The sequence below is a fragment of the Momordica charantia genome, assembly GCF_013281855.1.
Source record: "Momordica charantia cultivar OHB3-1 chromosome 3 unlocalized genomic scaffold, Mcharantia_2.0 BLBB01000003.1, whole genome shotgun sequence".
Classification (NCBI taxonomy): domain Eukaryota; kingdom Viridiplantae; phylum Streptophyta; class Magnoliopsida; order Cucurbitales; family Cucurbitaceae; genus Momordica; species Momordica charantia.
In genome coordinates, this window is record NW_028275161.1 from 13,978,855 (window position 1) to 14,039,802 (window position 60,948).

The 60,948-nt window shown below is 33.9% G+C and overlaps 4 protein-coding genes and 1 pseudogene across 9 annotated transcripts; 2 read left to right on the forward strand and 3 right to left on the reverse strand.

Annotated features, from left to right (window-relative positions):
• Positions 1 to 10,830: 10,830 nt before the first annotated feature.
• Positions 10,831 to 12,516, reverse strand: LOC111024535 (LOB domain-containing protein 1). The gene is made up of 2 exons (XM_022302235.2): positions 12,189 to 12,516; positions 10,831 to 11,589 (listed from the first exon to the last, which is right to left on the reverse strand). The coding sequence occupies exons 1-2, from the start codon at positions 12,438 to 12,440 to the stop codon at positions 11,236 to 11,238; spliced, it is 606 nt and encodes a 201-aa protein (XP_022157927.1). The 5' UTR covers positions 12,441 to 12,516; the 3' UTR covers positions 10,831 to 11,235.
• Positions 12,517 to 16,873: 4,357 nt separating this feature from the next.
• LOC111024541 (uncharacterized) lies at positions 16,874 to 17,431 on the forward strand. Its single transcript, XM_022302241.1, has one exon. The coding sequence runs from the start codon at positions 16,874 to 16,876 to the stop codon at positions 17,429 to 17,431; it is 558 nt and encodes a 185-aa protein (XP_022157933.1).
• A 14,655-nt stretch (positions 17,432 to 32,086) lies between these two features.
• Positions 32,087 to 49,015, reverse strand: LOC111025728 (ubiquitin carboxyl-terminal hydrolase 5). Of its 2 annotated transcripts, XM_088121543.1 has the most exons (13): positions 48,714 to 49,015; positions 47,852 to 48,106; positions 45,654 to 45,798; positions 45,471 to 45,530; positions 45,267 to 45,362; positions 39,532 to 39,939; positions 38,188 to 38,328; positions 37,942 to 38,112; positions 35,481 to 35,738; positions 34,866 to 35,014; positions 33,860 to 34,429; positions 32,835 to 33,108; positions 32,087 to 32,520 (listed from the first exon to the last, which is right to left on the reverse strand). In XM_088121543.1, the coding sequence occupies exons 1-13, from the start codon at positions 48,836 to 48,838 to the stop codon at positions 32,374 to 32,376; spliced, it is 2,799 nt and encodes a 932-aa protein (XP_087977669.1). In that variant the 5' UTR covers positions 48,839 to 49,015; the 3' UTR covers positions 32,087 to 32,373. The 2 variants fall into 2 exon arrangements, with proteins under 2 accessions (XP_087977669.1, XP_087977670.1); XM_088121544.1 differs by lacking the exons at positions 47,852 to 48,106; positions 48,714 to 49,015 and having other exon boundaries at positions 45,633 to 45,773.
• Positions 49,016 to 51,622: 2,607 nt separating this feature from the next.
• LOC148212433 (pentatricopeptide repeat-containing protein At3g22690 pseudogene) lies at positions 51,623 to 52,418 on the forward strand (annotated as a pseudogene).
• LOC148212434 (protein RDM1-like) lies at positions 52,234 to 60,673 on the reverse strand. 5 transcript variants are annotated; one of them, XM_088121487.1, is made up of 7 exons: positions 60,474 to 60,673; positions 57,739 to 57,814; positions 55,814 to 55,928; positions 55,663 to 55,736; positions 54,265 to 54,399; positions 53,049 to 53,223; positions 52,234 to 52,895 (listed from the first exon to the last, which is right to left on the reverse strand). In XM_088121487.1, the coding sequence occupies exons 6-7, from the start codon at positions 53,203 to 53,205 to the stop codon at positions 52,528 to 52,530; spliced, it is 525 nt and encodes a 174-aa protein (XP_087977613.1). In that variant the 5' UTR covers positions 53,206 to 53,223; positions 54,265 to 54,399; positions 55,663 to 55,736; positions 55,814 to 55,928; positions 57,739 to 57,814; positions 60,474 to 60,673; the 3' UTR covers positions 52,234 to 52,527. The 5 variants fall into 5 exon arrangements, with proteins under 5 accessions (XP_087977613.1, XP_087977616.1, XP_087977615.1 ...); XM_088121490.1 differs by lacking the exon at positions 60,474 to 60,673 and adding an exon at positions 59,470 to 59,729 and having other exon boundaries at positions 55,814 to 55,886; XM_088121489.1 differs by lacking the exon at positions 60,474 to 60,673 and adding an exon at positions 59,240 to 59,414 and having other exon boundaries at positions 55,814 to 55,886.
• Positions 60,674 to 60,948: the final 275 nt, after the last annotated feature.

Below are 60,948 nucleotides of genomic sequence, written 5' to 3' on the forward strand. Positions count from 1 at the left end.
GTTCACATTGATTTGTTGGTTTTTAGGAGTCCAAATTTAAAAGAAGTTTCTTTTTAATGTTCAACTTCGACTTTCTAAAAGGAATCGGTTGTTCTGCCATTTTAAGTTTTTAATTTGGTCTTATAATTTGGTCAAATTTTTTCAAATGTGTTTCGAGTTACAAAATTTCACAAATTTCTCGCCTACAACATTTTTTTTGGACTTCTTTTTGTCACGTCAGAAGAAAATGTTTCATGTGTGTTGAAAAAAAAAATATATATATATATATATTTAACATTGTCGTATAGGATGATTGTCGATTTTTAGTGATACTAGGGATGTAATTTGGTGAGATTTTATAAAATCAAATTCAAACCATAAAAACAAAATTGAAATCAAACCTAGACTAGAATGATAATTTAACTTAAAAGAACTACTAATTAATTACGAGCTTCCTATGAAAAAGACAAGCAAAAGAAATGGGTGTGAGTTGGAAAATATTCAATGAGGTCAAAACTAAAATTACTACTCAATATATTTTCTCTTTTGTGGGGTGAATCAGCAGACGAATAAACAGACTTCATCTTGATTAGTGAGGCGAGGTAAATAAAGGCTTTCTCGTAATCGAGACCATAAGTTTGAGTCAAGCATTTCATCTTGATTAGTGAGGCGAGGTAAATAAAGGCTTTCTCGTAATCGAGACCATAAGTTTGAGTCAAGCATTTAACTACTGGTTGTACCGACCTTTTCTTCATTTCTCCCATAAAGCTTCAGGTCAATTGATCAAAATATCAATAATCTTTTTCCTTTACGTGCATTTTTTGCTTGTTTGGATTCTCGAACGTCGAGTGAAAGCCAAATCTGACTATAACTCAACTGAGTAAGAGATCTATCTTTGACCAAAAAAATGTGAGTTCGAATCCTCACCCCCACATGTTGTACTAAGAAAAATGATGAATTTCAAACTTGATACATGTCAGTCATGAGGTAATTAAAGTCTCACTAGATGTGACATGACAATGATGTTCAATGATTCATCTCTGAACTATAGGTCATGTAGTTGAACTCAAGTCAAAAGTTGAACTATTTACACGTTGATTGAAAAGCTATAACATTGTACCACTAAACAGATTCCACGATTAAGTTACATGTTGGCTAAAACAAACTGGTTAAGTTCAAATCTTGAAGCCAAACATGATTCAACTAGTTAATGTATATATCTTCAATCAAATGATCGGAAGTTCGAATCTCCACAACACATGTTATTGAACCATAAAAGAAACAAAAAAAAATATCAAATATTCAAATCATATTTAAATTGTAGTACTTAAAAAAAAATCTAATTTTCAGAAGATTTAAATTCTATTTTATCTTGATATCTGTAATTTTTAAATATTATGCTTTTAACACGTGAAGTTTATATTAGAAAAAATATTGGTTTATTGTTTTTTTTTTTTAATATTCGTGAGTGTTAGGGTAGCTTGAACCCATTCTATCACGATTTACCACAATTCCTTTAGACTAATGAACCACTTATAATGATTAGTTTATTATAGTCATTAAAGCTAATAATGTGTTCAACTGGTAATATATCACTAAATTTATTATAAATTAAATGTGTTTAATGTTTTGGAAATAAATATAGACTAGACTTTTAATTGAATATAATTATATGTCAATATGAAATTAGCTCAGCGATTAAAACACCTTATTTACTTTTCTAAAGATCGGAGATTCAATCTTTCTCTTCCCCATATTTATGGTACTAAAATAATACAATTACAACAATAATGACAACTAACAAATTAACCTTTATGACTTGGTTTACATAAGATTCAACACTATATTGATTGAAACGAAAATAAAATAAAATCAATAAAAATAAAAACCTATGAAAATACTTAGATCAGCCCTCACGTGGAAAATGAAATCAAAATGGCTACAAGAAATCTAATAAGTAGGGTATTTTTAGCTCCACAATTAGGGTTTTTTTCTCCCCTCGAAGAAGTAGGTTTTTCTATTTATAAGTATGTATCAAACTTAGAGAATATTACTTTATAAGATTAGATTAAACTATTTTATTCTAAATTAATCTCAATAATTTTAAAATTTTCACTGATACTTTTTGATTAAAAGTTACCAAATGTCTCAATAATTAAGAATTTTGGAAAAAAAAAATCAACACAACAACTTTATTATGGTTTGCACTCTAAAATGAATCAAAAGAAGTTCAATGAATATTACTGCTGGTTGCATTTAGAAAAACTAAAAAAGGTCTACTTTTCAATGGAAATTAATATTTTTAAATTTATTGTGCATTTTATGGATAAAAAATAATAAAATAATATTTATTTTTATGCATTTTTAAAGAGGGAAAATAACTCGTAAGAAAAAAATGTATCCAGATTTTCTTTCTCAAAATTTATATTTAAAGGTTAAACGAAATTATCGCTAAATGGTTGAGATCTTTTTGGATATTGAGTGAATTAGGAATTATCTTAGAGCGTAGAAGAGTTTTTGGACCCCTCAAATAATATATATTCTTTCAATTGAAAGGCTCCCATGTCCCGCCGACCCTTCGAAAAAGTAAGATCGTCATTGTGGAGTAAATAAAATTCAAAATTTGAAGTTAAATCCATTCATGAAGCTGGCTTGAAGATCATAAATTCATTAATTTTTAAATAATTTATTTGTGTGTTTGAAACGAGTTGTTAAGTATCTTTAAAGTGCGTTTAAATGATAGAAATATACTTTTCAAAATTCTGTATGATGCAGAATACCATCAATATAATTTTTGCTTAAAAAAAGGTTTAAAAGTTTGTTTCCTTGAAGGAGAAATCAATAATGAAAATGTGAATAATATTCTTGATTTACATAACTTTTTTTTATTGTGAACTTTTGATTATTTAAATTTTTGGTTTGGTTCTAGTTGATGCATGGATTTTGACCCTCCGGCTCTTCTTCTCGCACACACCTAACTCGATGATAAGGGAACCGATACCTGCAAAATCAAACCCATCTAAACCCCTTAATCATACAGGCTCCGATGCTTAAGTTAGCGAACGAGAGTTGAGAAAATAGTTAGCTAGGGATAAGTCACTTGCCTCATCAGGGTTGGATCTCACTACTACTTATAGCCGTGAAGATGATTCCAGAACCTCCGTAGCCAAACCATAATTCAGCGTTGCTGAGCCTGAGGGATCGTTGATCACAGACGAGAGACTCACGGGCTGGGTCGTGGGCCGACCAGGGGTCTGGACCGAGAAGGGGTCGGGACCGAGCCTTCTCGGCCCGGTTGGTTCTTCGCCGGTCATTTTCCTCGTTCTTTGCCTCGGCGCTAGGTCGTTCTTTGGGTAGCGGGCCGGTCTCCCCCAATCGATGATCTCAGGCTTCAACTCCTTGTCCTGTTTCGGGTCGTTTTTGTTCTCTATAACAATGGCCCCCACTCTCAAAACAGAAGACGAATAATTTTGTTAAGACCTTTGTTTTGAGAGTACTTGTCGCTTGTCGTTACCACGAGATTATTGTATATGAGTGGCTAATAATGTCAAGGTTTCTAACGCACAGAGCTTCTACCAAAAGCCTTTGATCCAATTTTGGATTTTAGTACTTGGTTCCTGCCACTGGTTTTGTGCCTTGAGATTGTCGATACTATTCATGAATTGGAAGTTTTTTCCAATTTTCGTTGACCACAATCAAGTCTTCTGAGCCTGGTTTTATTCTCATCTGAGTTTAAATCATTTACTTTTGGCCTTGGGATCTAACTTTAACAGAACTAATGTCGATACTTTGGGTTTCTAACCCACTTGGCTTTTGGCAATGGCTTTTATACCCTGAGTTTAGTCGGCACCCTTAGGTTTCTAACATATTTGGCTTCTACCGATTTTTTACCCCAAGTTAAATCAACACCCCCGGGTTTTTAACCTATTTTGGCTTTTGCCATATGATTTTCTACCCGTGGATTTCATTGATCGGTTAGGCTTGCCTGTTTTAACCTTGCTAGGCCTGTACGCATGCCTTTTTCAGCACCTCGGGATTCTTTTCCCTGGTTTCACTAATTGACTTTTAGCTTATCGGCCTGCTTCTAGGTCCGTCCCAATTTTGAGTTTCTTGATTGGTCGTAGATATGTAGATATTCAGGGCGTAGATATATAGATATTTATATGATGCCCCCTGCTTGAGAAATGTATTTCAGAATTAACATAAAAACTCAAGTATCACGTCAGATATCGAAGACTTTATTAGTAGGAAGATTGTCCTGTCGAAGATTTAGTTACAATAACCTTAGAGTTGTAGTATCGAGCTATTCGATTTTTGTATTCAGCCGTTCGTAGCCGTGCTGTTTCTCGATATTCTTCTAATAGGTCGAGGTTCAGCTGTACGGATTCGTTGTTGTCAAGTAGACTGAACTGCTCTACCCTTGGGGAGGGGAGTCCAATTTCGACTGGCACTACCGCTTCAGAGCCAAATGATAGTGAAAATGACGTTTCTCTTGTCGGAGTACAAGGTGTTGTTCTGTAGGCCCATAATGCGTTGGGAAGTTCCTCTGCCCACAACCTTTGGAGCTTTTCTAATATGGTTTTCATAGTTCTTTTGATGATTTTGTTGACTGCTTCAACCTGCCCATTAGCCTGCGGATATGCTGGCGAGGAACAGATGTACTTAATACCCAACTCCCTACAAAATTCTCGAAAGGCAGCATTGTCGAACTGCTTCCCATTATCACTGATAATGGTGTAGGGTATTCCGAAGCGGCAAATTATGTTCTTCCAGATGAAGTCGGTGACCTTTTTCTCAGCAATTGTCGCTAGGGCTTTGGCTTCGGCCCATTTAGTAAAATAATTGATTGCCACTACTGCAAATTTGGTCTGGCCCTTTCCTAGTGGGAAAGGCCCTATAAGGTCTATTCCCCACTTAGCCAAGGGCCAAGGATTCATTATGCTTGTTAGAGGCTCTGGCGATTGTCTAGGTACTGTTGCAAACCGTTGGCATTGTCGCATTTTTTGGTGAATCGCTTCGTGTCGTTCAGCATGGTCGGCCAGTAGTACCCTTATCGAACTATTTTGTGACTTAGGGATCGTGCTCCAGAATGGCTCCCACAAACACCCTCATGTATCTCTCTCATGACGTAGTTAACTTCGTCGGGCGTTAGACATTTTAAAAGCGGCAACGAGTAGCCTCTCTTGTACAGATTGTCGTCTTTAAGCACATATCTGGCTGCTCGTCGTTGTAGCTATTGGGCCTCTATCTTTTTAGTAGGCAGGATCACGTCTCTCAAATATTTGATCAAAGGGCTCTTCCAGTTTTCTTCTGGTTGCCCTTGCTCGTCGATATCCATTACTTCCTGAGCTTTTATGCTTGGCTCGGGTAGAATCTCGACCGGTACAGTTCTGCCTAGGTCGGTTTCATAAGCTGCAGCTAGTCGAGCTAACGCATTGGCATTGACGTTTTGAGCACGTGGAATTTGTCGAATCTCATATTTTGAGAACTGGTCGAACTGGTTTTTTACATGTGAAAGGTATTTCGCCATTCGCCGTTCTCTAGCTTGGAACTTCTCTTTCACCTGACCTACAACCAGCTATGAATCACTTAGTATCAGTATGTTCCTGACCCCAACGTACCTGGCCACTCTTAGTCCTGCTAGTAGAGCTTCATATTCGGCTTCGTTGATCGAGTTGACTTTGTTCCTTTCATTTTCATAGGTTTCTAACCCTTTGGCCATAGCCACTAGTTTTATACTCGCTGTCGTTTTTACTTCATCTCATGTTTTAACTGTGCTAGGTCAATTGACCCTCTTCTGGTTTGGCCCTGTTGAGATTGTTTAATTGTTCTTTCCAAATTTGTCGATTAATGTAGATTCTGCTTTCAAAATCTGTCGATTAATTTAGATTTGTGCCTCATTGCACTTGGTCGGCGCCGAGCAGTGATGTGCTCGGCTGGGTCGAACCCGAGCCCTGCTCAGCCTGCTCTGCTCGGGCTGGTTCTACCAAGCTTGCGTCGCTGAGTCGGTCATGACCTATTGCCCCCTACTCTCAAGGTAGTGTATTGTCGATATCCTTTAAGAGTATGTTTGTAGACGAGGCAATGTGTTTTATCAAAGTCGCTTGGCATCCAGTTTTGGATTTAGAAAACAGAGTTGGTAAGGAACCAAGCTAATGGATATTGAAGGAAGTTGGGCATCCATGAAACTCAATCTTTCATGTCCTACAGTGGCATCAACCAGTTGATCTATTCGAGGTAAAGGAAAAGAATCCTTTGGACAGGCTTTATTTAGGTCCGTGAAGTCGATGCACATTCTCCATTTGTCGTTTGGCTTTTTTACCAGCACTACGTTGGATATCCACTGGGGATAATGTACTTCCTGAATGAAGCCTGCTTTCAGTAGTTCCTCCACCTGTTCAGTTACAATCTCGTTCCTTTCTTGGTTAAAAGCGCAACGCTTCTGTTTCACTGGCTTACAGCTGTCGTCGACATTGAGTCGATATACCATGACTCCTTGCTCGATTCCCGGCACATCCTCCGGCAACCATGCGAACACGTCGGCGTTGCTTCTGAGGAAGTTTATAAGGCTTTCTCTTTCCTCATCCCCTAACCTGGTTCTGATGTTGACCCATTGATCTTCGGCTGTCAGAGGTACAGATTCTGCCTCCTCAACCGGTTCTCCCCTGTCAAGGGTGGTCGAATTAAGTCAATAACCAGGGCTCGGTGTTACCTCACCCAAGAGGTCAGTTGCTTCATTCAGGCTCGTCACTAGTTCTCCCCTGTCAAGGGTGGTCGGATTAAGTCGATGACCAGGGCTCGACCTTGCCTCACCCGAGAGGTCTGTAGCTTCATTCAAGCCCGACATTGGTTCTCCCCTGTCAAGGATGGTCGGATTAAGACGATGATCAAGGCTTGGTCTTGCCTCACCCGAGTGATCGGCTGCTTCTTCCAGGCTCTTCTTTTCGAAGCATTAATGGCTCTCATCAGGATTCATGTCGCTTTCAGATCAAGTCGATGATCAGGGCTAGGTCCTACCTCACCCGAATGGTCGGTCGTTTCACTCTACACGCCTCGGATCGAAATTTCGCTCGGATCGGGATTTCGCTTCAACGAAGCTTGCTTTACTGTATCGTCCCCACAAACGGCGCCAATTGTTTATGCATGGATTTTGACCCTCCGACTCTTCTTCTCGCACACACCTAACTCGATGATAAGGGAACCGATACCTGCAAAATCAAACCGATCTAAACCGGTGTGACCTTAGTCACACGGGCTCCGATGCTTAAGTTAGCGAGCGAGAGTTGAGAAAATAGTTAGCTAGGGATAAGTCACTTGCCTCATCAGGGTTGGATCTCACTGCTACTTATAGCCGTGAAGATGATTCCAGAACCTCCGTAGCCAAACCCTAATTCAGTGTTGCCGAGCCCGAGGGATCGTTGATCACAGGCTGGAGACTCACGGGCTGGGTCGTGGGCCGATCAGGGGTCGGGACCAAGCAGAGGTCTGGACCGAACCCTCTCAGCCCGGTTGGTTCTCCGCCGGTCACTTTCCTCGTTCTTTGCCTCGGCGCTAGGTCGTTCTTTGGGCCGACCCGTTACGTCGCGGACCGGTCTCCCCCAATCGATGATCTCAGGCTGAAACTCCTTGTCCTGTTTCAGGTCGTTTTTGTTCTCTATAACAATTCTTATTCTTTCGAAATTCTCTAAAACAGTTCTGAATTGGGTGGTGTTCAAGGCTAACTTTAAGAGGAGACACAAATATGTTAATTATTACAGAATTCATTTACTCTAAAGTAGGCTGTTCAAAAGTCTTTTGCCTATTGATTAACTATAAACTATAAATTTTTAAAAAGGAATGTTCAATCTTACACTACTAGTTATTTTTCGTGAGTAATTGTTAATTTTTATTTGTTTGAGATTTTTAAATAAATTTTATTCCAGCCGAGGATGGTTGGAATCTTTGTATAAAATTTTTAATAATAAATAAAAAACCACAACTTTTGTGAGAGGATGTATTTGGTAAAAAGATACAACTTATATGAAAGAATATATTCTTTCTTCTGAAAGACAACTTTATACGAAAAGATATTACTATTTGAATGACACAACCATGATTCTAAAAGGAAAAAAAATACCCGTCGACACTTCCATCAACATATCCATGAAGGATGAATATCAACATTTCCATCGTACAAGAAAATCGACAAAATATGAAAAAAAATCAACAAAATGTCACTAATATATACATAATATTAATATTAATTATTTTTAACTAATTTATAAATAGGATTGTTAATTTAAATATTGTTTTACGTTTTTTTTATATTTTTAACTTTTACAGAAATATCTATCCACATCAACATTTTATCGATATTTCCATGAAATTGAGACCTCGATATAAAATCGTGTCACACAACTAGTGTATAAATAGGTGGTTCTATTTTAGTTTTGAAAAAAGAAAAAATATTCTCTAAAAAATTCATTTTATCTCAGGAGACAATTATTTGAAAGCATTATAGAGAAAACAAAATTCAAGGAAACAATTGGGTTCAAATTAATCAACATCTTGTTTTCTTTTTCTCCTTATAATATTCCTCTACCAGATTAGTTAATTCATTCTATCTTAGGGCAACTTTATGTTGATTCAAGCATTTCATGGCATAAGTATTATTTGACACGATAAAAATAATTTTAAATTTAGAAGTTTATTAGAATTTTTTTTTAAGTACAGCGAAATAAATACACAAAAACATAGAAGTTGAGAGACCTATACAATTTTTATAAAGGTAGGAGACTAAATAAATACGATCTTGAAGTACATAAATCAAGCCTTATAATTATTTAGGCTAACATACTAAATGGTTTCTATTGAACTTTTTTAAAATTATAATTTTATCCTTAATGTTTTAAAATTTTAAATTAGGTTTTTCCATTGGAAAAAATATTAACATCGGTTAGAAACGGTTGATGTATTATTATTTTATTTAACATATTTGGGCAACCCATAAAACCTAACTTACACCACTGATGAGCAAAATTAGCATTTTTCTAGTAATTTGAAAATATGTCGATAAAACAACAATTTAATGACTCATGCACTTTATATTAACTAATTATATATCATTTAAAAATTAAAATATTAATAATTGATTTAAAAATGGCCTAAAAGCTAGGATAAATACAATTCCATATATTTAGCCTATAATTAAAAAAAAAAAACTGTCAAAAAGTGTTTGAACGGTATATATTCCACTCAGGACAATATTAAGTTATTTATGAGTACTAACCTACTAATAAAATTTTAACAGTTTTTAGCTTTTTAAAAAACAATAATTCTCTCTCCTGCCTATAAAAAAATAAAAAATTTAATGGTGGTTTGTAAAAGATAGGTGTGTAGTTGAACACCGAAATACTTTTCATTAAAAATAATAAATGATAGAAAATAAATAAGTATTTATAAAAATATCATTACTTTTTCTTTTCCATAAACATCACAAATTATGAACTTTTATTAAGTAAGAAATTGAGCTTTTTATAAATCTCAATGCAATTGCTTAAAAGAAATCCCAATGCAATTTATGACATCTTTGTAACATTTTGGACTTAATTAATGCTATATATGTATATATACAAATACATATTTCCTTTTTTGCTATTTTGAAATTCCTCTTTTTCAATCCACTTGAAACTTAGAAAATCATGTACCGCGGTCCATGGATGATTACCACGTGGCAATACTTTATTGGAGCTTGACGTGCGTGAGGGGCACGTGGAGAGGGATCATTATGAAAAAGAAAACGCGTTTAAGAGACAAATTAATGATGATTGCGTGAGATACAGATCAGTGTCCAGCACGTGACGTGTCTGATCCAATGGTCCATAATAAACTCAAGTTCAAGCGGACAGTTTTTAAAAATGTGGGACCCACATGTACGTCACGATTTTTTTTCCCCCTCTTCCTCTCCGTTTCTTTTTCCTTTTTGTTTTTTTTTTCCAATAATTAAACAATTAAGAATTACATTAGGAAAGGATCGAAGGAAAGAAGAAATTTAAAAGTGAGCGTAGCTTTTTATAAAGAAAAGAGACAGTAATTATTAAAAAGGAAAAATAAAAAGCCTCATTTTATTTTTTTGGCTCACCAACGCTTCATAGAGCCGTCTTTTGAAAATTGAAAAATAATAATTAATTTTTTTTAATATTCAACATCCGCAATATACTCTTCCTAAAAAAACAACATGGGCAATATAAAATGTGAAAATGATTTATTTTTAAATTGTTTAGGTGAGAATTTACATTTGTAACACTGGCAAAATTATCAACCTCAAAACTAAGTTTAAAAAATTGTGCCATAAATAAAATTTCAAAACTCAATTACAAAATTATTTTTTTTCTTTTAGAATATTACATGACCTCTTAGTAAAAGTAAGAGCTAAACTATGTTCAAGTTGACACAAAAACAATATTTAGACACAAATCTTTAAAAAAAAATCTAACTATTAAATGTATTTATTGCTAATTAGAATACAACCCAACTAGCAAAAACGAGCATAACTCAATATTAATTGGCATATATCTCCAATTAAGAGGTTGTAAATCCGACTACCCACCCATTATTAATCATCTCTATATATATTTTGACCACTTATTCAAATTTAGATTTCAATAGTCAATTATATCAACATTTTAACATTAAGCATATATATATATTTTTTTAGAATATTACAGCATAAGTAAAGTTAGAATTCGAACTTAGACCTCTTCAATATAATAGAAATACTTTAACCGTTAATAAATAGAAACACGAGGAGGAAGAAGAAGATTGTATCATGGTAAGTAATTATACATTTAACTATTTATTTGCTCCATAAAGTTCATATCAAAGCAAAGGAACATCTTTGGTCACTTTCAAGTAGGGGGAAGCACAGCTTGAAAAAGATATATTTCTTGACACATCAATGTTAAGAAGTTAATGGTAGGTAACCAAAAAAAGAAAACAAAAAGATATATACTAAGACTTCAATACTTTTGCATTAATAATCTACTCCACTTCCAGTAACCATCATTCCTTTTTCTTCACTCCACTTTTCTTGGTTTTAAGGGAGCAAAGGAGGAACCCAACCCAACCCATCTAACCTAACAACTGCCTAAAAATTGCCCAAAATTCAACTACCAAACCTTTCATATATTCTACTTTTAACTAAAACCAATCAAGTTTGACTTCCCAATGCTTTTGTCTGAGAAATCTCTGCCCCCTTTTGCAGCCCTGTTCTAGTTTTCATGTCCAAAGAGGCTCCCAAATGTTGCTATCCTCCAAGAAAGGTGTGTAGTTTTGGTAGCTCTGAGGAGTGGCAATGTTGAAATTGTTGTCAAGTGAGCGGTGGTCCGGCGGCGGCACCGGTGGCGGGGTTTGAGCTAATTCCTTGCAAATCAGAGCCACCAAACTGGCTTGGTGGCAATGCATATTGACAAGCTCTGCCTGTGTTTTGGCTAACTCTGCTTGGAGTTCGTTTATCTGTTTTTGGAGCTGGCAAATGGCTCCTGCACACCCATATACTGGATCTCTGATTCTTGCACTTGCTTCGTACACCAAACTGCTCACTGCATCGGCCCTCTGTGATTCGGGAAGATCCTGAAGAATTCATTAGAGTAATTGGTGTCAGAAGTGTTTGTGGTTTGAATTGCGGAGGAACAGAGATTGTGACATGATTGATTGGCTGTTCTGTGAGGACAAAAAGCAAACAGGTGGGGTGCTGTGTTTGATTCTTCTAAAATTTGGATGACGTTTCGTTATAATTGCTCCACATGGCCATTGAGGGGGAAAAACACAAACAAATTACGGTTGCGTATTTTTCAGATTTCCAGGCAGAATAAGGACATTTTATTGGGATTGGAAAAGTTGTGTGTGAGCCCCATGCGTGTTCATTGCCTCTAGAGAGACAACAGTTCCACTCGATCGTGATTCGCTCGATTAATTCATTAATCAACGAAAACGTGAGACACAGTTTCACAAACTCCATTTTGTTTTCGTTTTCCTCAAGACGCATTGGCCATAGATGAATTTGGCCTTACTGTTTACGCGAACAGTATTCGTTCCAAATCGTTCTGTAATTCGACGGTTTCATTACGGTTCTATGATTATCTTTCGATTTTCACAATCTCATCAACAACAATCAGAAAGTTAACGCGAAAACTTAACAACAGAAATTTACAGATCAATTAGAAGGTTACCTGAAGCAATTTGATGATGTTGCTAGCACCGAAGACGCGATGAGCAATGGTGAACTTGAAAGGATCAGAGGGAGGGAAATAGGGCGCCAATACGCATTTCTCTGCGCATCTCCGCCTCAGAATCTTGCACGCCGCGCAGGGACTGACCACAACGCCCGCCGGAATACTTGGCGGCGGCGGCGGCGACGGTGACGGCGACTGAGAACGGAGGATTGTTGAAGTTGTGTTCGATTTTGCCTCACTGCACTCCATTTTAGACTCAGTAGAGAGAGAGAGAGAGAGAGAGAGAGAGAGAGAGAGAGAGAGAGAGAGAGAGAGAGAGAGAGAGAGAGAGAGAGGAGAGAGAAAGGTGGGGTTAGGAAAAACCAGAGCGAAGAATATAAATAGGGAAACGGAGCGTTGATGACGTCATAAGTTGAAAATAAAATGAAAAAAAGGAAAATTGTGGACTTTTAAGTTCATTTTTGTAGACTTGTAGGCTGCTTAGAAACATTATTTGAAATTTTATCACAATATTTTATTTTGGTCCCAATTTTTAGAATTATTCTATTTTGATTCTCCAATTTTATAAAATGGTCTATTTTAGTCTTTTATTTATTTAATTTTTTATAGTAAAATAAATATAGACCCTGGAGATTAAACTTGGGACCTTTGGAAAATGAGCAAGATGCCTTGATAACTAATCTTTAACTTATATAGGTTATTTTAGTTATTTATTTTAAACTTAATGTCTATTTTAATATCTAAAATTTTAAAATAAAATACGATCCTAAATAATGTTGCTTTTAAATAATATTTATTAAAGTTATATATATTAGCGAGGTGTGTATTAAGTGGACAAAAATTAAACAAAAAATATTTATAAAAATTAAAATGACTATTTTTCGAAAGTTTGAAGATTAGGGTATATATTTTGAAAGTTGATTACCAAAATATTTAATTTTTAAAGTCAAAAGAGACCAGTTTTAGAAGAGATGTTCTAAAGTTAGTATGAAATGAAATTTAAGTTTAAATATTATTTTGTTTAAATAAAGTTCAAATTTTATTTTAATAATAAAAAAATTTAAATTTGTCTCCTTTTAGGTTCTTAACTTTGAATATCTATTTTAATTTTAAAATTTAACAAACAAAAAAAAAAATTTAGAACAACAAAAAAAATAATATTTTAGTGCTTACCTTTTATTTTTTAAAATGAAAAGCTTAAGCTGATTAGTTGGATAAATTTAATTCGATATCTAATATAAATAAGTATAATACTTAAAAATTTTATTTAAGAGCCAAAGCAACATATACCTCTAACAAGATGTTGTGAGTTCAAATCCCCTTCCCAACATGTTCTATTAAAAAAAAAAGAATTTATTTAAGATATAATTCTCGAAATGCAATGAACAAACTTATAACTTCACTTTATCGCGAACATGAAAATAGCTCCACGACAAATGAAATATTGACATCAACTAATTCTCTTAAAATTGAAGGTTCAAATTCTCATACAACAGAAAAAAAACAAAGAGACTTAAAAAAAACTAAAATAGATATTTTTAAAATGATCAACGGAAATGAAATAATTAAAGACTTGAAAAAGAGATTTAAGAGAAAACAAGAGAATAGTGATTTGATTTAAATTATGATAATCTCTATCTTTCCAACCACAATCCTAATTTTTCATCATCCACATATTTTCATATGTCCATAAGTTTGACATCGACGTAAGAAGTAAATTGATATTTTTATTATATTCACAAATCAATCAATAAAATATTAAAAAAAGTTGTACTCTCCACTTTGATTCATTTTAATCCCTATATTTTTAAAACATCTATTTTTATCTTTATACTTTCAACTTTTATTACTTTTAGTCTCTGTACTTTCAAAACATCAGTTTCGGTTACTGTACTCATTTTGATCCATATTTAAAATTTTGTAAGACAATAGAAACTTTTAATATAAATTTATGGTTTATAACCTAAAAATATATCAATATAATATCACCGATATGAAGCTAAAAGCTGGTTGACAATTTAGATTATATTTCTTCTGGTTTTCAAATTCACTTAATCAAATAGATTAAGTAGGTATACATTTGTCATATTTCTCTTTTAAAATTGTTTTCAAATTCTGTGATGTAGAAATTCTCAAAAGTCTTATGTGTTTTCAGATTTTAAAATGCAAAATTATATTAAAAAAATAAAAATTTTGATAAATATATTATTTCATATTATAAAATCATTTTATCTAGTTAAAATTAAAACATTTAAAATATAATATATTATATATTATATATCATTGTAAAATAATAATTATACAAAATTTATAATAAAAATATTAATAAATTAATTTTGATATTATTTTTTATAAATATATTTCTGTTGAATGATTTTTTAACTTTTGAAACTCAATTTTTAAATCTACTATCCAATAATATATATCTGAAAAAAAATACGACTCTAATTTTTATTAAATCGATTATTTTTAAATTTCTATTTTCTAATCGGCTGCCCTAATTTTCTTTTTATCCCCGCATTTATAAGTGTCCCCCTCAGGTTGCATATGGCAGCAGCGGCGGCCGCAAGTTCAAGGACCACGGATTTTTGTCTCTCATCGCTCCTCTTTGATCATCAAGTCAGTATTTTCTTCCCCTTTTACCCTTTCCTTTTTTAACTTTTTTCCTTCAACTACGTTTTCTAGGTTAAATTCATAATTTCCTGTCCTTAAATTCACCTTTTTCTTTCTCCAAATCCAACGTGACACCTTTTAAAACTTTTAATTCCGGTGGAAAATTGAATTTCCAAGGGAGATTAATGATTTAACCGCTGAGTTATACCTACGTTGGTTTAATTTAATTGAATGGAACAACTTTTACTTTTCTATTATTTGGATAACATCTAAATTATGTGCCAAAATCTCATGAAACCTAGACGAAAATCAAGTCACGACCATTAACAAAACACATCTCATGATCAATACTTGACTCTGTTACATTTGATTGCTAAAGAAATTTTTTTGGGAGCGATGATAGAATTAGTTATCTTAAAATTTTAAGTTTAATTAATTTTTCAAAATCAGTATCTAAGTGATATCTAAAAATCAATTTAATTAAGTTTTCCTAAAATCAATTTTCTAATTTACTAAACATTTTGATTCTGGAAAGGGAAATCAATCCCAAACATACTCCGAAGTCTTTTACTATTTATATTGGTCTGGTTTTTTGTAATTTATCAAAAGAATTTATATATATATATATATATATATATATTTTATTTTTAACAAATCTTAATTGCTACACTTATTTGATAAGTTGTATGTCTGTGGATGAAATCGAAAGTCCACTTAGTTATAAACCTATTAAAAATGTTAGATATTTGATACGTGTGATTTAAAACATAAATTATTCATTGTCATGTAAGGTTTTTATTGATTAAATTACCAAAATTTTAAAATATAGATTACATTTATGTTATATTTGAAAAAAAAAAGAGAAGTAGTGCAATTTTTTGATAAACAGGAAGTCTAAAAGAGTGCCAAGACTTGAGTGGTTCAAACTGAATTTATCAGTCTACATTTTTATTTTTATATATCTTTTCATTTTTATGAAGAGTCAAGGAAAACCAAACCCATCAAAAGGAGTGTGAGCTAACAAGCGGATTCCAATCTAAAATAATAAAACCTAACTGATCATTACAAAAAAATCGTCGGTAACCATATAACAACCTCCCATCAACTCTTCTCTGCACCCCTCCAAAAATTCTACCATTCTTCTCGGTGCGCATTTTTCACAAACTTAATTTTCATTAATGTCATTAGGAAATGAACTATCCACCCATTTCCAATCTCTCATGGTTAACAAAGGCTAGCTCTGTTCTTAATTGGTTCTTTGAGTTCTTGAGCATCCTCTCTTATGCTTTGTTATTTTAACTAACATCCATTTTAGGAAATCAAATCTCTTATCTCCATAACAATTTATGTTATGTTTTTCCTTCAAATCTCTAAGCTCTGGTTTCGATTCCAATCCTCTTCGACGATTGCACACGATTTAGTATTGAAATCGTGCTGAATTTGCTTTCAAAACAGTGGCTTCTACGGCACATGTTATTCATTTTCTGTTCTATATTCTTCTTATTTCTTACCGTCTCCTGTGTCCAATGTCTATAACATAGTGATATCGGATGTCAATGTGATTCGTTTTTTTCATGGTAAGTGGGATTTTTGGATAAAGCTAATGTGCTTTGATTTTCATGCTAAATCTTTTAGTCGTAGCATAGGAAAGTATCCAACATTTCTTTAGGTAATCCCTTAATTATGTCAAGTTGCCTATGATGTAGGATGAATAATATATTAGTTTTAGTTTATTAGTCGATTTAGTTTTTGTTGATTTGAGTTAATTAGTTTGATTAATTCGTTAATTAATGTTTTTTGTAAAGCTTTAGTAAGCATGTCTGAATTATGTCGTATTGCATCATCTTTAAAAGAGGGAACTCAACCAGATTCTAGATTCATCAGATTCTATGTTATTTACTGCTTAATTTATGACTTCACTGATTGACTTTTTTTTTCTTTACACAGATAATTGCAACAGATGCCAGACATGGCTGCTCAAGCCAACAATATGATTCTAGATTCATCTGGTGCTAACTTTAAGGCGTGGAAGGAAGATATCGAGCTCCTCCTTCGACCTTGCGCTAAGGATGGATCGCCCCATTTCCACTCCAGAAGATCCCAACGATATGCAAATCGAGAAATGGGATCGATCCAATCGCATGAGTCTGATGATCATCAAGCGCTCAATTTCAAAGATGTTTCATGACTTGATACTCGAGAGCACGAACGTTAGAGCACTCCTTAAGGAACTAGAGCAGTGCTTTGCTAGAAATGAAAATGCAGAGGCAGGAGACCTTTTGACTAAGCTTGTCACTATGAGGTATACTGAGAAAGGCAACAACATAAGGGAATATATAATGGAAATGGCTAGTCTAGCTGCAAGACTTAGAACACTGAAGTTGGAGGTTTCTGAAGACCTTCTTATACACTTTGTTTTGATGTCTCTTCCTACACGATATAACCAACTTAAAGTGTGTTACAATACTCAGAAAGAAAAATGGACTCTAGTCGAACTGATTTCTTACTGTGTGGGAGAAGAGGAACGGTTGCGGCGGGAAGAAACCGAAACTGATCGTTCAGCATCTACCTTCCAAGGCAAGGAAGAAAAAGAGGGAGCGGGAAGACATTGGAGACGCGAAGGCTAAAACTGCAAAATCAAGGTAATCAAGGTCTAACTAGCTATTATATGGTGGCCTAACATGCTACCTTATGGCTTAAGAAAGTTATGTCTATAAACTCTTTTTTGTTTATTATGAAGTGAATTTAGTTTATGTACCCATTCATCCTTGGTGGGTTGATTTTGATGCTACCACTCTGTAAATATTTCGTTTGGATCTTAGAACTATTTCATTATTTTTATGGATGACGTTCTTTCTCGATACTTGATTTGAGACAAAATACAAGGGCTAACACAACTCTTCTGGATCTACTTTTAGGCTTTATATTCTAGGCTTAGGATGTCGAACCTTCGACGTCGAAACGACTATAAAATTTGATGGTGGATGTGGGTACTATGATCACACTTCTCTTTTATGAAATATGACATTGTCTCATAATGTACACCAAGCTTGAAAAACAAAGAATCACTCATTATCTAAAGAGGGGGATTGAGATGTCTTGAGATAAAAGTTGTGAACCGGTAAAAAGTTTTGTGCAAGTTATGTTTATATACGAGGCTATCGTTGTTTGGGAGGAGTTGATTACTAATTGAATTTTGATTTAGACTAGTGAATATAGTTTCAACTGATTAAGTTATATATCTCCAACTAAAAGATCACATGTTTGAACTCTTGCTCCAAAGATTTGTTTTATTCCAGGAAAAAAAAGTCATGGTCTAATCCACTATAAACCACCACGGTTGCCAACTATTGTCTTTTTCATATTTATTACATTGGTTCGTCTAGTGCTTCTAGAGTATTTTTGAAATATTAGTTATATTGTTAAATATAAGTGACAATTATATGAGAAAACTTTATATTATGATAAAATAAGTAATGGAAAGATAGAGAGAGGTCAATTCATTTGCTAATTGGGACAGTTGGGACTTGGGGAGTGAAGAAATTTCTACCAAAAGAGTCCAAATCTGTTGATTTGGATTTTTTAGGAAGATAAGAAAATCTAGAAAAAAGAAAAAAAAAACCAAACTTTATGTAACCAAAAGTTTCAAAAGTTAAGCGAGGAAATTGTCCACTACTTAGAAAAATCAAAACTTAGGCATTCTCCTCATCTTATTGTGAAAATCTTTTTATCTTTTTCCAAACATTTTCTCCACTTAACAATCCATATCTCTTGACTTCTTTGGCTCTCAAAACACAGTTTTTGTTGTACTTGCACCCAATTGGTGATATTTAACTAACAAATTTGGTAGAGATATTATATAAAGTCTATATTCTCTGTATTGTTAAATTATTGTCAATAATCATTTAATAAGGAAAGAGGAAGAACAACAAAGAAAACCATGCCCTTTTAAGGTTTATTTTTTTGGACCAATGTTCATTTCGCTTTTAATTATAACGTTGCGCTTGATATTTTTAGTTTATTTGATTTTATATACTTATAGATGTTGGGAATCTACTATAAATTTTTGGCCCACCACACGATCCATGATTTGGAGGTTTAAAAATCTATGTCACACAATCCATGTACTACGAGGTCGCATGATACTTTCAACAATATTATACCAATGTGAACTAGCCGCACCATGGCCCTTCTTTACATAGTACCAAGTTTTGACTCTTAGTTTTGGGCACATTCTTATTATTGTGGTTGCAAGGTGTGCAAATAAAGTTCTGAGGAGGGAAGAGATCAGTGATCCATGGTCGATCAGGATAATTATCTCTATTGGTATGAGGCCTTTTGGATGAATGGGAGCTATGTCCAAAGCGGACAATATCATATCATTGTGGAGATACTTTGAGTGTCATTGTTCTTAAAAAAGTTATACCATTGCCATGGTAAAAAAAAACCTAGTTGTGTTGGGAGAAATCTTCGGATGCTGAACAAAAGTAATTGGTGAGCGTTATAATCATTACGAAAATTGTGCTCTATACTCGAATGATGAGCACGACATGCCCTATCAAGTCAAGGTAGATTGATAGGAAGTCTATTGTTCTCAAAGAATTTTGAGCTGTGAGAGGCAAAATGCCCTATACAAAAGAGTGATCAATGACCGGGAAGTCCGCTCCAGCCGCTTGAGTCTTTGACAACCACTCTTTCCTACAAAACTCCTCCTTGTTTTTATGATTATGATTGAGGGGAGGAGATTGAGATAGAACAACACCAGTGTTTCCAAAATGTGGTCCGTGTAGCAAATGCACTATCTGGACATGTTGGATTAAAAAAAAAACAAGCTCTCATTGTCAATCATGAGTAAATGAGTTGCATGATTATTCGAGACAAGATACAAGTAGCACTCTATTTAGCAAGAAGTGCAAACAAAACCCCACATTGGTTATTGAAGATCATGGGTATATATACGAGGGATACAACATCTCTATGGCAATGAGGCCTTTTGGATGTTATGCCCAAAAGAGAAAGTATCGTTTGAGAGTATAAGGGTACCGTCGTCCTTAACCTTAATAGTTTTTTAGTACAACAAAAATGTGGGGTTTGAACTTCCAATCTAACCAATGGAAGTGGATGTTGACCAAAAATTAGAAATGCAGAATTTTGGATGAAAAATAGGGGTAGAGCTATTTAAAAATTGTCAATTTTTTTCTAGAAGCTTCTCCAAATAGAACTTTGCGTTTCCAAGTCTTAATTAACGTCCACAATTAAATTAGCTGTTTATTATTAGAAATAACACGTCCACACGTTTTTCAGAGCACATTCCAAATTCTTTGTTTTCCATTTTCCAACTTGTTTGTTATGCACTCAGAGAAATTAGAAATTAAAAAAAAGGGCAAAATAGGTCTATAAATTAATTTTATTTTCGTCTACCAACTTTCAATTTTGTGTCTAATACATATATTTCGAATCTATTAGACAAAAATTGAAAGTTCACACCAATTGAATATAGTATCTAATAGATCTATTAATTTTTTAATTTTTTCAAAAAAGTCAGGAATCTATTAAACACAAAAAGAAAAGTTTAGAGACTTATTAGATGTTTTTTATAATTTTTATTATTTGTCACTTTGATACCACTCAGGGTGAAGTAAAAAAAAAAAAAAAAGATACCACTCAAGGTCTATCTTTGTATTTCTCAGTATCCTCTCGAGAGGGGAGAGATATTTGTAGGAGAGCAATTTTTTATTTTTTTTGAATACAACAATATGCAGGTAGGGGATCGAACTCACAATCTCTTGATGATTGGAGATATATGCCAATTACCGCTGAACTATGCTCACTTTGACAGGAAAGCTGTTATTAAAACTATTCTCTGAATTCAAATTCAAATATTTTTAAATTTGAATTTAATAAATAAATCCAACCATATATAATCTTTAAATTTTAAAAACTTTAGAGAGAAATTATATTAAAAAAAATACCAAAGTCAATTATTTTATATATATATTAGAAAGACAAATTAATGGGCAATTGTCTCTCCTTCCTTCTTTAATTTGATCCATGTATACTTTTTGAGAATTCTAATTCTCTAGAGATGAATGATCTCCCAATCGTTCACTCCATTTTATGCTTTTGTTGTCTTGTTTGTATATGGTGCTTGGTGGTTAATTGAGATTAACTCCAATCGTTAATATAAATTATCCATCTATCTATTATATTAGACGATCCATCGACTCATAAATAAGATGTCCAAGTTAAAGTTCTCAACATAGACAACTATGCCTACATAGTTCACTCCTATTTCAGTTGATCTTGCAACAAAAAATAAAAAATAAATATAATAATAAATAAATAAATAAAGCTCCCAACATGGCTAGATGCACTTTCACTATGCTATTTAGCATAGATATTGTTTGAATTTTGTATTAAGTGTTAAGATATAATATTGTTTGATTTATCTAAAGTTAAGTTTAGGATGGAAATAGTTTGATTAAATTTATCCTTGAATGTTATTTTCCCTCCAAGATTGTCATATAATACCCATATCCAACAATATATGTTGGTCCAATAGTTTAATATGAAAACTAGGTGGGTTTCATTGTAGAACCAAGTTAGACTTAAAGCTACTAGCTATGGCCCGTCATAGCAACTTGAATGACAACTGATAGACAAAATTTGGAAATGTTGAATATACCAAAGATCTGTTAGACACAAAATTTGAAAATTTAAGAATTTATTTAGCACTTCTAAATGTAGAGATCTATCCATTAAAAAATTGAAACTTTAAAGAGACATAATTCGAACTCACAACTTTGTAATTGGAAGTATATATATGCCAATTACCGCTGAGCTATGCTCGCTTTTGGCGAAAATTTGACTTAATTGAATAATTAAATTGAATCAAATTATTTAGTCATATGACATAATCTAAGTCTAAGATCATATTACATAATTTATTACTTGGTTTATACTTCCACATATTTTTTCCCCTCTTTTTCTTAGTTTAAACCCATTTGATAGTCATGTTATCTTTTATTTTCTGTTTTTCAAAAACTAAACTAGTAAATACTATTTATCTACGTTTTTTTAGGGTATCTACGTATTTCTTTGTTTTGCATATACTTTTTTAAAATATTTTCAAAATCTAAGCTAAAATTTGAAAACTATATTAAAAAAAAAAGTAGTTTTAAAAAACTTGTTTTTTTTCTAAAATTTGACGAGAGTTAAAATGTATTTCCAATAAATGTTAAAACATATTACTAAAGAAACTATAAGCACGAAATAACAATTTCATAAACAAAATACTAAAAAAAAAATAGTTAACAAACTAGGGATGAGTAATTAATTCTCCAAAAAATAACAAGTACACTTACAATTTTTTTCTCACTCTCTTTTATAAGTAAAAAAATACGGTGTGAGAATTCGAACCTTTCGTTTATGTAAAAAAAAAAGGTTATTAATATTTGTACCGTTAAAGTATTAAGTGAAAAAACCTTATATTTTCATCACCAACCCGATGCGTTTGTTTGTTTGTTTTTTTTTTACAAGAATCAATGCCAATCTTCATGGGTAACAACTTAAAAGAAATCATTATTTAGGCTTGGAATGGAAACCCATTTTTTCCATTAGGAAAACTTCTAGAAAAATATTGAAAACCTTTTACATATTAAACTAACTATATATATAATAATGTATTATAGACACCAATATTATCAATGGAATTTCAAGGTTTATGGACATTGAAAGGTTTGAAACCTTTGAACAAATCTCTCAACATCATCAATGGAATTTCCACAGTTATTAATTTCAAAGTCAGCACTCCCATTGTTAGATATGAGACCATTTTAATTTCCGTTGCCAGCTTTGAAAGATAAAAGAAAAAAAAATAGGTGTCATTTATTCACTACAAAAACGAAGGCTTTCAGCGACCAAAAAATTTCATCGCTAAAGGTTATTTGCGGGCCAGTACTACGTGGCTAAGTGAGAGGAGGGCGGCGAGGAAGAAGCTTAGGCGAGGCAGATTTTGGAAGCAGCACAGAGAGAGTGCATTGACGAATTAGAAGGGAGAGGGAGAGGGAGAGAGGAAAAAATGTTAGGGTTCGAAATAATAGGGGTTAGGCGATGAAAATTTTTTTTGCCCCATTAAAATACGATGTAAATATATTTCGTTGTACTTTTATGTGACCAAATTACGTTTTGTCGCACTTGTAAAGCGTCAAAAATATATTTCGTCTCACGTCGTCGCATAGTTTATGCGACGCACAATACTTTTGTTGTATTTTATGCAACAAAATATTTTCGTCACACAAATTATGCGACAGAAATTCTATCGTCGCTGAAAGGTATGTTTTTTGTAGTGTTATCAAAAATTGGAATGATAAAAAATTAGAATGAAAATTATTCTTTTTTTTCTATAAATTTTTTGGAATTGGAATGAGAAATATATTGTTGTTGTTTATATAAACTGGAATTGGTATAGGAATTAGATACGTAATAATTACTAAATATTTGTTTTTCTAATGCTGTTTATTAAACTCGAATTGGAATTTGATGTGTAATAATCTTATTTTTAGCTCATTATAAAGATATTAATTAAAAAGGATGTTAATATTATTTTTAATTAAAATAATGATATGTTTTATTTTATTACTCGTTTAATAGTAAATACTTTTTATTTTAAAATTTTACTTAATGTTAACAAATAATAAATAATTAAAATGAAATTACATCTCACTAAAAAAGATTATAATAATTTCTATTGTTATAATACTTAATAATAATGAATTTTGTTTTACCCATTTTTTATATTAACTAATAATAGCAAAATAAATTAAATATAATTTATAATATTTTATAATAAAATCACATCTTCCACTAATAAATTGTATTATCTTTTACTAGAAGAGAAATGATCAGTAGAATAAATAAAGAAAATAAACAATAAAATTGTAAAACAATTAATTAAAAAAACCATGAATCTCATTCATAGATGAGAAAGATAAGGTAAAAACTGTAAAGTAATTATTGAAAATGCAAAAAAAGTGTACTTTTAGAGTCGAAGTTTTACCGACATTGAAAAAAACATTGCTTAAGTATTGCTATTTTAGCAATGTTTCTATAAAAGGTCGATAAAAGATATTTTCAAAGACACCGTCGTAATTCTCTTGCTTACAGTTATTTCATATTATTTTTAATGAAAAATATTTTTATTTCCAATAAAATTAGATATATTGATATTTAATATTTTTCAGGTAAGGATATCAAACTCATATTCTTATTTATATTCAATGAATAAGAGGATAATAAGTCAGTTATTAAGGACTCTTCAGACTTAACCTCTCAAATTGGAGTTTTGGTGCGAACAAGAGCACCTCTTGAGTGTGAGTATTGGTCGAATGTCTCTCGAGGGGCGAAAAAATAGATCATATAAATTCTGGGAAAAACCCAACCTACTTCTACCGTAGAAATAAGCAAAAAAACAACCCAAAAATTTAAAGAAAGCAACAAAAATAAAGAAATTAAACACAATAATTTAAGTGAAAATTTAAAACAGGAGAAAAACCCACAGCCCACAAAGAAAAATTCCCTGTATGAGGCTTAGAGTGTTTCAATTGGGATGAATAAAACTCAAGGTCATGACCTCCTTTTATAGCTCTTGAAGCACTCCTCTTTGTATCTTTTCGATGGGACAATTGCACTTTTAATATTTTAACAAAACTCAACAAATTTTACTTTAGCAAGATACTGAAGAATTCACAAGTACCACTGCACTTATCGTCTTCCGTGACAATTATAATTCTCAATTAGAGAACTATAACCTACTTTTCGTAAAAGTAGATGTCGCCCCCCAAGATTTTTCTTCTTTGTCACATGTGATAAATTTTGCTGAAATTTATTTGTTTAATTTTTATTATGTGAAATAATGTTCTTAAATTCAATTCTTTCATATTCCTTTTTACATGATAAATTTTCTGTGTCAATGGCTACTTTATATTGGACGAGAATTGTAGGGAAGAACTAGGTGGAGTTTTTTTTTTTTTTTTTCACTAAGACTTTTAGCAATGCACGACGATATCGTGAAAAGTATATTTTAGCGACACAACAAGATGTCGCTAAAAGAAGTTTCTTCGACGTATAACATATTTTGCTAAAACGGCATCTTTGGTCACGCATGTTCATTGCTAAAAGTCAACTTTCAACGACGTGGTATACATTTCGGTAAAACATAACAAGACACGGAATTAGCGGTATTCTTAGCAACGAAACATGACGTGTCGCTAAAACCTTAACGACGTCTTTTGGCTTTTTGCAACAATTTCTTTATTGCATCACTAAAGTCTATTTTCTTGTAGTGAGGTATGAGAGTGATGAAATAAGTAATAGGAATAATTGATGAGGTTTTCCACACTGACATTCTCATTCAGCGACGGTACCTTAGTTGTTTGTCATGAGTGTCTTTTAATTTTTACATTTTTTTTAGTGCAACAACATATGGAGGTGGAAGTTCAAACCACGACTTTTTTGTTAGAGATACATGTCTTAACTAGTTGAGTTACGCTTAAGTTAGCGTGTTTCAATATAATATTTGAGATACGAGGATAGTGGGTAAAAACTAGAGAATTAACATGGGTTTGATATCAAAATATTAAAATAATAATAAATAAATAAAATACCATGGGTATCTTGCCCTTTCTTGCTAGGTCAACCACTTAATTACTTAATGCATGGTGAAATTTCCTATTCATTAATGCTGATAAACAATTTTGTGTCAAAAGTATGAAGAAATATACAGCCAAAGATCTCTCCTTTTTTCAGTTAAATTAAAATTTTGGTTTCAATGGTGTTTGAGCGTAGTTTCAACTTGGTCCATATACTCTCAAAAGTTTCAATTTAATTTCTACTGTTTGAGAGTTTAGTTTCAATTTGATTCTATAATTTGATCAAACCTCCCAAACCATCTATAGACTGTCTTTTAATTTGATTCCTATAATTTGGTGAAACCTCACAAATGGTCCGTAAACTGTCTTTCCCACTTGAATCTCTTTCTATTTCCTTTTTTTTTTTTTTTACTTATACCTAAATTTCAATATAGTTAAGTTAACTATATAGAAAATATCATCTTATTGTCATTATACAAAGAGACGCATCAAATGGTAGCAAAAGCGGGGGTTTCGACCGGTTTTACCTACTATGAGATTTGAACCAATGACTCTCGCCGCGTCTTGATCTAATCTATCCACTCAGCAAAGGTGGAACAATTTTTTTTATAGCTAATGGTGGAACAATTTGTACGAGTCAATTTGGGAAATGTACACAATGTTTTCTGATGAAGGAGTCAATTGTAACCTTGATCTTCCAATTCCACATCAATTTAAAAACCCTAAAACTTGAATAAAGCACAAAATATATAACTCCTCCAAACTAAAATATGGAAATGTATCATAAACCAAGCAATTAATCAAACCATCTAAAACCCAAAGCCATGCATATGACTAAGAAATTCTCCAACCCAATCACAAAAATACTCAAACTTATTCAAATATATATATATATATATATATATTCAAGAAAATATGAAACACTCATACTTAGTAACAAAAGGCTCCAAAATCCAAACTAAATAAAAGCATAAACACAATTAAAAGAATCAATATCTAAAAAAAACAAAATCACACATTCATGATTCAATTATAAGAATGCCCACGACCACCCATCACAAATATTCAAAAATAATAACTTAAATTGATGAAAGTATTAACTACTTCACTTATTCAAGTATAAAGTTTAAATTACAGCATTCATCCAAGTTAAGGGTCTAAATTGGGATCATTTTAAATAATTAGAAGTATGCATGTGCTATATATTTTTTAGTTGGATTTTCAATTTGATTAATTTGCTCCTCAATTTTTTTTTATATCAATACTCAAGTTAAATGGGAAATCGGCAAGAGTGACCTATTTAGGGGATCAATTGTTTTTTTTTTTTTTTTTGCCTATATTTTCTATTCATTTTTAGTGAAATTATGTATTTACACTTTCTTTAATCATTCCTTCTTCATTCTTGATTTTTCCTTATTTATGGAAAATGCCCATATCTCTTCTTTTACCTCCAAGCTGCACATCGCCTAAATATTTTTACATAGATGTCTAATTTGTTAGCAAAAGAAACTGTGTAGGTTCCTGCTTTGGAAACTGTAGAATTTGTTAAGTGAAACCCCAGATGATGCATGTTACAAAGAAGGATCTAGGCGAGAGCGAGAGGGATCTGAACAAGAACGAGAAAGATATGAGCAAGGGCGAGAGAGAATCGAGCAAAAATGAGAGAGATATGAGCGAAAGCAAAAAAGAAATGAACATCTAAGCGAGAGCGAGAGATTCGAGAGAGGGATCTCAACAAGAGCAAGAGGTTTAAGGAGATATGGCCGAGTGAGGAGAAATCGCAAGAAACTTCTTCAACACAGGAGTTCGAATCAATCGTGAAATCAACTCCTATCTTTACTTTGTGAATCTCGATTTTAAGACGTCTCAAAGAAATAGTAATATGTTTTGAATTTTTTGTAAAATAACATCACCAAAAGCATAGAAAACTTTAAGTTTAAAAAAAATTGAGCAAAATTTAAGTGGGCCATGTCAAAAGGTATATTAAGCCCAATTTCCTACTTTATTATACCCGTTAAGTACAAGTTTTTTGGAGCAAGAGGAATAACTAAATTAAATAGTTTGATTTGAAAAATGGTCAAAATAATAAGATATCATAAAAATAGCTAAAGAACAGTTAGAGCTGAACTACGTGATTTAGACAAATTTACCCTCCCCATCAAAATAGGTAAATTTATCCTACCATTTCCCCTATAAATTCGTGACGAAACTACCCTTCAATAAATCTATAGTGCACCTAAATTGTAGGAAAGAAGATAGTGAATGGAAATTCTATAAATTCGTGACGAAACTACCCTTCAATAAATCTATAGTGCACCTCGATTGTAGGAAAGAAGATAGTGAATGGAAATTATAGAGTTCAAAAATTTTAAATAACATATAGATTTCAAAATTTCCAAATTTGTAAGATAAATCTGTTGAATACTTTGAAATAAAAAAAAAAAAGATTGAATCAAAGTGTAAAATAGACTAAAAACAACGTAAAATCAAATTAGAAAAGTGGAAAAATAAAGATTGAAGCTGTAAAGTACTGTTTTTAAAATTATAGATGGAGTAGTTGAAGATTAATACCATATTAGAATCCATTATGGAAGGGAATGCAACTCAAATGACTTCTTCCCACTTTTGCCTTTAACTCCTTCCCACACTTGCCCTAACTCTTCTTTCCTAAAATCAAATAAAATTTGATTCAATCAAGTCTCAAGCCCCTCAAGCCTCGTGCGCCTCAAGCTTTCGACGTCCCTCTTCGGCGTACACAATCTTTGGCATCCCTCTTCTCACTCATCGATCGATTTTGAATGTTGTTTAAATAAATGAGGTTTAAATAATTGACCGTTTGTTAGCAACCTCCAATATTCAAGGGATTTTGTTAGACACAACCTGTTTTTAAGACACTTGATAGATATGGTCAGTTGGGGAGATTATATTGAAAATATAGTTTAGATTAAATAACAAATAATAAAAATATTGTTAAAATTAGATTCTCACGTAGTTTAGTTTGCAAAAAAAAAAAAAAAAATTTAATAAATTTTCCATCTTAAATCTCATCTTAAATTTCAAATTTCAATAAATTTAAACACAGGCCTCAATTCTGATGTTTAAATAAATATCATTAGTACCTGGAACTTGTCAATTCTGATGTTTTTCAGCTCAATGTAACCATTTTATTGTTAAATATTTAAAATTTATTGTAAAAAAATCAAGAACATCCAATTAGATTCCCGTAGAACTAATTGATACTTATGTGGTACTAATTGATACTCATTAAAAACTAATTAATTTTAACAATATTAAGAATACGCATTCTTATTTGTTGGTTCTACCAGACAAATTTTTTTTTTGGGCTTGATTCAATGGTTGAATCTTGTGGAGTTTTCTTTTTTCGTTAATAATCTAATTTTCTAAGAACTGGGTTTGCTGCAATAGGAAGATTCTTTCGAGTAATGTTTCAGTAACTCGATGACTAATTCTCATATATCAAGAATTAAAATGCAGCTTCTTAGAATGTAATAATCGTGACATATTAGTCATGAATGTTGATGGACAAGGATAACCCAGTCAAAATGGTCATCTACTCTATAGAATCCTATATCTACCTCGTTGTATTGACGTCTCTTGCTTATTTTGTGAGATAAGCTCTAGTAGCCATATATTTACACATCCATCGTATCTCTCCTTAGGTAAATATTAATATATGTTTCCTTGATTGTTAATATGCATTTTTGATTTTGTTGGTTTTAGTTAGCTTTTTGTCATATTTTATGCATTGATCTTTGTTCCGATTTAGTGATAAAGAAAGATTATGTGATGCAAAATATGACTATTTTCTGTAGATAGTTTTCAATCTATTTTTGGCGTCTGAACTTTCACTACTCTCGTAGATGGTGTTATGTACGGGGTCAGTATCTACAACTATGCCGTAGTCGCTGCACCTGACATCCGCCAACAGGGATATGGCCCACGCCACGTCCCTATTTACTAACAGCCTCATAATTATCGACTTGCCAGTACCATTTCTGAAAAGTGAAAGACGTGTAATTTTTTTTCCTTCTAGAAAATAAAGATCTCTAGAGATACATTCACAGAGTTGTAGGGTGAAATCGAATGGAATTGAAACGTGTCTGGTAATGAACCCTTGATAATTGTTGTGCTCCTCCCAACTAAAATCGTGGCTAACAATGATCGCATAATGTTCCCGCGTTGATTGATTTAATTCTTGAAAAAATGTAAAAATAAAATGGGTGGGGATTAATAAAATGTAAGAATATTAAAGAAACACTGTATTTAAGGTTGTTGATTATAGTAGAATGTTCAAACCAATTAGTTAGGTTTGTTTAAAAAAATTAAACACATTTTAAACTTGTTTGAATCATATATGTAGATTTGGTGGTTTAAATTTTGTGGAAAGATTTTTGGAATTATATAGATTTTGTAGTTAAAGGTGGTTTCAATATTAAGTATGATATAGGTAGATTTTCTGGTTTAAATTTTGTGGAAAGATTTTAGGAATTATGTAGATTTTGTAGTTAAGGTGGTTTCAATATTAACTCGATAACATTGCTAGTTTATGAGAGATTTAAGGGAATGTAAGAGGCATAAAATGTGAATGGGTAAAATGGAGAAAGACTGCAAGGACAATATGGGTATGAAATGTGTAGAGGGATAAATAAAGAATTATACACCTCTCCTAAAATCTAGGAAACCAACTTTGACCATGTCATGCAATTTAGAAAAACTTTGGCCAACCTGTGAGTAGCCATTCCTAAGGATTTCCCAAGTTTTTTTGCAAGTCCTGTGCTTAACCTCGTAGGAGTGTTTTTTAGTACAGAGATATAGGAGATTGAACCTCGAACCTCAAGGGAAGGAGTACATATCAAATACTATTGAACTATACTCGTATTGACAAAAAATATGTAAGTATTTTTTTATAACATGAACAAATCCATCAGTACTATAAATTTTTCTCTTGGTTAAAACTTTAATTTAACGCGACTAATTTGAAATTGTTTAAGACATTTTCTAAGCCTACCAGTTCTACAAAACCTACAAATGTTTTGTGCCTCGGTTTTGTATGAATGATGCAATACCTAGTGAGTTCTTTAATACGTTCAATTTAAGATAGTAAATGATGATGTTAAATCTTTATAATAATTCAACATATTTCTACTAGTTTAATTTGCCCACAAAAGTTTCTAAAAAAATAATAAATAAATTTGCCCACAAAAAATTTATATATTTCATATACGCGAATTATAAACCTTGCAATTAATAGACCAATATTTAGAGAAAAAGTACATATGATGATGCTGTGAACAAAATTTAAGCGCAGCATTAGCTAATTGGCAATGGCAAAAAAAAAAGCTGTTATGAACAAACCATTGTTATCTCCAAATGGAAGTCTAAATTAAAAGAAACAATAATTTTAAATTCAAAGTAATAATATGCTCATTTTGAAATAAAGAAAGGCAAAAAACAGTATGACACAATCATAAATGTGAGGATTAAATACTACCAAAAATTCAGCTAAAAGATCTTGAAATTCAAATAAACATATTCCATTTACACAGTGAGGGCAAATTTGAGAGAAGAATATATAACAATCAAGCCCACAAGGAAAAGAGTCTAAACATGAAAATGTCAAAAGATGATTATATTTCAGACTCAGCTGAATTGACTATTACACAATTTTTCTAGAAAATAACAAGCAATCTAAGCCTATGTAATCTTTGCATATTGGTTGCATCCCCATGTTTGCCTACGGACTAAGTTCAAACAGCATTGTCAATATGAGTTTGGTTCGTAATTAGTAATTGACATCTGTTTCTGACCAACAGATCATGAGTTCAAATCATCTCATTCCTATTTGTTGTACTAGAAAAAAAGAAAATATATATTCAAACAAGCCTCAAGTCCCTCTGTGGGTTTTACCAGATATTGGGGATGCCCATGAGACTCTCCACTAAACACAAGACAGGCTATCCAGAAAGTAAGAATTAGTACAACTTTTGAGATTTATGGTAAAAAATACTTTTAGCCGATTAAAAGAATCTTTCAAAACTTCTAAAGTATTTGATTTTGCAGTTAAAAAGTGATTTTGAATACTTAAGAGTGAAGTTGAGATGACTTTTTAAAATAGTATCTTTTTGGTGAAACACTTCGAGTATTTTCTTTAAAAGCACTTTAAAATACTTTTAAGTGTTTTAAAGATTTTCAAGATCATTTTTTATAAGCCCTAAGGTAATTGAAACTATAGAAACTTTGAAAAGTGCTTTTAATCAGTTAAATGTACTTTTTGTCATTCCAAAAGACATCAATCAAACTCATCCTAATACAACCTTAGATAACACCGCTACTTCTTCCAAAAATGTTATAAAATAATATTTCATTTTAAATTACTACTTTCAAAAGTCATCCAAAATATGTTCTCAATCTCTTAAAAAGAATGAGGATCGGAAATTCACCAAACGTAAGGATTCTACTCAATGGAAGGAAGCAAAATTCAGTTCAATGTCTCAAGGGATACAAGTACAACTATGTATACTCCAGTCATTCAGTAGACATAAAGATGAAAAGAAAACACATACATGCGCTGTTATAAAAGCTTCCTAAACACTATCAGCATTGGATTTCAGATTAAAAGTCTTCAAGATTTCTGTTTATATGCTTATTTAATGAAAATATTGGGGTAATAAATACCCCATGTGGGTGGCATTACTTCACAAGTTGAGGTTCACATGCTAAACAGCCACTTATAGTGGATAGTTTTTGTAACTTTCACCCTTTTCTGGAATTATTGAAACCAGAACAAGGGTGGGGAGTACATATGCAATAAAGTTTCGATGTACACATACCTGCAATCCCATTTCTTTAAGGAAAATAAGCACAGAGATCAATAGCATCTACTTCTGAGTTGAGGCACATCATTGTAATCCATTACTGACTGATACATCTTCCGTCCTCACCCGCCGATAAAAGAGGACATAAGCAGCGGCTGATTTCACTTCTTCTTCATTTATAAGTGATATATGACTATCATCAAAATTGTACCACCTGTTTTCGTCGATAAGCTAGACAAAGAAAAAAAAGAACAAAATAAGGATTGAATATGTAAGAAGCAAGGATGATATATATCAGTAGTGAGGGAGAAAAGGCAAGAATGCTCCCGAAAGCTCAAGTACAAGACAAACTTCAAATATGATGTACAATTTATGGAAGGGCAATATCGTTAACAAAATAATATGCAAAATTAAGCACCAAGAATCAATCAAAGGGTATGTTGTTCTCCTAACCACATCAGGATGGCCTCCAAAAGTTGAAAAATAAACAAATAAACATACGTGTCTATAAATCTATAAGGAGAAACTGGCTAATTTCCACTGACCTTTATATGTGCAGTGTAGTGACCACTACCCATGCCACCATAATGGTTGGTTAAAGCATAGAGTTCATACAGTTGACGTTGGGAGTTATTTTTATTAGCTACGTAATTCGTCAAGTCAAAGTCGTGAATCGGAAAGTTAACAAATGTTTCTAGTTTATGCTTCATCGACCTGCTGTATGAGAATCTTTTAAGATGGATGACTAACACCTCTGGAAGCCGCCAAAGGTCAAGCTTTTTACTGGCTTGTCGTCGCTCTTTGCATTGAGGGCAGAACCTTCATTAATACACATTAATAATAAACCACATAAGATATATACTCCAATCACAGAGCAGTTCATGAATTTGTTACTATTTCTCTACACGGTCCCTCATAATACAAGCGGCAGACTAGGATGTGTTGACAGGGTTCAATACGTATCCAGCTAAAATGGCTAAAATTTAAGTTACATAGTATTAGCACTAGCATTCCTATTGGAAAGGTTTCCAAAAAATAAAATGCTAATACATGGTAAAATCATCATTTGATTTTAGTTTATTCTTTTGATAAGAAACTATCATATTGCACCAAAAAGAACCTGGGGGCTAGGGAGATTACACAGGAGCTTCGGTATTGATAAACAAAAATAATATTTACAAAACTCTTCAGTATTGAAAATCCAAAAAGCTAAATTAACCTATCAATCATCAAAGTGAACTGTGAATCAAGCAGTTCTGTTTAAATTTTCTAGTAGGAAAGTGCCAAAACTAAACAATTTCATGAAATCGTGAAGAGCACTTCAGAGTTTCTATAAGAACTGAAAGAACAGTCAATTTCATTCACATACATGAGGCACAAAATATCATCCCAAAAGTTCAAATAGCATATCATACATCTTGAATCTGACTAGTCATTAAATTATTAAGCGCCTAGCAAATGAAACATCTCATCGTATTTTCAACGGTAAGTAAAATACTGTACACACATTATTTCAGTCATATGAGTATATCACAGCAGGAAGTAGAGAAGAGAGGATAAAAAAGCTAACCACATATCTTCAGGAACAAGTGGTTCTTCCCGAAGAAAGGATTCCAAACAAGAATACAAGGAGAGTGGCTCAGTTCGAGCTTTTTTCATCACAGGCCCAGATTTAAAAACTTCAGGCAAGTTTTCTAGGTAAAAAGTATCAAACTTCTTCATAAGCTTTTGAGACCAATCAATATACACCAGGACTGATGATGATGGGGGTAATTGCACGGATTCCTCTCCAGTTGATAGGTCAATGCAAACATTGTCTTTATTCAACAACTGAAGAGGTAATTTAAAAGGTTCCGCTCCTTTGGACTTTGGATCATCCTTGTTCATTAAACTTGATATGGATACTGTGCATGTTTCAATAGAAGAGTCACGAGGATGAAGATCTTCTCCTGCATGTGACACACTAGAATCAAATACATCAGTATCCATCAAAGTCCCAGTCTTCGCCATTGGAGAGAGCACTCTTTTAATTATTCTTTGAATGTAGCCCTTCGTCACCGGATCATCACATGAGACGACCGACACAAGAGGAGTTCCAAAAGGTCTCCATCCTGACATAGCGTGGGCATCACTAGTTACCCTGGTATAAAAGATATAAATTGCAAATTAACATTTAAGATTGTACCCTACTTTAAGGAAGTACAACTACTTTTTTCTGAGAGCCAATCTGTAGTAGAAATTCATGAGACCAGCCTACGTTAACATTGTAATTTCTAATTTAACCAATACCACCGCCAACCAAATCAAGGAGTGAAGGATACTTTGACCATCAATTAATGGGGAAAAAAATGGCACTAGGTATTTTGTTCAAAAAGCATATGCCTCCTTAACGAACTTCTAAATTTGTCAAATCCTATTGAAAGAGATTCTCAATCAGAAATTTGTCAAATCCTATTGAAAGAGATTCTCAATCACATGGAGCAACCTGACAAGAAAATGAGATATGATAGAAATAAACAACAGCCATCTATTTAATAAGCTTTGCGAACATGAATTCATAATGAAATTGCACATACTGTTCTTGTCTCCGATGTACTAATTGAAGATATTTAGTATTCTTAGTCAACTTTGGAATCTTGTAGGCAGCAATATGGTCATCATCTTTTATTGTGGACAATGATATCAAGGGATCTTCTAGGAACCTGTGAATCAAATGGTCTCGCACCTACATAGGGGACATTTGCAATGTCAGTATGCACCTCCCATTATGCACTCTTATACATTATCATAGGAAACAATTCCTAGTCAGTATTCATTATCTTCACGCGCACATAAAAAAAATTCCATTAAGAAGGACAACTAAGTAACCGAAGCTGCTAGGGCACAACTGTGAAACATAAACATGTGAAGGTTGAATGATTGGGAAAACAAAACTAAAATACTCCCAAGCTATAGAATGATGTAAGTAACAAAACAAAAACTTCAATACATAAGCCCGTGTAGTTTAATATGTAAATAAATAAAATTGTGAAGCAAAAATAAGCAGTAATTGAAGCCCCAAACATTTCATCATTGATGCCCCAACTTCACATAACCTTTGGTGTACACATGCTTCTGTAAGAAACAGAATAAGTTCTATACTTATATATACACATGTTACACATTTATGCATAAAGTTAAATGCTGCAAACCTCCGCCAACAAGAGCTTCTCACTGTGCTTCAACAAACAAGCGCTGTTAAGTGCCTGGATTAGATCCCTACACCGACCCTGCTTTGGTACAGTGACAGTTAAAGTTGATGGCAGCTTACTTCCATCACTAGTAAAAAGAGTTGCTGTCATGGTACGGGTGGTAGTTGACTGGAGTGGTAATGAGAGATACATGAAGGGGTCAAACGTGACAGAAACTTTATTGCACACTGGACAGACCAAAGTCGATTTGTATTGACCCTGTAAAATAAAGGATAACCAGATTAATGAACTTAAAAGTGGTCTTAAATTAAGGTACGCCAGGTACAAAAAATGCAGGAGAATGAGATGAACAATAACCCCAAGCAAAATAATATTAATATCAAAAAATAAAACTGTGGAGACTAAGAGGAAGGCCAAACACACGGATGTAAAAGGATGGATAAAAAAGAATCCTGTTCTATTTACTGAATGGATAACATAAGGAGTTCTTTTCTCTATCCTGTATCCAAAACTTCACGTTCCTTTATATCCTTTTCATTCAAAACCCAATGAAAGGATCGTAATGCATTCCCTTGGAAATGATAATTCGCCCAATCAAAGCAAGTCAAAATTTCACTCTTCAATATATAAATGATTATACTGAAACAACTGCATCTCTTGATTAACAACAATACCATGATGAAACCCACAGCATCGTTTGTGCATCTCCCACTAATATAACATAAAATCACTAAAAATAGCACTGATCATTTCAATAATGTTCACGTTATGAACTTCCATGAATTCCAAAGATTCCTGAATATGTGGCATAATTGCATTGTCCGTTATGCTTCTGATATAAGATCAATCAAGAATACAAACGGACATTTGGATCATGAACCACTCAAGATATTTAAATGGTCAAGAAATACATAACAATTAAAGATAGAATAAAAGTAAATTAGGCAGGTAAACGTGTATCCAGGAAAGTTGAGCCTAGTTTCATGAATTTTTTCAACTTATAAGCAAAGACTTCTCATAAAGAGATGGATGAGATTGCAAGATGCCTAATATGTGGCATCATTGCATTGTCCGTTATACCTCTAATTTAATAGAAAGCTTGCCTCACATCTGCCAAGCTCAAACATCTCACTGGTGTTCCCTTTTTGAGTCATTTTCACACTATTCCCCTACTCTTATATTAGCAATTGGGATGCTTTTATTTGTTCTGTTTAACTGGCTTACTTAGACTCTGTTCTAGGCTTTCAGTTTATGCATTTTAATGCTTTCCTTTCACTATTTCACTCTTTTTAATCTTTCTTTTCACTCTATCAATGAAAAGTTCGTATTTTGTTAACCCAAAAAACCCAAAAAAAAAAAAAGATGACAGAGCCTAAAGATTAGGAATTCGAAATTTACAAACTACAACTAAAGAACGCAGTCATATAGTCCAAAATGTTGTGAAACTTTCTACTAAATTACCAATCTAATCCAAAAGCTTACCCTGATGGGTTACGCTAAATCTAATCTTTTATGGATACCTTAACACTCCGTCTCACTTGTGAGTTGGAAATTTATACAAACCAAACAAGTGGTAATGAATATTAAATGGAGAGGAAATAAAGTTATACAAGTTCGAACACAAGAATGTTCTAATACAATGTCAAATCACCAATCAAGCCAAAAGCTTAAGGTGGATTACGGTAAATTATTCTTTTATAGATACCTTAACACTTCTTTCTTTAACGATGATTTAATCTTGATTAAAAAAGTAGGTCTACCAAGCGCACTTAGAGACTCAACAAAAGGCTAGTTTGTGACGCAACAACCAAGAAGTGTTTTGGAGAACTGTTTATCTTGGTAAGTTCATACTGGAGTCCCAATCCTTTGAAGCTAAAAAGCATGGATATGGAGAACTGTTTATCTTGGTAAGTTCATACTGGAGTCCCAATCCTTTGATGCTAAAAAGCATGGATATGGACGTGAGAAGACACGGGTACAACAAGATACGGTGACACGTCGTGTCCAAAAAATCTAGAGCACGGACACGGCAATGACACGTTTATTAAAATATACTATTTTTTAAAGTATATATCATTTTTACACAGGAAGAAAACTCAAATTCAATAAGCTTATGGATTTTTTATGCTTAGAAAATGAGTTTTTTTTTTTTTATATCCGTGTGTCCGGGCCGGTGCACCTCGACTAATCACGGGCTAACCGCCTGACCCTACTACATTTGGTTGACAAGATAACTTGTAGGATATTAAATCCTAGGTAGGTGGCCACCATGATTTGAACTCATTCCCTATAAGCTATTTGCTATTTACATTGGCCCTTATTGACCACTAGGTCATCCCATGATGGTTTAAAAATGAGACTTGTAAAAAAATAATAATAATATAATTAACACATTACATATTATAAAAATAATAACCAAAAAGTAATTAGACTTGCAATGGAAATGGGTAATTTTACACACTTGGCAGACGTCGACAATTATGGAGTCATTACGAGCAATGTGATTCGCCCAATATTCATCTGCAACTTCTTCATCGGGTCTGCCATCTGCATCTCTAGACTTAATATAGGGTTTGTGCTTTACACGATTCAGATCTTCATGTAGACCATCAAGCAAAAATGCTAAAAGTTCCTGCAAAAAGACTTCTTGGTTTCTTGATCCAATAAAATGATTTGTGAAAACAGTAAGATTACGTGAGTAATAAACCTGGGAATCATGCTGATTATAACCACTAAATTGGGGTGCAAATCGAGCAAGCTTTGCTTTAAATGGACGAGGGGCAACAGATGTTCGTCCAGGAGCCCATAGCTTTCTAAGCAAGTCACCGAATGCCATAGCAAGCTCGCCCTGTGTTATGGCAACTCTAATTTAGTAGAATAAATATAACAAAAAGCTTAGCAAGAATCCGTATGAATATCACTAAAAATGGCTGTATATAAATTTCAAAGATATAATTTCTAATGCAATTAAGCAAAAGCATCAGAACATGGAAACTCCCTTACCAAAAAGTACACTGGAATTATTTCCAATCATGAACTAGAATCCCTAGCACTATTTATTACCAAAAATTTAACAGAAATATCAAGGCACCTGTCACCACTTTCTAGAAAAATTGAGACAGATAAAACAAACAGGGTGTCAGGATTTTTTTCCTGCTTTAGGGCGTTCAACATTTTTTTTTAATGAGAAATGGGAAACCGAGTATTAATAGACAAAAATGGTGACAACCTAGGGGCTGGGGTAGAGGGAACCCCCACCTAAGGGCTACACAAGCAACGCCTTCTAATCATTAACCATCATGAGGAAGGCTATAATTACAAAATAATTTCTTGTGGCTAGAACACCACTCAAAAGTTTTTTAGGGTTCAACTGAACCATTTCCCAACAGAAACCCTAAAGATAATGACAGGGTATGGACTATATAGAAAAAGATTCGACAACAAATAACAACACAAGGATAACTAGCAAGCTGGAATAAGAAATTTGCTAACATCTATTCAAGTACAGCGCTCATGATGGTGCAAGGTTCATGATCCCAAATGTTCCATGGTGGTGAAGAGTAAGGCAGAGACTTTAGGTCCAAACTAATTAAGATACAACTCAATGAACACACTACACAAGTGACAAAGAGACATGATCAACCTAAAAGGCAATACAACAATAATAAATAACCTATGAAGCACGAAAGCTCTTTTTGATGTCTTGACAAAAACAAAAACAAAAAAAAAGTGTTCTCAACAACAAACCATAATTGGTTTTCCATTGCTCTTGAGGAACTTCTGTTCTTCAAGATAAGTTAAAATTTAATTCTTTCAGGAATTTCGTATTCTGTCTTGTATTCTGTCTTATACTCATAGCATGTGCGCTGAGTAAAGAGGAAGGAATTAGGGACTCGATGCCATGACTCCAAGAAAAAAGAGTAAAAAAAAATATTCACACAACTAAGAAGTGAAATTAAAACTTGCATGCACAAAACTCTTGTAATCCAGACAAGTTCATTAACAACATAATTCTAGGTTTCACGAATCTGGAATGCACATGAAAACTTACAACCATGCCCAAAGGATTCTGCCTGTTAATCTCCTGGTGATAATCCTCGCGGAAATATCTGGCAAACTCAGGTGTGTGAACAAGGCATTGAATCGCACTATTCATGAAACAAGTATTACCAAGATTTAACAACCCTGTTAAACCACAAGAAGATCCCCTCGTACTAACACCACTTTGCCCATATGTATTATCCGACTCTCTAATTGAAGAAGTCAGACTCTGGCTTTGTACTACTTCTGTTTTAGACGCTCCCTTGTTAGACACGCCTCCTGCAATGATTAAGTTTGACTTAGAAGACTCTAAAGAAATAGAAGTAGCTTCCTTGTCTGTTGTTCCATTGTCTTGAACGTAACTTGTGCAGCCACCCAATGCATTATTATTGTCATGGTTTATGATCTCCACCAGAATCTAACCAAAATCAAGAATGAAAAGGTTTCAGAAGGCTCTTATAAAAATTAAAAAAAAAACAGACAATAAATGCTCTCAATAAATTCAAGTGTATAAGAGACTCCACCAAATCTAATACACCTTGCAAGGCAATTTTTTAGTTCCCAAAGATTAGTCGAACGTATGTGTAAACAGTTGATAACCACCTAGGAAGCACAGACACTCCATTTTAGGCAAAGTGTCCGTGTCAAATGTGGATATGTTCGGACACACTCCGGACACGTGTCCGACATGTCAATTTACATGTCTTTTTTTTTTTTGGACACATGACACACACAGCCCTAAAAATTAAACAGACACCCATAACAGAAGCCCATAATTTAAAAGAAATAAGCAGCAACAAAAAAAAAACGAGGAGTTAGAACACAACCCTAGCCTCCCACAAATCTCATGAAAAAGAGAAGCCCTTCGCTGCTACCGCCACCGCCACCGACAACTAGGACTGGGTTTTTTTCCTCCAATAGCTAGTAAAACAACTTAAGTATTTTGGGAGTCTGTTTGGGATCTCATAAGGTTTAATGTTTCTTTATGGGGTTTGTTTCAAGGTTATTTTGTAATTATCAGTTAGGTCATATTCTTTTGGATTGGGAGCTCTTTCTCTAGTCTAGCTTCCTTCTTCAGGGCTGTGTTTGCCCTTGTGTTCAATTTTTTAGTTCCCAAAGATTAGTCGAACGTATGTGTAACCAGTTGATAATCACCTAGGAAGCACAGACACTCCATTTTAGGCAAAGTGTCCGTGTCAAATGTGGATATGTTCGGATACACTCCGGACACGTGTCCGACATGTCAATTTACATGTCTTTTTTTTTTTTGGACACATGACATGCACAGCCCTAAAAATTAAATAGACACCCATAACAGAAGCCCATAATTTAAAAGAAATAAGCAGCAAAGCAACCAAAAAAAAAAGAAAGAAACGAGGAGTTAGAACACAACCCTAGCCTCCCACAAATCTCATGAAAAAGAGAAGCCCTTCCCTGCTACCGCCACCGGCAACTAGGATTGGGTTTTTTTCCTCCAATAGCTAGTAAAACAACTTAAGTATTTTGGGAGTTTGTTTGGGATCTCATGAGGTTTAATGTTTCTTTATGGGGTTTGTTTCGAAGTTATTTTGTAATTATCAGTTAGGTCATATTCTTTTGGATTGGGAGTTCTTTCTCTAGTCTAGCTTCCTTCTTCAAGTCTGCGTTTTTATATGCCCTTGTGTTTCTGTTTTGTTTTCATTATTCTCAATGAAAAGTTCGGTTTCTTATCAAAAATATATATATATATTAGATGGAATCTTCCTCCTCTAGCCATAATAGTCAAAGTCAATCAATCCCAACCAAATCTTCAATCTCCACTTCTAATATTAAGGATGAATCAAAGCCACTTTGGCAACATATTGTTTAAAAAATAACATGTCGGGGGACATGTATACCTCCTATGTTTTAAAAAATTGGGTGTCACCTCCATGAACCTAACGCCTTGTGGCGAAGGATCATCGTGAGCAAGTATGGGTTGCATCCGTTTGATTGGGTTCTGGCAGGTGGGTCCAAGGTGAGCAACTACAACCCTTGGAAGGCTATTGCTTTGTGTTTTCCCGTCTTCTCTCCGTCCTTACGTTCCGTGGTGGGGGAGGGTCGTAATACTTACTTCTGGGAGGACACTTGAATAGGAGATAAACCTATGTGCCTTGTGTTCCCTAGGCTCTACTATCTTTCTGAAAAGAAGCTTCTATCGGTGGCTGAAATTTTGAGTTCTAAGGGGGCGGTTCCAACCATTTCTTTGGGGCTTACTCGTTCTTTGACATATCGGGAAACTTTAGAGGTTTCTACGTTACTTGATCTTTTGTCTGAGGTTTCCTTCTATTCTGAGAGGGAGGATGTGAGGGTGTGGACCCCCAACCCTTCGAAAGGTTTTTCTTGTAGCTCTTTTTTCCATATCCTGAACTCCCCATCTTCTTCTTCTTCTTCCCCATGGACCTCTTGGTTTACTTCTCTTTAGAAGATTAAAATTCCAAAGAAGGTTAAGTTCTTTGGGTGGCAAGTCTTACTTGGGAAAGTCAATACCATGGATCGTATTCAGAGGATATATTCCTTTTGTCTAGGCTCGCAGTGGCTCGTTCTCTGTAAGAGTGCCACGGAAGACCTCGAGCATTTGTTGTGGACTTGTCAGTTTGTGCAGGATTTATGGCTTCGGTTCTTTAGGTTTTTTGGGATGGCCTGGGTCCATTCTAGAGAGTGTAGGACGATGATAGAGGAAGCCTCTTTATGGGGTTCGGTCACTAAGGCCTTTTGCAATTATCAGTTAGGCATCATTCTTTTAGATTTGAGCCCTTTAGGGGGCTTCCTCTTTTAGAGCTATTTTATTTTGTATGCCCTTCTTGCATTTTTTGTACTTCTTTTCATTTTTCTCAATAAAAACCTAGTTTCATATTGTTGAGATATCCATAAATGAATTAAATTTACCCAACCCATTAGCTTAAGCTTTTGGGTTGAGTGGTGGTTTATTCATCCTTAACATGGTATCAAAGCGGGAGGTCTTGTATTCGAACCCTTGCGTTGTTGTTTCCTCCCCATTTATTATGATTTTCACTTGTTGGGCTTTTGTGCAATTTTCCAAGCCCACAAGTGAGAGGGAGTGTTGAGACATCCATAAATGAATTAAATTTACCCAACCCATCAGTTTAAGCTTTTGGGTTGAGTGGTGGTTTATTCATCCTTAATACTTATCAAAAAAAAAAATTAGTGTGATCATGTCCATGCTTCTTAGATCATCATATTTCCAAGATGTCAGAAGTCTCTAACACATCAATGCGCAAATACAGGAATTATCTTTGGCAGCTGAAAGTTGAAAGTGACGCGGGGCCAAAAAGTTCCCAATTTATTTAATTCTACATAAACAAGACACTCAAAAAAGGCAAGATTATGAACTTCCATTAGCCTCTAAGATACCAACAGAGGAAATGACGGATCAACATTTGCAACTTGGTTATCAATATCCACAGTGAACAAACATCAGAATAACAATTTAAAATTCACAACTTAGCCTATATTCTCTAATGTTTGTACAAGCAGAATGAGCTTACAAGACCACTTATTTCAAATACTAGTCATAACATGTAAATGTATTGACTAAAAGAAACAGATAGTTTTAAACTAATGATAAGAAAAACACAAAAAGAAAATACTACGAGATAGACCGATTATTTATTTTTGCTTGTATACCTCTGCTTCCAGCCTTCCAGGTTTTCCAGATGGGTTTCTTTTATGAAATTAGTTTTTCATTTTCCTTTTTCTAGTATAAGATGCAAAAACCTCTTTCTTGCGTATAGCTTTATTTTAATACTCGTTCTGGATTTACCTGAAGAAATTGTCACAATCATTTTTTTTATATACGAAACAAAACTTTCATCGAGAATAATGAAAAAGATACAAGAACTACAAAAAAGGACCATCTAAAGGGCATACAAAAAACAACCCAAAAAGAGGAAGCCCCCTGAAGAAAAGGACTCCAATCCAAAAGAATAAGGCCTAGCGAATAATTACAGAAGGGCTTAGAAACCGAGCCTCATAACGAAGTATTAAATCTAATTAAATCCTTGACATAGTCTATAGACTTTTCCACCCCCTAAACATTCTATGATTCCTTTCCAGCCATATACCCCATCGTAACAATCATTTCACCTAGTATGTTCTACATTTCTTGCTTATCTACGAGAAGCAAGGGTGAAAATATCATTGATATTCATCAATCTATCGGTGTATATCGATAAAATTGTGGATTCGACAATGATAATGGGAAAGTCTTTTTTTTTTAAAAAAAGGGCAATAAATTGTTGATATCATCGATACTTGTTGACATTTTTTCAATATTTTCCATTGACCATTGACTGCCAAAATATCGACGATACTTTATTGATATCTGTCGATATTTCATCAATATTTTCTAATATCCATGATATTTTGCAGCTCTTATTTCTCCCTACTACCAGCCTGTATCTCAATTTTTCTCAGTTTTAAAAGTTGCATCGTGAGTTTCGAGTCTGGTAAAAAATTAGATGATCACAAATCTATACACAAATCTTGTTAAAAAAAAAACTGTCACTGCCACTTCTTCATTGTCTTTCTCCTTTTCTGTGTTCAGATTTACTATATATTTATCAATAATATAATAATTATTGCCCACAGCCTCCGAAAATGTCTTATTGTTAAAGTGATATATTTATTTGTACTAACAGATATATTTATCAATAAATTGATTGATTTATTTACATTTATTGGAATTCTACTCCGGTCATCATGAAAGTCTCTCTTAGCGACCACTATGACCTCCTTCCACTAGATCTTTCTGACCTGACCAAGCGTTGTTGTCATTGAGGGAGAGTTAGACGCAGCTGAAAGTTACAACTACATTTGCAAAAGGGGTGGGTCCCTTTTCTCACCGTACTAGGTGAATGGGTGGAGGAGGCTCTTTCCTTTAGAGAAAATCTTGAAGCAAAGCACATAAACCAGACCCCTAAAACTCATTTCTCAAAGGAAAAATGTTCTTATCCCTGAGTTAAGGATCTTTCCTATGGTATCAACTATCCAAACAATCACTACCCTGTCTGCCGTAATAATAAAGAACCTTTGCAGGTGGGCCTTTGTGATTTTAATTATCCTCCCTCTATTCTTTTAACCATACGCACAAGAGAAAGTCTTGTTTTCTATCGAAATAGAAAGTTTATGCAAGGCTGTTGAAGCAAGGACAAAACAAAAGGAGGGCTAACCAAAGCGTGGTCGGAGGAGATGCGGGAGAAGGGACAAAGTACAGGAGAGGAAAAAATTGACCACAGGAGAGGACATGGTTTCTAATAAAGTATTCTTTACAAAATAATAAATCTTGGATCCCAATCTCATCCTCGAAATGAAAACTGAAAACAGTCCCTCTTACCCATCCCCATTTAGAAAAATTATTCCCCACCATTTACACCTCTAAATCAAGTAGAAAACCTCAAAGTTGGCCGCTGAATTTAAGTTGCTAGAGACCAAACTTTATGATATAATTGCAGTCAATGTCAATCAACCTGTATTCATCACTAAAAACCAATATCTCAGAAGTTGAAGCTATATTATCTCTTTATTAAACCATCTAACAACCATACTTCCCCACAATTTATTGACATTTCTGCAGAAAGGAAATAATGCTGCTTCAAACGTCTAAAGGTAATCAAGTATAAACCACTTTTATTATAAAAATTCAACCAAAAATATAAAAAAGAAAAACTATTTTCCCAGAAAAGTAGTAGCAGTGGACAAACTTACATCCTGATCCATCTGAATGTTTGCATCATCAAGAGTTTTATCCATGTCGTTCATCAAGGCATGTTTTCGGTGGCCATAGTAATCCCAAATGCATACCTAATTAAAGTTGCAAATACTTTAATACAAATGAACAAGCAAAAGTTTATTGGCAAAAAGAGTTATAAATGGAATACTCTGCATGTAGATGGGTCATATGAACTTTACTTGTTCCAAGTTAAGATCAAAAATTTCACAAGCTCGTCTGTGAAGCTCACCAATTGTCTCCTGCCAAAGAAACACGAAATTTTTAATAAAACTAACTGGTATACAATGAAGTACATGTTTGAGTAAAATTGAGACGGGTAGATACAGAAGAAAGTGGTATACCATGACACGTTCTCATAATACCTTCTTGCTTATTCTTATTGTGGAACGGTCACCCTTTCCCACCTCTAATAATTGAAGGCGCAAAGGATATACTTCAACAGCCAATTCAGTTTGAGAAAGACCTGCACTAATTACCTTCCGTGCCAATGTTGGACCTCCACCATACCTAAAATCAACCAATAGATTTGACTAACTTATAAATGGTTCATATAGATTTCCAACATAAAAGGGAGACATGTAGTTAAAAGTTCGTAAACAATTGGATGTATATTATATAAAAGGCGCCTAAGGGGGATCCACCTTTCTCAATTCCTCTTTTAAGTTCATTAAAGTCTTAAATAGTATTTTTCCCTCATTTAATTACTACTTAATTATTAATTGGTCGTAAAAATAATAATAATAAATTTAACATATTGTTTGTCTCGGAGCACAAAGTTATAAGCAACACAATTCATAGCAGAAAAACACACAACTCAGCAGAAAGTTACAGCAGAAAAAAAAACTCCATTCTTGTTCCTTTCTATTTTTTTCTTCTTACTCTCTTTTTTTTTTTTTTTTTTTTTTTGTTCTTTACTTCTTCTTCTACTTCTTTTTTATAAAAATAAAGCACTTCAATGGAACATATTCAAACCATGGAAACCAACTACCTAAAATTTTATATCCTATGAATTTTCTTGGAGACCAACTATAGTGCATTAGGTAGTTGTCCCGTGAGATTAGAGCAAGCTAGCCCAAACACTCATTCATATAAAAAAGGAAATTGTTGGAGAATAAGTTGTTTCAACTCCCTTATTCCATCATTGCCCTTTCCCTTTCTAGACGGCAGGATTCTTGAAATGAAGTAGGAAATCGCTTTATAGAACTCAAGCATCATGATCTCCATTTGAACTAACTCCAACTTCAAGCTCTATGCCAACATTTCAGCATCTTCTCTTCCTTTTTTATTTTATAAAAAACTGAAAATTTCATCATCAAAAGAGAGGTACAAAAAGGGGAGATGATATATCCCCACATGCCAAAGGGTTACAGAAAAGACTCCCAATTGACCAAGATTTGCATCGCACCATAATTACAAAAATATTTAGAAGTAGGCTACTAATCTAATATGGTGGGAAACTACTGCCCTTCCTATCTCTTTAGGTGGAGCTTGAAACAGGAAATAAATCGGCAAAAAATGCAGCCCCCTTGGCCAAATGGGGCTGGTCAGGTGTTTTATGACTGAAAAGGAAGACCTCTGGATGCATTAGAGAAGGAGAGAGGATGTCTAGAGAGAGAGCAAGAGAGAAGATGTTTTATAAATAGATGATATTTAGAGAGAGAGGATGCCTAGAGAGAGGGAAAGTGAGGGGCATTCGAGAGGAAATGCATATAGAGAGAGAGAGAGAGGGAGAAAGGGAGGAGGAGTAGAGACTATGCTTTAAAAGAAAGACACAGGATTCCACTTTGCAAAAGACCTCACACTGTACTTCTATAATTTTAAAATATTGAATTTGGAAACAAATAAAACATTAAAATGATGTGTTCCAAAATTAACATAAATGGACCATTGATTAACAATCCTACCAAACGTGAACCCAATTTTATTTAGTATCCCCTGTTTTCCTAAATATAAAAACAAAAATAGATTAGATACCAAATGGCCCCTAATATTTCAAACATTTTATTCTCAGACATTTAATATCTATACTCATGAAATAAAACCAACAATCAACAGACTATTAGGGCAGTTTTTTGTAAGCTCCTAAGGTTTTAGATAATGCTTTTTATACATTCAATGAAAAGCCTTTTGAAGAAAATAAATAAAAGAATTCATTCGTAAATTACAAGAAGAAATGTGAAACCAAAAACCTATAACTTTCCCCTCGATGGTTGAGGCTATGTTCATTACTTCAGCAAAACTAAATAATGCAAAAACAAATGCAATCAATTATTTTCTGACTAGAAACTCTCTAAGTTTTCAACCGATTCACCACAAGAAGTACTCTGTGAATGCAGCCCAAATACCACATTCCAGAGCTTAGTTTATCAAAAAGGTCACATTGCTTATGTCAGAATTCCATTTTAAGTAACAATGAAACAGCACCATTTTAAGTAACAATGAAACAGCACGCCTAAAATTTATGATTTTCCCCTTTCAAGCCTGATGACTAGGAGTTACTTTCATTGACTATTATAAAATCAATGTTTCAATGGCCTAAATCCTTTTTATTATGACTCACCACAAGTATAGTTGCTTCCACACTTCTTGCGGAAGCAGAACATAATCACGCCCTTCTAAAAGAGTATCATGTATCTCAATGCTCACACTAGAGTCCTCTGATGCAGCATCATAAATGAGGTCAGAGTTATCGATATTAGCAGGTCTCTTTAACATGCTTGAACCAAAAGAATCATAAATTTCCGCGAAGGAGGATCCATCATTTGCATTAACCGGTTGGTCTTGGTTGACATATTCGATCCAGTGTTGCCACCATCTGTTACAGTAACATTCAAGCATCACAATATGTTTGTCGGCTGCTTAGTTGAGGAAATGGATATGTTTCCTGAATTCTCATGAAAATGCAGACTCTTAAAAACATTGCACGAAAGCATGTCTACCAAAAACCACTTCTTATCAGATTTTCTTAAACAGATACAAAACATTTCACGAAGAAGCAAGCTCCCCGCATCTTACTTCCACCATAATACTATGACCAAAAATATCACTTTTTCGCATTAAATAACAAGCCTTTCGTATTCAATCCCCCAGGGAACAAAATAAACAAAGCTTGGGCCTAGATGGCTAAACAATGAATTCTTCATAGATGGTTGAAACATCATTAGACGTGAACAAAAATCTCACATTCAGGGTGCCCAGAAAGCATTATTTATTCATACGTGCCTGGAGGTTGCACAAACGAACAAAAGCATGGAGGAGAACAACAACAACAGGGTGAGGATCGATAAGAAATGCTTCCAGCACAAATTATCCCCGAATGTAAGAATTCTCTGACAAATACCGTCTATTGGAAATCTAATTAAGCGAAAGAATCACATGATTTTCTCTGGATTTAAAATGAGTGGAGGAGGGAGAAGGAGAACCTTTGAGTGATTAAATAAAAGACATCGCCCTCTTTAGTATTAGCTTCGGCAGTCAGAGCAATGTCTCTGATCATAATCCTCTCTTCCTCTGGAGTGAGCTCCGTTCTGCCACCGCTGCTACACATAGAAACCTCAGCCTCTGAGAAAAAATACTTCAAATTCAAGGTAGAAGAATTCCGAATTCTGGACTTAATTCTGAACTGCGCTAGATTTCTATCATTTCCGAAGAATATTGACTTCAAAGTTGAATATCCCTCTCGCTGGTTAAAGCCAAACCCTCGTTCGACGATACACCAGTTCCGAGTGGATTTTTTTTAATATTGCTGTAAATGAAACTTATTTTAAAAATATAGTTATTTAATTAAAAATATTAAAAATATTATAGATTTTGAAACTTATTTTAAAATATTATAGTTTTAAAAAACTTAAGACCATGTAGACGTTTTTTCAGGGATGATCACTTTCAAATTTAAAAAGAATTTACGTGGCGCCCACGTCTAAATAGTCGTCTCTTGACCTTTAGTTTTTTAAAACTATAATATGTTTAAAATAAGTTTCAAAATCTACAATATTTTTAATTAAATAACTATATTTTTAAAATAAGTTTCATTTACAACAATAGTAAACAAAAAACGAGTTCCAAGTGTTGTTTATAATAGTTTGGTTAAAAATTAAGATATCCATCAGCTTTATTTTTTATTTCTTTAGGCTTTGATTTAATTTCTATTTATTTTTTAGTCAAACACGTGAGTGGTGAGGATCGGCACTCAAAATTCTTGGTTGGAAATATGTCAATTACCGGTAAGTGTTCGTGTAATTACAATTTTAATCGGTTTTACTCTGCATTTTTAAAAAATCTTTATTTTAATTCCTACAATTCCAAAGAGTATTTAAAATTTAAATTCAGGTTTGATTGGGTTTGTCGGGTTGACAACCCTTGCCAAGTGAAATTCGACATATGAACGAACATGGACAATAATGGATCGATGGGAAGAGAGAGAGCGTGGAATCGTAAAGCTCAGTGTTGTGGGCATGCTTGTCCAGGGTGTGTTCCCCATGGCCGCATGTCCAAATCATCCTCCCACTCGCTTTCCTTTCATGTCTTTAAAGCTTTCTAGTGTAATTTTCTTGTATCGCGCCAAATTTCAAGCCAATCGGAGTTCACACGGGCCCTGTAGGCTACCGAGTGACTCCTCACCACTTAGGACGTCTACACCTGCCACACCAAATATGCCTTATAATGTACCTTAGGGGGGACTAAGTAGTCATCAAACCTCCCCCGACCAAGCGTTGTATACTTTCTTGCAATCAAAGCTTTCTTGCATCCAATGTTTACAATGCTTGTTTTAAAGATGTTTTCAACTGTTTTTCTCTCTCACGTTTTCTAAAACCAATTTTCTCCTAAAACGTGAGCGCAGGCTAGACCCACGATCGAGATTGTCTGCAACTTACAGTTTTTCCCGGCTGACTTGCTCGCTTGAGCTAGAGCAAGTGCCGCACAATCGCTCGAGCTGCTTTGAAAAAGTGCGATTGACACTCAGCAATCCAACAATTTCAAAACCCATCAAAGGGGCCGGAGACCCTCTTTTGAAAAGACCGGTTCAACATCTCCGGTCAAATATTTAGCATTGGTTCGAAAGGCCGGTTTAACATTTTCAAAGATTGGTGACTGCCGTTCATATATATATATATATATATATATATTTTAATATAGCTTAGTAAATGATGTATATTGGTTATTAGAAAAGAAAAAAAATTATGTCTATCAGTTAAGGTGCCACTAACCTTTTAAAAATAAAAAATTCAAATATTTCACCACACTCAAAATAATAATAATAATAATAATAGAAATTTTGTTTCAAAATATTGGTAATTGTTTAAAAAAATTTGGTTCATTGTCGAGCACCTATATAATAACACCATATTATCTTAATGCAAGCAAGTGATAGAACTTATTTGATATACTTTACGTAGTTATCCCTTCCATCTTTAAAAGAAAAAAAGGAAAATTTTTCTTTTTTTTCCTTAAGTGCAAGTTTTTTAAGTAGAATAAGTAATGTGAAGAGATCCGAACTCATGACATTTTAGTAAGAGATAGGTGTGAATTATCATCGAATTATGCTCATGTTGGTTTCTTTAGTCCAACTTCGTTTAAACTCTCTATTTGAATCCCATGCTTTGTCATTCTCGAGTTAAAATGTAAACGTCCCTTGTATATTTTCATTTTGAAACTATATGAAATTCATATAGATACACGGAAACATTTCAACTTTAGTTTTGAAACAAAAGTGTATAGAATTTACATCAGTAAAAATTATTCAACCAATTTTCTCTTAAGACTTTTTGAGCATAAACTAGAGTGCAAATGAAGAAAATGACAGAGGTTAGATATATATCAATTAATTAAGTTTACCCAAATTCATCGGTAGTTTTCATATTTAAGATGGTATCAGAACAAGAAGTCTTGTGTTCAAACATTTACATTATTATTTTCCCCCTTTATTATTGTTGGGTCTTCTACATCGAGAGGGAGTTAAATATTCATAAATAATAGTTCTTTTAATAGTATTTACAAGTGTCAACCTAGCTTGAGTCAAATGTTTAATTCTACAATTTGTTGTAAAAAACCAATGAGATTTTAGATTTCGACATGACATCCTAGTACATGACCGTGTAATTATTACAATCGAACCATAATAACTATTTCGTAAAAATTAAAATATACATTTATGAAGTTCACATACCAAAACAATAATAATTATTTAAATTCAGAAACTAAAATGAATATTTTAAAATTTTTATTTTAGAAGAAGCTGTAGATATTATAAAGAGCATGCCAATGAAACCCAATGGGATCATATGGGGATCTCTATTGGCTGCATGCCGTACCTATAAAAAAAAACATCGATATGGCAACGTTTGCAGCTGAAAGGTTAGCAGAAGTGGCTCCAGAAAGGACTGGGATTCATGTGCTTCTATCAAACATATATGCTTCAACTGGAAAGTGAGCCGATGTTGCAAATGTGAGGCTACAGTTGAAGGGCAAAGGGGTTCAGAAAACGCCTGGTTCAAGCTCGATCGAAGTCGATGGAGTTATCCATGAGTTCACCTCAGGCGACAGATCACACCCAGAAAACTATGACATTGACATGATGCTAGAAGAAGTTACCTGCAGGCTAGGTGATGCTGGCTATGTTCCTGATCTAACCAATGTTATGCTTGATGTAAATGAGCAAAAGAAACAATACCTCCTCAACCGACATAGCGAGAGGCTAGTCATGGCTTACGGGCTTATAAGTACAGAAAAACATGTGAGGATTCGTGTTATAAAGCATCTCCGAATGTGCTATGAATTTGCCAAATACATTTCAGAAGTGTTTGATAGGGAAATGTTTGATAGGGAAATAACAGTACGAGACAATAATAGGTTTCACTTCTTTCAACATGGGTCCTGTTCATGTGGCGATTATTGGTAACATAATTCTCGGATAGAACAGAACTGTAAAAGAAAATATGCATCTTCAAAAATTTTGATTTACATTCGTTCTATGCAGAACTTAAGATTGTCTTTCTATCTGTAAGATACAAAAGAAAATGCAATCAACTACTTCACAGATAGACAGCAACTATGGACATAAGCAGCACAATGCTAGAACACGTTCTCTATCAGTTGATAAGAAACCTACAGATTTTAGAGAAATGTGACAAAAGAAATATGCTGTTTCTATAACGATTCACATTGTCAATGACATGGTAGCCTCCTAGAAATATGTTATAATATCAACACAGATCATAATATAACTGAAAGCAGCTTTCATAGTTGGGGGAAAATGGAGTCAACATACGCATGGTGCATTGGGTCTGATAGCCAGAGTTTAGCAACATGATGATGGGACGAGGTGCGCCTATGAATCTCTTCAACCATCCATATGGTTGCTTCAGCTTTACTCGGATGAATTAAAGTATCCAATGGCTTATATTCATCCGAACTTCCGAATCTTAATTGATCCCACTGTTTTAGTTGAATATTAGTCAGGTAACGCAAAGGCTGACTATATAGCTGCTTTATAGATTTGCCCAATCCCACCCATGTTGTAAATGGTATTACAGAACCACGGTGTGCTGGGATTGGTATCTGTTTCATGTATTCTTGATACATTTCTGCTCTTTTAGTCAACAAACCTGCATCATTAGAAGACATTTTTTTAAAGATCTTTTCCAGAGCTTATGAATGTGAAAATTAATGTATGCAGCAGTGTTGATTATTAGTAATTTTGAATTGGACTCGTGCAATATGTCGAATTGTCAATCTAACGAAGACAAAGGCCAAATTACCTTCAGATGTGATTTCTTTGGCAGGGATTTTCAAATCATCCATGGAAGGCTTGAACTCAAACCCATCATTTTGACCTCCTATTTCTGAATCAGAGGAAGAAGATTCACCTGATGAAATAATATCCACTTGTTCGTTCCATGGCATTGGCCTCTTCATATCGTAAAGAATGTAATTCTGGAGAAAACAGATCATGGATCAGTAACCATGCTGATTAATACACAACAGTCTACCATCACGATTTGAAATTCTATGTGATTATACAGGGTATCAAAAGATTACCATTGAGGTGGAAAAAAAATGCACAAATGCTTTTAGCATTAAACAAAATGCATAACAAAATTTCAATCTCAGACTTGGGTTCATCAAACAACTCAATTCTGGGTCCTCACAGAAACAACTTCAACCCCATCACTATCCTACTACTTTTTTGCCATCGCTATCTTACTATTACACATCTCCATTATCAAATGCCACCTCTCGCATGAAACTACTCAAGCACAAGGCACACTCAGATTATTAGCAGTGCACTCAAATAACAATCGTAGTAGGGTGATTTCTGAGAAACAAATGAGATTCTAACAATGCAGCAAACGATGGATGTTCATCCCTCTTAGCAACATTCTGGCAACCCCTCCAATAATGGACAATTACAATTAACATTTCAAACAAACAAACAAGAAATTTTTTCATATGCACCAGGCAATCCGAATCCTGTAAAAATCTTTAGAAGAAATGCAAGAACAAGGGAAATTAAAGATTACGAGAGTCGATAAGTAGAAATCTGGAAGGGAAGAACATGGGTTTGGATTATCGTACAAGAAGAAACTCCAAACCAAGTGTCTAGGGGTGTTCATGGGTTGGGTTGGGTCGGGTTAGGGGGATTTTTAGGCCCAGCCCGAATTTTCGGGTTGGCCATATGTGGAACCCAACCCAACCCAATTTGATGGCCAACAAAACCCAAACCAACCCAGAAAATTTAGGTTGGGTCGGGTTGGGTTGTCAGGTTGTCACACTTTTTTTTTTCTCTAATCTAATAGTTACTGAAGTATTTGTCTCTGCAAGAATCTAAACTTCTAAAGAAAAAAAAATTACCACAAAACTCACGAACAAAATACGAATATAGATAAGTGAGTCTCAAATGTAGCATTATAACTTCAAAAATTCCTCATTCAAATGATTAAAGTATGTCTAGAAAAAAAATGCTACTGTCATTACCTCCTTCACCGGTGGTGACAGGAGCTGATGCGGAGGGGCGGCGACAGTGCAGCGAGCGGACGGCGGGGGCGGCGACCGTGGGCGGACGGTGGAGCAGCGATGATGAGAGCTTGATGGGAGGAGAGAAGGAGAGAGCTTGAGTGGGAGGAGAGATGGAGAGATTAGAGAGAGATTCAAAAGGAGGGAAGAAGAGGAAGATGAAAAAAAAGAAGAAAACCCTTAAATGGTTGAGATTAAAGATAAAAAGTTTAAAGGTATTATAATTTAAACCTAATTTGATTTGTCATTAGGTTTGGTTTTTCATGTGTTCAGTTAATTTTGGTCTGTCCCTTTTATTGGTTGTCATTTCATATAAAGTTACAGGGAAAGGCCAAGAAGGTTGTTCAGGTACAGAGTTGTTGGTTTGAAATCTCAAATCTTGGACCGGAACTGGAATCCCATACATGTAAGGTGTCAAACAACTCTGGCTTCTTGATGGTTTTGATACTTGTTTGTTGTATAACTCATTTGATCACTTTATTGCATCCTCTAGGGTACTTGTAACAGGAAAAACAACCAGTGGAATCTTGGGACCATTAAATCCTCAAATTCTGAAAAGCGTTATTTGCAGAAGTAATTGTGAGGAGTCTAAGATTGAGAGATGGGCTTCTTTAGTGGGTTGCAAGGTAGGATCCCTTCCATTCAATTACCTAGGCCTTCCTTTGAAAGACAACCCTAAGCATGTTGCTTTTTGGATCCCGGTGATTCAAATGGCTTTGGCCCTTACCCTTTGGAGATCTCTCTCTGGCGTAGGATCATTGTGAGCAAGTACTCCTTCATAGTGGATTTCCAAGCATAAGATCAAAGGCACTCTCAGGAACTCGTGGAGAGCTATTGCCCTGGGGTACTTGAATTTCTCAAGCTTTATCAGGTTAATTGTTGAGGATGGGGCATCGATTTTCTTAAGGGAGGACTATTGGTTGGGGGATAGTCCCTCTGTTACCTCTCCTAGTCTATATCATTTGTCTTTGCTTAAATTTGTACACATTGCGCCTATTCTTATTCTCATTGTGTTAACTCTATGATTCTAGTAACTTAGTAATTTATGCCTGTTAACTCCGTTAAAATATAGAAGAGACGTCATCTCCCTATGACTTAATTGTTTTTTGGTGTTTTTTTAAAACAAGGTTCCCTGTTTCTTATCGAAAAATAAATTAATCAATTTTTGTACTAGATATTGATCAATCTCATTTGCTGCAACAAGCCTCCTAGTTTAGAGTGGAAAAACTACATCAAATAAATCCATAAGAAAAAAGTTTCTGCTCATACCATACCACACCAAACTAATCAATTGGTAAATTGATTTTCGATTTTGAAAAGCTGTGGCAATGATTTAGCAAAAGAATGAAGGTCACTTACCTTTGAGTTGTGGAGAGAAAACTGAGGGCGGTAGTGCAGCAGTGAGAGACAACCAATAGCGATGGCAAATCTTCCTGCATAAACATAAAACTAATTACGACTTTAAAACTTACATTTACACAACTAGCCAGCAATCTCAACATGCATTTACCTAATGAAAGCTTTCTCAATCGAGCATGTGGGGATTGAAAGTTCTCCAATTCAAACCATAAAGAAAAAATAAACTGCAAGTTTCCTCCAAAGGTGAGAAAAATCCTTAATATTACCTATAAAACAAATTAAATAAAGTACAGTAATGTAATACAAATTGGCCAAGAAAGCCATGTCAGAATTAAACCACAAAATAACTTCAAGTTCCATAAATACCATATGAAAATTACAATTTGTAGGTGAGGAGACAAATGAAAGCAAGAAAAACGGATTCCAAATCCCCCATTCCCCCTCTAAAGCAAACGTTAAATCCCTACACAGCCCCACCAAACAACCTCTTGGATGCTCACAAGTTCTCTATTTTTACCGTTATGAAATCCAGACATGGGTCAGGGTAAAAGAAACTGAAAAACACAATTGGAACTTGATAAAATAGAACAATCATACTTAAAAAAGAACCTATCCAATGGTGACCCATCCACCAACAGCATTATCAAAGCCTAACTAACACGTAGTAAAAACAAGTAATGTGAGTGAAGATAACAGTTGCACAATAAGAAAAATAAAGAAAAGGGATAGCCAAAACCTTCCATGTGATTTCCTAAAAGAAAAGCCATCTAGAAGGAAATAATGCAATACTTTTTTTTAATAAGAAAATATCATAATATTTTAGATAAAGATAAACCAACAAATGAGGAAGATTTGGCTTATTGAGGGAAAGATTAAAACAACCTGACAAAATATTAAAACAGAGGACAACCTGAAAAACTAAGGGGGGAAAGTTGTCAAGCTTGACTTAAGGCATGTAAAGAAATGCTTAAATAAAACAACAAAAGCCTAAATAAGATGAAGTTGTATAGCGAATTGATCAAAGAAATCACCTCACTGTAAATAGAGAGCAACTGCAAACAATGAGCAAGGTTGGTGAGATCTAAATTGCTTCACCATGAGTTATAACAGTGCTAATCCCTAATAAATGCTTATGAGATGATCATGGCTTAAGAAAAGTTTGATAATTTATCTCTCTATTATTACATTGTATAGTAGCCTAAGTTTTAGCTGCCCATTTATTTTTCTTTTGTGCTATTCAGTTGTAATATGACACATTCTCCGTAAGTTTTTTCGCTTGGCTTTTAGTGACTCAACAATTGAACAACATGAGCATAATCCCAAACACCCTAGCCACCCTCCAATTCTCTCGATCATCATTCACTTTATTAAGCATAGGTGAAATTCTCAATTCCGACTAAACCATAATGACATTTTATAGTCACAATCATGATGCAAATTATAAACCATAAGTCAAATTCTCAATGAAACCTATATCACAAGACACAAACTCATGCATAATTATAAAACTTCCATCTTAATTTTTAGCTACAATCTTGTCGGGCACACTTTCGAAAACAAAAAAGAATTGCTTTGGACGAGTTTTATACAAGCTTTTCTATGGACTATTTGGTGCGAAAGGAATAAGCAGACCTTCAACGATAAACAACAACCTTTTGAGAGGTTTTTTGATGCTATAGTTTACAAAGTGGTCACTTGGTGTAAAACTTCTCCTATTTTCCACCACTATAGCTATACTTCCCTCTTGACAAATTGGAAGTGTCTTATGTAACACTTCTTTGACTTTTGTAATTTCACACATCAATGAAATTGTTTCTTACACTAAAAAAGAATTTTAGCTACAATCTAATCGAATCAAAACTCCCCAAACTAGCTCCAACTGCAGGATAGCCGCACAATTACTTCATACGATAATTATTAACTATTAATTGGCTACCATAATTGCAGAATAGCCACATACCTACATCTCCTATCATCAAAACTATATGCATGTTTGAATAATTATAAAAGGACGTGATTCATACAATGATTACGATTAAAATTAAAAGAAAAAAACTTGACATATTAAAATTATACCTCAGTGAATAACCGTTCAATGGCTTATTGATGAGGCACGAGGCTATGAATCCACCACAAAGCTCTAGGTGAAGAACTAATTGAGCAATGTTACAGAAGCAAGTCAATCCATTGTTCCACTATTTTTAGTATCCAATTTCTTAATGAAAAAGAAAATCTCAATCAAGTCCAAACTTGAACTTAGTAAAAATCAAACTCTCCTAGAACTCATAAATTATTTATGAAGGACATATTTCAACACACATATTATTAGGAATTAATACAAATGATAGATTTCAGAAAACACATCTAGATGAAAAAAGACTACAACTACCAGCGCATAACACGCATTAAAAGAAGCATCTGTTTAATAAAGATGATGAAAATCACCATCTTTTATTATATCACGCTACATACCTTATTATCAACCTCGGTTTTTTTCTATCTAAAATACATCAAAGAATAAAATAATAAGATAAAGCAGATGTACAAACATAATACAATATACAAGTTAACGGTAGTAAGATAACACTAAACAAAATATAACATCCATGAATAGTGTTTGGAATTAAATGAACATTTACTTCTTTAAATATACAAGTTAATGGTAGTAAGATAACACTTAACAAGTCAAATTAGGAAAAATTGAGTGAGGGAAGACAGCAAACAGAAGCTTGAATGATGGGTCTAAATTTCTGCCTAGTAAAAAACATATTCTCTTAATGTTCCCGAATGTGTTATGTGATGTTTTATAAATTCAACAATCCATTATGATATGAAGATATGTTGATCCAATCCATCATGCGACAATTCATCATCCAATTCCAAACCAAACATCAAAAAATGTGCTCTCTGGTTAATCTCAAAGTATATAAAAGTTAAAACAACAAGGAGAACAAATTCTGTTAAAAGAAACAGCCAATTAAGAAGAAAAACGTGACCAAATCCACCTGCCCTCCTAACCATCCCTAGAGCCTCTTTGAGGATTTGAACTTAAATAATAGAGTTTGCAAGAACCAATAATACTTCCAAAATTTCAGCACCCAATAAAAAATACATACCAAAATCTTAGAAGTTTATATGAATAATGAATGAATCTTTGGTAATTAACAAAGAAACACATTGGAACCTACCTTTTGGAGCGTGTGTGCCCTCTTCTTACATCCACTCCCAACATTTTTCTCCTCTAACCCCACTTCCACTCAGATTCCAAAGGCTCCAAACTAACCCAAATTGTAATCACACACCAAAAAGTAAAAGAAAAGAAAAGAAAGCCAACCCCCAAACTAGAAATGGAAGTAACGAAATAGAGAGAAAAAATGAAAGTAGCCCAGATGGAAGTAACCAGAAAGTGATCAAGAAAAAGGGAAAGGCTGTTGCAGACAACAAAAACGTTAAATCAGATCAAAAATCAAAAACCACAGAAGAATGAGCCATCAGAGATTCAAAATTCAGGCTGAAATTTAAACAGGTAACGCTGCAAAGAAAAAAAAAATCAAATCCATCCCACTATCGAATTTACGTTGAACGACCCAACGATTGAGAGTCCTCACCCTGGAGGAAAACTAATGGTGAAAACGAAAATGGTAAAGCATAAAGAAGAAAGATAAACCTTTTAAATTTTGGATAACGACGTCGTTGGATGTTTTTTATTTTTATTTTTGCTAATTTTGAGCTACGCCAAGTCGGAATAAATTAAAGAACTCTCTAATTAAAACGACTACAACAACAAAAATCAATAAAAAAGACTACCATGATTGTTGATGAAAATCTCGTACTTGGATTCAGAAAGCTGAAACCAGAGCCGAAATGATGCAGGAGAAGTTTCTGGGGAACAGAAACCGGCGATATTTGAGACGACGGCGTGGAGAAGGAAATTAACAGCGGGACAAAACGAATAAGAAATTATGGGAGATGGAGAAGGAAATTAGCAGCGACAAAAACGACGCTGTTTTAGTTTCTTTTTTTATTTATTGTCATAAACAATTTAATAAATTTATATTGCGTTGAAATAATAAAATTTCTTTTGGTTCATTACTCGTTAGTGCACTTAAAATTTCTATCTCCAAATTCAATCCCCATTATGCTCAAATTTTTGCTTTTTTTTTAATATATATTTTCATTTATTCAACTTTTAATAAATTTGTAATACTAATAATAAGTTGAGTTTATTGTTTATTTTTTTTCTTTGATCAAATATATCTACTAAGTTTATACTTCGTAATTATAAGAATTCTATTTGTGTGATAATTAAGGTGTTTACAGATTGAGTTTGGTTAAGTCGGGTTAGGAGGGTTTTTGGGACGAGTCGGCCATATATGGGAACCGGTTGAATTAAATGGCTGCTGATTTAACAAAACCAAAAAAATGTATAGCTATTGATTTAACAACACTAACAAAGCAAAAACAAAACTAAACAAGGATCCATCTAAGAATATTTTGCAAGTAGTTACACAGATTTAACAAAACTAAAAAGACAGATGAAATCACTTTGTGAACATTCAATTCTGTCCTATGAGTACCATTATCACAATAAATATAGTTAATTTACTCAATAAATCAAAAGTCTACCCTTTTGCAAAATCATAACAAAAAGCCTGCGGAAAAAATACAGGAATTTTGAAAATCTAATGCTACGCGCATGAATAAGAACCCAAACAACAAGAAATTTGATGCAAAAACACGAAAATGGTACTAAGGCCCCCACATTCAAAATCGGGCAAATACTTTTACAGAAATTAGCTCCTAAGAACTACCTCTCTACAGCGAGCCAACCAGCGGCGACGGAAGACAGAAGTCGACGGCAGAAGACAGCAGAGCAACGACGGACGGTGGAAGACAGTAGCGCGGACGACGATGGATGACGGCGCACAGCAACAAGTACAGAATACGGGCGGACGGCCGGTCGACTTACTTCTACTGGCGACGATGGGCGAGAGGAAGAGAAACAGCTACTGAGAGAGATGAAGTGAAAGTGAAACCGGCGCAAAACAAAATCCTAAAATGCTAAAACATAAAAAAAAAAATTAATAATAATAATAATAAATAAACCTATATATATGTATATATTTTTTTGTTAATCTTTAGATACACTCGAACCAGTGAACCGAACCAAAAAATAATAATTCAATCCAAACCCAACATCTAAGGGTCCAACTCAACCCGTTTTTTTTTTCAACAACGACAATTAGCATATGAGTTCGAATCTCCTACTCAAGAAAAAAAATATAT

What these genes read in the sequence shown, in the direction of transcription:
- LOC111024535 (XM_022302235.2), bottom strand. Translation starts at nt 12,440, where the DNA reads ATGGAGTGCAGTGAGGCAAAATCGAACACAACTTCAACAATCCTCCGT. An exon ending in ACATCATCAAATTGCTTCAG is followed by an intron (nt 11,590 to 12,188) that starts GTAACCTTCTAA and finishes TGAATTCTTCAG; the next exon opens with GATCTTCCCGAATCACAGAG.
- LOC111025728 (XM_088121543.1), bottom strand. Translation starts at nt 48,838, where the DNA reads ATGTGTAGCAGCGGTGGCAGAACGGAGCTCACTCCAGAGGAAGAGAGG. An exon ending in AGAATCCTTTGGGCATGGTT is followed by an intron (nt 38,329 to 39,531) that starts GTAAGTTTTCAT and finishes GCCATAACACAG; the next exon opens with GGCGAGCTTGCTATGGCATT. An exon ending in GTACATCGGAGACAAGAACA is followed by an intron (nt 34,430 to 34,865) that starts GTATGTGCAATT and finishes CTTTTATACCAG; the next exon opens with GGTAACTAGTGATGCCCACG.
- LOC148212434 (XM_088121488.1), bottom strand. Translation starts at nt 53,205, where the DNA reads ATGAAGAGGCCAATGCCATGGAACGAACAAGTGGATATTATTTCATCA. An exon ending in CAAAGAAATCACATCTGAAG is followed by an intron (nt 52,896 to 53,048) that starts GTAATTTGGCCT and finishes CTAATGATGCAG; the next exon opens with GTTTGTTGACTAAAAGAGCA.
- LOC111024541 (XM_022302241.1), top strand. Translation starts at nt 16,874, where the DNA reads ATGGATCGCCCCATTTCCACTCCAGAAGATCCCAACGATATGCAAATC.